At 35.6% G+C, this 55,168-nt stretch overlaps 7 protein-coding genes across 9 annotated transcripts; 2 read left to right on the top strand and 5 right to left on the bottom strand.

Annotated features, from left to right (window-relative positions):
• Window positions 1–11,872: 11,872 nt before the first annotated feature.
• Window positions 11,873–15,259, bottom strand: LOC106437432 (probable serine/threonine-protein kinase PBL6). Of its 3 annotated transcripts, none has more exons than XM_048752752.1 (5): window positions 13,777–15,259; window positions 13,209–13,468; window positions 12,945–13,134; window positions 12,413–12,804; window positions 11,873–12,338 (listed from the first exon to the last, which is right to left on the bottom strand). In XM_048752752.1, the coding sequence occupies exons 1-5, from the start codon at window positions 13,925–13,927 to the stop codon at window positions 12,009–12,011; spliced, it is 1,323 nt and encodes a 440-aa protein (XP_048608709.1). In that variant the 5' UTR covers window positions 13,928–15,259; the 3' UTR covers window positions 11,873–12,008. The 3 variants fall into 3 exon arrangements, with proteins under 3 accessions (XP_048608709.1, XP_013733779.1, XP_013733780.1); XM_013878325.3 differs by having other exon boundaries at window positions 12,945–13,137; window positions 13,209–13,438; window positions 13,777–15,258; XM_013878326.3 differs by having other exon boundaries at window positions 13,209–13,438; window positions 13,777–15,257.
• Window positions 15,260–28,913: 13,654 nt separating this feature from the next.
• On the top strand, window positions 28,914–31,520 carry LOC106437467 (ethylene-responsive transcription factor RAP2-7). Its single transcript, XM_013878360.3, has 9 exons — window positions 28,914–29,587; window positions 29,722–29,747; window positions 29,836–29,866; window positions 29,973–30,060; window positions 30,148–30,293; window positions 30,569–30,660; window positions 30,736–30,863; window positions 30,945–31,022; window positions 31,116–31,520. The coding sequence occupies exons 1-9, from the start codon at window positions 29,130–29,132 to the stop codon at window positions 31,320–31,322; spliced, it is 1,254 nt and encodes a 417-aa protein (XP_013733814.1). The 5' UTR covers window positions 28,914–29,129; the 3' UTR covers window positions 31,323–31,520.
• A 3,130-nt stretch (window positions 31,521–34,650) lies between these two features.
• On the bottom strand, window positions 34,651–36,141 carry LOC106437398. Its single transcript, XM_013878298.3, has 2 exons — window positions 35,912–36,141; window positions 34,651–35,815 (listed from the first exon to the last, which is right to left on the bottom strand). Exons 1-2 carry the CDS (start codon window positions 35,975–35,977, stop codon window positions 34,751–34,753), a joined length of 1,131 nt encoding a protein of 376 aa, XP_013733752.2. The 5' UTR covers window positions 35,978–36,141; the 3' UTR covers window positions 34,651–34,750.
• A 2,755-nt stretch (window positions 36,142–38,896) lies between these two features.
• Window positions 38,897–42,404, top strand: LOC106437392. The gene is made up of 9 exons (XM_048749420.1): window positions 38,897–39,351; window positions 39,474–39,786; window positions 40,187–40,456; window positions 40,549–40,681; window positions 40,750–40,880; window positions 40,975–41,148; window positions 41,300–41,532; window positions 41,622–41,670; window positions 41,781–42,404. Exons 1-9 carry the CDS (start codon window positions 38,897–38,899, stop codon window positions 42,402–42,404), a joined length of 2,382 nt encoding a protein of 793 aa, XP_048605377.1.
• A 7,705-nt stretch (window positions 42,405–50,109) lies between these two features.
• LOC111204448 lies at window positions 50,110–53,114 on the bottom strand. Its single transcript, XM_022699193.2, has 5 exons — window positions 52,965–53,114; window positions 52,689–52,849; window positions 51,747–52,585; window positions 50,842–51,633; window positions 50,110–50,737 (listed from the first exon to the last, which is right to left on the bottom strand). The coding sequence occupies exon 3, from the start codon at window positions 52,551–52,553 to the stop codon at window positions 51,846–51,848; it is 708 nt and encodes a 235-aa protein (XP_022554914.1). The 5' UTR covers window positions 52,554–52,585; window positions 52,689–52,849; window positions 52,965–53,114; the 3' UTR covers window positions 50,110–50,737; window positions 50,842–51,633; window positions 51,747–51,845.
• BNAC03G26520D lies at window positions 50,651–51,633 on the bottom strand. The gene is made up of 2 exons (XM_013878316.1): window positions 50,842–51,633; window positions 50,651–50,737 (listed from the first exon to the last, which is right to left on the bottom strand). The coding sequence occupies exons 1-2, from the start codon at window positions 51,631–51,633 to the stop codon at window positions 50,651–50,653; spliced, it is 879 nt and encodes a 292-aa protein (XP_013733770.1).
• Window positions 52,838–54,845, bottom strand: LOC125584378. The gene is made up of 2 exons (XM_048752753.1): window positions 54,131–54,845; window positions 52,838–53,765 (listed from the first exon to the last, which is right to left on the bottom strand). The coding sequence occupies exons 1-2, from the start codon at window positions 54,318–54,320 to the stop codon at window positions 52,954–52,956; spliced, it is 1,002 nt and encodes a 333-aa protein (XP_048608710.1). The 5' UTR covers window positions 54,321–54,845; the 3' UTR covers window positions 52,838–52,953.
• Between the last annotated feature and the right edge of the window lie 323 nt (window positions 54,846–55,168).

A 55,168-nucleotide genomic window follows, 5' to 3' on the forward strand; every position in this document is an offset into this window, starting at 1 on the left:
GTGGTTCGGGTAAACCAACAATCGTGTTAGAGGCTGTTGTTTCATACGATCTCTGGATATGGCATGCATTTTTTGGACCTCCAGGTACATTAAATGATATCAATGTTCTTGATCGCTCACCTGTTTTTGATGACATAATAAAAGGTCAAGCTCCAAATGTCACTTTTTCCGTCAACGGAAGAGAGTATCATATGGCTTACTATCTTACCGATGGTATTTACCCGAAATGGGCAACTTTTATCCAATCTATTCCACTACCACAAGGACCGAAAGCAGTTTTATTTGCTCAACGTCAAGAAGCTGTCCGAAAAGATGTCGAGCGTGCTTTTGGAGTCTTGCAAGCTCGCTTTGCCATTGTTAAAAATCCAGTCCTGTTTTGGGATAAAGTCAAAATTGGGAAGATTATGAGAGCATGTATCATACTCCATAATATGATAGTAGAAGACGGACGAGATGGATATACTCGATATGATCTTTCAGAGTTCCAACAAGGAGAAGACACCGGAACTCCACATGTGGATCTCACGTATTCTACGGATATCCCTTCCAATGTCGCCAATATGATGGGTGTTCGGACTAGAATTCGTGATAGGCAAATGCATCAACAACTCAAAGATGATTTGGTTGAACATGTATGGCTTAAATTTGGACGTGATGAAGACAACAACTGATCTCGAATGTATCTTTCAATTTGTTATCGTTTTTTTACTTATCTTTGTTTTGAAGTTTAATATTAAAATCTATGTTAAAAATATTTTTTTTTAATGTTGTAATTTAATAAATAAAATCTTTTCTTAAAAAAAAAGGGAAAAAAATCTGTTTTTTTTTAAGAACCCCTAAACAAGAGACTTGCAATAGAGGCGCTAATTGTATGAGTTTCTTAGTTAGGTCTCTAACCTCGTTTTAACTAATTAAAATTACTAAAAAAATACTTAGAGACCCTAATAGAGGCTTTAGGATAAAGATGCTCTAAGAAGCTTAACGACCACATTTTTGCTTTCTCTCTCCTCAGTCCTTATCACATATTGCCGTTAGTCCCAAAGATTTTAAGAGGAAAACCTAAAAAGATTAAATTCTATATACAAAAGATTCGTTTTGTTCCAAATTATAAAAGACTGAAAGAGAATTTAGACGGCATAACCAACAAAACTAGTAAAATTAAAGAAACGATCAAAAAGATTGGTCATGATATTTGTATGATTTATACAATACAACAAGGAAGTAAGAAATGCGTTTTTATCTATTTAAAATATTGTTTAGTTAGTTACAAAAAAAATTATTGTTTAGTTCTTATTGCATTTTCTTTCTTTTTACTTGTTTTAATTTTGTATATAATTTGTTTTAGTTTTTCAAAAATTAATATATATTTATACAAAATTAATATATATTTTTTTATAATAGAAAATCAGAATTCTCTATTATAAACACAATATAGTATTTCTATCTATATTTTTGTGCTAAATGACCATGGAATTCAAATATTAATCAACTAGACTTTGATCCGCACATCCGTGCGGGTAACCTTTCATTTTATAGTTGTTATATTATATTTTGTCTATAATCATTTTTATATAATGTATTGTTGTGATTTTCAAAATAAATACATAGATAATATATAGTTGTAGATATAAAAATTTAACATATGTTACCAATTTTATTTTTTGTATAAAATATTACATAATTTTTAATTATTTTAAACGGTGAATGATATTTTAATTTTTAAAATAATGATGATATTTTATTTATTTAAATAAAGTAATTTTTTAAAATATCTTAATTTACCTATTTAATTAACTTTTCATTTAATTCATTTATTACTTCTATATTAATATAATATTGACAATAATTATAAAATTTATAAAGATAGTAATAAATTTTGTTTTATTTTGTTTTATAATTTTTTTTAAACTAAAATCAAATTTAATATTATTATATTGCTAATTACGAAATTAATCAATGCATTAATTAAAAAATATTTAAAATTTTTTGTAAGATTTTGTAAGATTTTTTCTCAACATATTTTGTTATAGCTAAAAATAAAATAAAATATTACAGTTAAAATTGATTTATTATTAATATTCTTATAATTATTTAGATGCTTTAGAAATGTTATATATTTAATAAATTAGTGTAAATATTTTATAGTAGATAAAAATGGTACTTCTATTTTAATAGTAGATAATTTTTTTTAAACTAAAATCAAATTTAATATTATTATATTGCTAATTACGAAATTAATCAATGCATTAATTAAAAAATATTTAAAAAATTTTGTAAGATTTTGTAAGATTTTTTCTCAACATATTTTGCTATAGCTAAAAATAAAATAAAATATTACAGTTAAAATTGATTTATTATTAATATTCTTATAATTATTTAGATGCTTTAGAAATGTTATATATTTAATAAATTAGTGTAAATAATCAAATATATGTAATTGATTATATGGACCTAGTATGACTATTTTATAGTAGATAAAAATGGTACTTCTATTTTAATAGAGAAGATATGCTATTTCAATGCAGTATCCTATATCCAAAATACTCTATACTTTTTCTTTATTTCATTAGTTTTGTCTATATTTAGAAAATGAGGTAATATATATTGTCTACCTAACACAGAAATTTGATGATAGTATGTTTATATAATTTATATTCTCTCTATCTTTCTTTTGTGATATCTTTCTTTTTTCTTTTCGGTTGTCTGAGATGTGAGACAAGCAAAAAAAAGAAGAAGTCAATTTATGTAGTTTACCACTGAAAAGTTACTTGTTAGATTTTATTTTTAGAAAGTTATGAACTTACTTTGAATCTTCATATGAATATCGGACATTCTAAAAAGAAAATAAATATTCATTCTTCAAAAATTTACAATCTGTAGGTTTATTCGTCAATTATCATTGTACGTAATAATACATCAACATATAATTAACAATACAAAATGCTGATTAGAATAAATCAACAGTTAAATGATTAACGGAAAAATTAGTATCAATTCAAACTTGGAGGTGATTTTAAAGTTAAATCGATAATTTAGATAAATGAATATTTAATTCATCATCAATTTGCAATAGATAATTTTCTTTTCCAACTATTATTATGCAGAAAATACTGCAATTTAGAGTTAAATACATAATATTGTGATTAAAACATATATTCACAACAAAAATTTAAAACACAAAATTCACAAAACAAAGAATTCTATGCATATATTCACATTTTCTAGTCTAAAGACCGAAAGAAAGCGACATATAACATAAGACTATATCAAATGCTTATATTATTCTACATCTTTTTTATTTTTACATTACACATCACTCTCTCTTTCATCCACATCATCATTCAACTTTAATTTTTCTTATAGCATACAATGTTTTTTTTTTAAAACAAAATCAACACCCTAAGAATTTTTTTCAGTTTCTTTCAGTGTTTTTGTTTGTAGATATATCAGTTACTAATTCATCTGAATAATATAATTAGTTTTTCTTACAAAAGAAAATATTTATAATTTTCATTTTTAGTTATAAAATTTTGTTTCAATATATTTTGTTTTATTTATAGAAATAAGAGTTTATTAGGAAATAATTTGAACATTATAGTGAAATTATTTGTTTGTCCAAATCGAATAAACTAAATCTCTATTTGTAGAGCACAAAAATGATGAATTTTGATATAAATTGTTTCTTGTAAAAGAAAGCATTCACTACAATATAATTCATTTGAAGCAATGGGGATTAATAAAAATCTAAATAATTCAACCGATTAGAAATTACCAGTTCTATCATTTTTATATTTATTTTAGGCTCATTTAGGTGAATATACAAAACATATACGGTAATTAGGTAGTCATGCAGATTTCAAAAGTATTTACAAATGTGGGTATTTGTTGAAGGTGTAGTGACCATTCTTTTTTTTTTCCAACTGAATTATAATAGATAACAGGCCCGCAGCCCAAAGAGAATTACAAAGACCAAAAAGGCCCAACCACAAAACCCAACTTAAACAAAACAACCCGCTTAGGCCCAAGCCCGTTAACCTCGAACCCAAACACCCGACTCGCGGTTCGCCCTACCTCGAGGAGCAAACCCGCAAAAGTCGCCGCCACCGTAAGCACTTACGCCGGAGAACGGACGCTTCTAACCGGCCACTATAGGAACAAGCCTCACCGAGACAAGCCGGATCCCAAGACCTACCAACACTCTCCATCACCGCCGTCTTGTACTCCAGAGAAATCTTTACCGGCGAGATCAATCGCCGGAGCGAGATCATCACCACCACCATTCGAGCACACACCAGAGTAACAACCACGGCTCACCGAAACACACCAACTTGAAACGGTCGCTTCTCTCTTCCACCAACGAGAGAAACACCCACGGAACTCAAACATCACCAAAGCCAAAAAACCAACACTAAGGCCCTATAAACTAATTTTAAAAATTAAGCAGAAGAAGAAAAAACCAGAGCCGACGAGGCAAGGTACAGGACACCTTCACCCCTCGGTGCAAGATCCGACGGCGCAGAGCTGTGAGAGCCTCTACCTCCCGGAAGCTTTGCCGGCGGCGCAGAGCTGAAAGGAGCCTCCACCCCCCGGAAACTTGAACGGCGACGGCGGAGCTAAACGAAGCCTCCGCCTCCCGGAATGAAACCTAACTTCAACCCAAAAAACTAACAAGCTGTCGCGACGAGCCGCGTCCTACCTCACCCCGAAGCCAGAGAAAGGGAGCTTACCGCCGTTTGAAACCCGCCGTAGACGGTTCTCTCCCGGCGATAAAACCCTAGTCCAGATCCGAAAATATATCGGATAAGACAGCAGATCGACGCACACAGAGGGTAACCTAGCGAGGATCGACAAATAAGGGAGCCACCGGCGCCGGCACGCGCGCAAACGCGCCGCCGGACGTCGGTGCTTTCCTCCCACGCGTTTTCTCTCTTTTCTCTCTTCTCTCTCTTCAGAATCTTCTGGATATATGTGTAGTGACCATTCTATCTAGTACGTTTGAGATTCATAGCTATTCCCTATGTAAAATCAGATTTGTAAAATATTTGAGGCAAAAGAAAGTGTTAGAAACCAATGGGTAGACTTTAGGCTAATTAGGTGAAGAAGCCTTACTGGTACACAAAGATGGAATCTTTGGACATCTAAATCATTGAAATTGCAGGCTTTTGAAGAAAGTTACGGTTCTTTATTTTTTTTTTTTTATGTTCAAGTGGTTGAAGAATAAAAAAATGTATGTGAAATTGTGAATTGATAAAGAACAAAGAAGAACACAACAAGTCGAAAGATCTTTTGTGGCAAAAACCATAAAGTTATTTGTTACTTAGTAGTTACTATCTATTTTATAGGGATACATTTGATATTTATGAAAAATGTACAGTAGATTTCCATATAGTTAATTAAACTAGTTTTTTAGGTTATGTAATGCAAATTCCCTTGATTTTAAAAAAAAAATCACAGACTTTTACTTTCGTGCAATACAAAGTTTTAGTCTGATTCGTCTATGTCTTTAATGTAGGTCCCACTTTCTTGTTTTCAAGCTTTAATCCACAACTTTTATTTTGTTTCAACACCTTCATTGCATGTGTTCAATAGAATAATTTTTTCAACTACCCAAATATACATGGTCTAACAAAAACAAGTATGAAAGCTGATACAAGTTCTCAAACGGTTAAATATTGTTTGAGATAATTTTTTTTTGGTCAAACATTGTTTGAGATAACTCTCCCTCGAATTAAACAATTAACCAAAATAAAAAATAGCTAAATTAAAATATTGTTTGAGATGATTCTTCGGTGAAACATTCAACTAGAAATCATTAACAAAACTACCCATTGGGGTTTGGTTCATTCAACTAACTTTGCTCGGATATCTCTGTTTTAACTTAGTTTGATTCGCTCAAAATCTTACGAAATAGAACCAAAAATTTCAGTTTTGTTTTGTTTCGTTTTGGTATTTAGTTAGTTTGGGTATTGAAAACTTTTCTGAGTTTAATTGATTTTTTTCAGTAATATTCCAGTTTAATTTGTTAAAATTTTAGATGATTCCCAATTAATATCGATTCAAAATTTTGGTTTTTTCTCATCATTTAAACAAAACAATTAAAACTATTTGAGATGTCTCTCTGTTTACGATGAAAACTCATCCTAGTTTTTTTCAACTTTACGACTTAAGAATACGAAGTTATGTTATACTCCCTCCGTTTCATATTAAGTGTCGTTGTAGAAAAAAAATTTCGTTACAAAATAAGTGTCGTTTTCGATTTTCAATGCAAAATTTATTAATTTTATGCAGTAATTTATTTTTCTATTGGTTGAAATATGGTTACGTGTATAGGTAATTGTGTTTTTATATAAGAAATATACAAAATTAATTGTTTCCTTAATCTGTGTGCACAAGGTCAAAATGATACTTAATATGAAACAGAAGGAGTATGTTGATTTCTAAAAACAGAAAGTTTTGAATAGACTTTTCCGTTTTTTTTCCAGTGACAGTAAGTATATGATAGCGAAATAAAAATACAAGAAATTGACGGATGATAATGTGTTATTGCTGAGCCAAATACAAGACTTACCTCGCTAAAGTAAAAAGAGAAGTCTAATAAACGTTGCAAGTTGTCACTGACGCTAGTTTTAAGAACTTGTGTATGAAAAATGAGATTTAGCCATATATTAATTAATGCTGACTTTTTAAGTAGACAGTTTTTGATTGTCCAAACTTGAGCAACATTGCTTATGGATAAAAATAATGACTTATTTGCCAAATAACTAAAAAATGATATTAGATTTGTAGAGAGAGGGGAAAGAGAGATAGGAAGAAAAAGTAGGAGAGAATGGGTGATTTTGGGTAGTTAGTGAATTTGTATTCTTTTTTTGGTTATTTGGCCTAAGTTCTCTAAAAGTAATGTATCAGATAGCTTACCTTCTGCAGCTTTTTTCCCCTGAGGCGCCTACGTTACGTTGAATTTGAGTACGTTTCTATTGATTTTAGGTGTTGAATCTTAGTTTGGTCGGTTTGGATAAGGAAAAAAAAAAAAAAAATTCTATTGCGGGTTATTTAAACACGTTTTATTGATTAGAAGAGAGTTAGATTACAATGCGTATGAAAAAGAGGGAAATAAGCTGGCACTCGTCTGAGTAAGCCGGAAAGTACAAGTCGGCGAGAAAGAATTAACACTAAATAAAATCCTAATTTATAGCCGCCAGTCTTTGTGTTCAAGTCTAGATCCGCTTCCTGGTCTCTCTTGTCCTCTTTTTATACATAAACCTCTTCCTCTCTTTGTCCTAATTCGGTTTATCCTAATGAGATGGGACAAGCTTAACAGGCCGATCAACTGTGCCGAGTCATCGGGCTATCAAGTCGTGTGTCGAGTTCGTGGTGTCGAGTTAAGTCAAGCTATCGGACCTAGATGGTGCCGAATAACGCTGAGTTGAGCCAACTTCGTGGACCAAATTTTTTATTCGATGGACCCTGTGGAGGGATGCAATCCATCTCTAACATTAGGGAGTGTGTCTAGTGAGTTTGAGTATAAGAATGTGTGCTTGGTGAATTTGAATATGTTTGTATTGAAAAATAGGGAATGTATTTTAGCCTTCCTACACCTGAAGATCCTTCATTATTGTCTTTCAAATGCAGTTTGATGCTCTTTAGAATGGTCACTTTAAGCACAAAGATGAAGCCTTTGGAATGGTCTATTTCTTGAAGCACACAAATGAAGCCTGTGTAATGTTTGTGGATTGGTGTATCATGATTAAAAATAAAACTGAAAGGAAGGTGAAGATTCTGAGAACTGACAACAGGCTTGAGTTATGTTACTCTACATTCAGTAATTTCTGTAAAGAAAAAGAAATCTTGAGGCACATAACATGTGAATATACATACCCCTCAACAAAATGATATTTCTGAGAGGATGAATCGTACCATAATGGAGAAAGTGAGAAGTATGTTAAGTGACACTGGTCTACCTCAATCGTTCTGGGATGAAGCAACTTAAACATCAGTAACTTTGATTAAAAAGACATCATTTTCTGGAATTAATTTTGCTATTCCAGACAAGAAGTGGCCAGGAAAGTCTCTGGGTTACATCCACTTGAGAATATTTGGGGTGTTTGTTTTTCTCATACAGATGAGCGAAAGCTTATACGAAGGGCCAAAAAGGCTGGGATACCCATCCGGGGTTAAAGGTTACAAGATATGGTTGCTAGAAGAGAAGAAATGTATGATCAGTTGGAATATGTTTTTTCAAGAAAGTGTTGTACACAAAGATGTGGTTCAGTGAGGAAAACAGGTTCAAAGAAGTCAATATGAATCTTCAGGACTAATAATTAACATTGATCCAGAAGGATCTAATGATCAAGGCTGGAGATCTCTCGGATGAGATAGGATCCCTGGGAGACTCCACTCCTGATTTGAATGTTCAAGATGAAGATAATGTGACTGCAGAAGAGGAACATGTTCGTCAAGATCAAACAGATGAACAAGTTCAGAACCAGAATGAGAAGCTGTTGAATCACCAGAGAGTTATCATCTAGTCAGCTACAGAGAGATAATAGAAGTAAGAGCTCCAAGACAGTTTGATGTGGAGGGTTGTTTCAGTGAAGATATTGACAATGAGGACGACTACTTTGATGCAGAAGCACGCATTATCACGGTTGATGGAGATTCCAAGGAACCTACAAACTACCAAGAAGCAAGACTGAATGATGACCGGAAGTTTTGGAAAGATGAAATGGGTGATGAAATGGAATCACTGTTAAAAAATCACACATGGACTGTTGTCAAAGGGCCAGAAGGACAATGTGTGATTGGTTGCTGTTGGATTTTCAACTATAAATATGGAATTCCAGGGGTTGAACCACCAAGATTCAAGGTGAGACTTGTTGCAAAGGGTTATGCTCAGAGAGAAGGAGGTGACTATACTGATATCTTTTCTCCTGTAATAAGACATGTATCTATAAGGATACTACTGTCTGTTGTAGTTGAAGAAGACCTGAAGCTAGAGCAGTTAGACGTCAAGACAGCGTTTCTGCATGGGGATTTAGATGAGACAATCTATATGGAAGCTCCTGAAGGTTTTGAGGATCAGTTCAAGCCAGATGAAGTATATCTTTTGAAAAAATCTATGTATCTCAAGCAGGCACCAAGGAACTGGAATGAGAAGTTTGATGGATATATGACTGAGATGGGATTTGAGAAAAGTCTCACAAACAGCTGTGTTTACATTAAACACACATGAAGATGGGTCAAGAATCTATCTACTCATCTATGTAGATGATATGTTGGAGGAAATACTATCAGTTGGAGATCATCACTTCAAAGGGTTGTAGCTTTATCAACCACTGAGGCTGAATATATGGCTTTGAATTAGGTCTGAGCATTTTAACCTGGACCCGAAATTCTGAACCGGAACCGACCAAAAATACCCGACCCGAAACCGAACCGAAAATTTACAAGTACCTTTTGGGTCTAAATTAATTTTACCCGAAAGAACCGGAACCGTAAAGAACCGATCCGAATAGACCCGGACCCAAAAAGAACCGACCCGAATAGACCCGAACAGATAAGAACCAATTTGTACCCGACTTAAAAACATGTATATCCAAAACTATGATTTTTGGTGTTCTATTTTATATATATTATTTTATGATTTAGTTTAAAATATATTTTGTTAACAACATTTGTTATTATTTTGTAACATTTTTAAGTAATATAAAGCTTTAAAATGTAAAATTTAGAGTTTGAAATGTTTTATTTTAATTATTAATAGTTTCATTAAAGTTATTTTGTAAAATTTTAGATATATATGACAAATATCGACTAGATTTGATGGAGTTAGATATGTCATGTCCTTTTCAGATCCTAAATACCCGAACTGGACCCGAAAAATTACGGATATTTTATTGATTTTTTAATTATAGACCCGAACTGATCCGGACCCGAGAAGAACCGACCCGAACCCGAACCTAAAATTTCTAAGTACCTATTGGGTCCAAATTTTTAGGACCCGAAGGACCCGGTCCCGAAAAAAACCGGCCCGAACCCTACCTGAGGATCCGAACGCCCATACCTACTTTGAATGATGCTGTCAAGGAAGCTTTGTGCCGCAAAGGTATACTAAAGGATTTGGGTATGAGCAGAAAGGTGTTGGAGTGTTTTGTGACTCTCAAAGCACAATAGATTTGTCAAAGAACAATGTTCATCATGAAAGAACGAAGCATGTGGACATCAAGTTCCACAAGATCAGACAGGTCATTGCAGATGGTCATATGCACGTGTTGATGATATCTACATTGAGTAACACAACATACATCTTGACCAAGATCTTGCCAATCAGTAAGTTTCAAACAATTTTGAACTTGCTGAGGGTCAAGACTGAGTAATTCAACTCAGGAACCAGGACTGAAATCCAGACAACTAGGTCACTTTTATCTATCTCTATCTCTCATGTATGTTTCACCTCTGTAATTTCTGATATTTCTTTACTAGGTGGAGAATTGTTGAGCTTTATTAAAGAAGATCATAAAAGAAAGAAGGTTTGGACGTGGAAGAAGTTGTTTGCTTGCAGTCCATAAACACAAAAGCATACTTCAGCTAATGGACAAGAAGATAAAGACTTAGTTCATTGATTGAAGCTGTACATGAAGCATGTTTATGATGGCATCTAAATCTGTGATATACCTACTGCACTGAAGTGCTTACTTCAGGAACATGTTTTCAGCACTTTGGTGATGCAGTGAAATACGAGAAGTTTTCTAGAGCACTGAAATGCTCAATTCAAAGAAGTTGCATCTTGCACTTTACTGTTCTAGGAAAATTGTTTTCTTTGGGCCTTAGTGTTTGAGGTCCATTGAGTGCTAGAGTTTCTAAGACACAAGTGATTACTATATTTATCTTGTGTCTTCTCTAAACCTTTTAAGAAGATTGCAGACATTGAAAAGGGGAGATAGAGTGTAACTGATATAAAGAGCTAAGAAGAAGAACACTGTACACAGCATAAACTTGTATTTTGTTCTTGGGAAAGGATAGAGAACGAAACCAAGAGAAGCGTTGTAAAGGGCTTTGGGGTTGTGTGAATACTCTCTTGTAACCTCTGATCTAATGGATTTTGAAAGACAGATTCCGGTCTAGACTAATATCATGTTTAACAGGTGTAATTGGGTTAACATTTATTATGTGTCTTGCTTTCTCATTTCAAATGTTCTATTTTTTACTTTGTTTCTAGAACTTGTGTTCTCTGTTTTGAACTACTCTAGAGTGTGTTCTTGGTGTGTGATAGGAACATCACATCAAAAGGAAACGTCCTGAGGTTGTAGTTGCTTCACAAAAAATTCAACACCCTACTAAGATCATTATCAAATAATTCAGCTACTTAATTTTTTTTCCAACACATGCACTGTAACTAACTATTTTAATAAGATTTGAATGAATTAAATTATCGAAATAATTATAATAAATTTTGATACTATGGTGAGACTCAAAATCCATAAATCAATACATTTTTCAGTGGATACTCTTATAGAAAAAAAAAAATTTGTGTACCAGTAACTGCATGATTTGAATTCAACACTCTTTCAATGTAAATTCAACACCCACGACGCCACTCAATACCCTAAGTTAACCGCACAGAATTTATTGGAGGGCAATTTGAGATATTCGCAAATCACAGATACACGACAAGTATATGAAGAGATATCATCTTTCAGATACATACTATACAATATACTGTAGATGTCGCCATTCACTCCACGTAATATCAAGTAAATATGTGAGCAAACTGTTAGTTTAGAGTCACAGACTCACAGTTAACCTGCAAATGTCTAATGCCGATGGCCTTCGGGTTTGCACCGGTTTGGTTAACTTCTACCCAGTCACACAATGATTTCCCTGAAACCAGAATCGAAATTACACGAAACCACAATATCGCTCGAAACAAAATTGTTGCTCCTATAAACGAAGCATTCTACAAATTTTTAAAAATAACTATTTCTTTTTTCCAAACAAAGAACCGTTGTTGATTAATTTGCTTGTGCTGAACAAATCTTGATCTCTTGTTTTTCTTCCTCCATACAAAACTTAGATTCGGTCACTCTTTTCTCTTCATTATCGACCCTTGTCTCAATCACATTAGTCTGCTTGTCCCTGTGAGTAGCATCATAATTGCAAGAAGCTAAGTGATCCAAAGCCATTACTACATCCGATATCACCGGTCTCATACCAGGCTGATCTTGAACACACATTGCAGCTATCGCAAGCGCTTGGTATAATCCTCTCACCGGATAATCTCCCTCCATCAATGGATCAACCATATTCTTGAAGTTCTTCCTATCTTTAAACAAGGGACGCGCCTGTAAAAACATGTCATAACGTGTGAATTACGATAACTTGAAAAAAGGAGAAAAGTTAGAAATTTTATCATTACCCATCCAACTAGGGTCTGGTCTTTACGCGCTTTTGTTTTGTAAATCGCTTTCATTCCAGTGATAAGCTCCAAGAGGACAACTCCGAAACTGAAGATATCTGATTTGAATGTGAGTTGACCCGTCATTGCGTATTCAGGAGCACAGTATCCGTATGTTCCCATAACCCTTGTGGAAACATGTGTTGCATCCCCGCTTGGTCCGACTTTAGCTAACCCAAAGTCAGAGAGTTTCGGGTGATAGTCTTCACCGAGCAAGATATTTGAACATTTAAGATCACGGTAGATCACAGGAGGCTTCATTGTATCGTGAAGATACTCCAAACCTCTCGCTGCACCAGCCGCTATTTTCATCCGGTTGTTCCAAGAAAGTGGGGTTTTACCATTAGGAAGATCTAAGGACCAAATAGAGAATACCAAAAAAAAAAAAGTCAGAAAAGTCATACGTATTCATTTAAAAGAGAAGCAATACCAAGATAATGATTAATATGTACAGAGAGAAAGATAAAAGAGAAACTGTATAATAAAAAAATACCATGGAGATGATCTTCAAGAGATCCTAGAGGCATGTACTCGTAGACCAATAGCCTCTGAACACCTTGTGCGCAAAACCCTATAAGCTTTACAAGATTGGGATGGTCAGCGAGACTTAGTGTCATCACTTCCACCACGAACTCTCTAATTCCTTGAGCACCATTTCGATCAAGTTGCTTGATTGCAACAACCTGCTGTACCAAACAACCATTTCACAGACTGAATCGATTGGATCAAGAAACGTATACATGTATGCATATATTACCTGATTGATTCTCTCGATGAGACCCTTGTATACTTTTCCAAAACCTCCTTCACCTAGTAAACAATCAGACCTGAAGTTTCCTGTAGAAACAGAGAGCTCTTCAAAGGTAAAAGTCATTGCTCTCTTCCCTGAAACTTCATCTTCCACATTTGAATCCTTTGCGTCCAAAGAAAACTGATCCTCCTCAGAAGGTACCTCCTTGTTCACATCATCTCCACATGGACTGCCCTCTAAACAACAATTCACAAACAAGATCACGTCTCCGTCTCCCATGATTAACACAACACCAAAACATCTCTAACAAACGATTCATCAAGATAAGTAAAAGCTAAACAGATTCTAAAACGGCTTTTAAACAACACATAAAAAATTCACAAAACGAGATATATTATCTTTCTCCTATGAATAAGAACACAAAACCTAATCATCTCTCTAACAAACGACTCAAGAGGACGAGTAAACGCGCACATTACGTAACGCTAAATCGACTCGAAAACGGCTTTTGATGCAATGTAGCCTAAATCGAGACCCTATCCTCTAAACAGCTTTGGAATCTATCAATCGATACCCAAGTTAGGTTGCGTTTGTGAATCGCGATCTGCGCTCTTACGAACGCAGTTTGCGTCGATTTCGAGTTTATTATGTTTGGCGAAATCATTGTTCTTCTTCTTCGTCTCGGAACGTTTGCTGGATTTCCCCGTGCGGCCGAAGCATCCCATGGCTAAATCTACGAAGGTGGAAGAGATTGTAATCTTTGCTTATGGGGGAAGGAAGGAAGGGAGGGGAAGGGTTACGGGAAGGAAGGAAGGAGAGAGAGAGAGAGAGAAAAGGGCAAAAGTGAGGGAGAGAGAAACTTTGGTTTTTGAACTTTTATAAATAAATGATGTGTTGGTCGTCTACGGGGAGGCACACGAAAGGTTACAATATACCGCAAGGATTATTTATTAATAGTAACTATTAATAAGGTCTGTCTAGTTAATATTATGACTTTGGTTTAGTTAGTAAGAGCAGGCTTATCAGTCAGATATTCAAAAGAAGGTTCTCACAAAAAGAAATTATTATTTTAATAAGCATTAATTAAACATTTGATTTTATATTTATATTAGATAATTAAAATAGCGAAATGCTGACACGTGGAATAAAAGTTTTATTGGAGTTCTGAAAGTTCATCAAGTGTGTGAACTCATTCTCATTTTTTATTTTACTTTCTGTTTCTTTTCTTTACTTTTAATTATTAGATATTAAAAACGCTTCTTTGGAGGTACTTTAAGTAGCGGTGAGCATATCGATTTAATTTTGGGTTCTGTTTGAGTTCGGTTTGGTTTGGTTAATTTAGATTTTGTAAAACTTAACCCAATTAAAACCAAAATAGCTTTGGTTTGGTTTTTTTTTGGATTTAGTTTAGTTTGGTTATGAAAAATGTTGGTAACGAAGATTTATAAGCATTCTAAAATTGTTTAACTAATAGAGTATTTGCATATATTTTAGTCTTTATTAATCCTAGAAGAACTTATGTTAGATAATCTTACGTTTAAACAGCTAAAATTGGAGAATCTACGATAAATGAGAGAAACTGCGACGATTTTAGATGCTTATAGTTTTTAAGTTTTGTTTTTAGTACAATTTTTAGGTATTACATATTATGCTTAGAATTAGAGTGTATATATAATACTATTATTTTCTTTATAACTTACAAAAATATAGAAGTTAAGAGAAAAAGGAAAATGGAGTTCTAACTAAATAATTTCACAATATATATTATTTATTAATAGATAAAAACATATTGGGTTTATAGGTTTGGTTCGGTTTAAAACCAAACAAAACCCAAACCATTCGGGTTGAGTAACCAATTAGGTTATGTAAAGAACATGGTTTGGTTTGATTCAGTTTAACTTCGGTTGGATTATCAGTTTGTTTCGGTTCGGTTTGGTTTTTTTTCCCACCCCTAATTTTAAGATCTGACTATGTGGGGTCAACATTTCTGTTTTGCTACGTACCCGTAGTTTTATGAGTTGACTTAGCACTTTCATTTCTTGTAGAATTTGGTTTTTGATATTTTTTTATTTACATAATCAACATAAGAAAAGAGAAAGGGACAATCTCCGTTTTAGGATCGATTCAAATAGCTTTTGTCAAGAAGTTGGCTAGTCTCTATGTGGTTCTGCTCCACAATTAAAGATGTAGAAATATGTCTTGTTCCATGGCCTATGCCATTGTTTCTAACTCATAGTGGACAGAAGACATCCCTTGTGTTGATGGTATGGTAATGTATATTAGTATGATCTTAGAAAGAAAGTTTTTTTTTTTTTTGCAAATACTTAGAAAGAAAGTTATACATGTTGTTATTGTTAGGAAGTAAAAGTTTCGAAGGAGACATTGTGATGGATGGTTTTTTCTTCGAGTCACAGTCTTTCGTTTATTTTATTCTCAATTGCGGCAAATGTCATTGTGACTTTCGTACTTGTTCCTCAGTAGTTCGGTATCACATCTGAGTCAAGCGCACATCCTGGTGCCGATTGTGGGTCTCTTGATCTCTTTTGGTAGTGTTGCTAGACTGGTGTTTTTCTGTGCAGGTCGTTAGAGGCTCTTTAAGTTCGCGTGTGGTGTCGATTTCAAGCCCGACCTTGGCGATGGTGGCGAGTTTGGTCTCTCAGGTCACGGCACAGTGGTTAGTTTTCTTAATCCACTTTCTCCATTAGTTGTCTTGCTTTTCAATGCAGGTGAAGACTATAAGTTTAGACAAGTTCATCGGGAACCAGTTACTCTAGAGGCGACATGGGAAGTCTCGGCATCCGAGGCAACGAGGTGAATCTCACCTTCCTGTAGTTTTCGTCGATGGCTGAAAACGGCAACCAGTACTCAATGATCTAGGATTCGGACTAGCGGAACGTACCGGGGTGATGGGTCAAACGGAGCTAGTTTAGAAAACTTTTAAATTGGATAATTTTGTTCGAGTCGGCTTGTAATCGGATCCTTATTCCCGTTATCTGGTGATTTTATAATATATATAACTAAAAAGTGGTTTTTGTCTCTTTGTCTTTTTAGTGAGACCATGAATCATCTTTGGTGGTGAAGCTCCATCTCTCTGTTTCCATTGCAATTTTACAGTTTTGACAAGTCTCACCGTCTATATCTGCTCTTCGATCTATCCAGCTATATCTACTCTTGTTCTCCGTCTGCTTTGACCGAGAGTAGGATCTTCTGTAAATAGACCTTCTTCGCTCACCCTTACTTGAGAGATCTAATTGATTCTTGGGAAATTGCCACAAATACCACATTCAAAGTACCACTTTTCATGTTTACACTAACCATTTTTACTCTCACGTTTAATGAAGGGTAAAAGATACTTATACCCCCCTAGAGTTAACTAATCTAGACTTAAGGTTTAGAGTTGAGGGATGAAGTATGGTTTTTGGAATGTGAAATTTAGGATTCTAATAAATATATAAATAAATATAAAAATTTTGAAAAATAGTTTCAAACATAATTTTCGATTTTCAAAAGAAATTTTGAAAAAAATATTTTGAAAAGAAATTCAGAAAAAAATTATAAAAAAAATTCGAATTTGAAAAAGTATAATTCGAAAACATAAAAAAATTATTATTTTTATTTATTTTTTGTCTTATTTATTTATTTATTTTTATTTAAATAATGATTTATTTTATATATATAGAACAATTGTATAAAGAGTCTTTTGCCACTTAATGAATAATGTGTTTTTGAAAATGTCCCTTTAGTGGTGGTAAAGATGAAAAATTAGTATCATGAAAGTGGTAAACATGAAATTTCTCTTGATCTTTTCTATCGGCTTTTCATGTCAGTTCCGGTGAATGCTTCTCCTTACCGACAAGGTATGTGTTTATGCCAGCATGCTTGTTGTATGTCAGTTGATACTCAAATAAGATTTCTTTCCTTTCATCCATGTCTTTTCGTATTTCTGATTTGAAACTCTTGTAGCTCTTAAAGATCATTTCATATGCCTCAATATGACTTCTCTCTGAGCTTGCATGTTCCCGATCTTCTATTAACGGCTCACATTTACCTTTTATCTTGAAGGAAATCGTTGGAGGATCTTTCTATCTAGCTCCACCTCTTAAGTAAACCCACATACTTTTATATCTCTGATTTGAATTTAAATCGAGTTTTTTACTCTCAATTCTGAACAATTGTTTAACCGTGTCTTCTTACTTACTCATTCTTCCTCCTGTCACTCTTCACATATACTCCACCTGAACCGAGTATTCAACCCGGTTCCTCTCTACTCCAAGTAACTATTTCCTTTTCTAAGTAAGTCTCCGTATTGGTATACTATTTACCTCACCCTTTTGTAACATTGTTGCGCACCCTTAGTTTCATATGTTTGTGAGGTTGTGAGGGTAAATTTGGAGTCACATAAGCTATTCATGCTCCTCAGTGGAGATTTAAGAGTTCACAAAAGAGCTCTGAAATTTCTGACCAGTTACAGTTTTAGTTAGGAAATTCGATGGGTTAACTATACTGTGTATCTTTCGTAGGCTGATATCAAAATAAGTTTTTAAAAATAAAATGTCTACAGTTTGTATACAATACATTTTAAAATTTTATTTAATTATATTATAGAAGAATTTGCTTAGAACAATCTATATTTACATGTTTTGCTTAAAAATATACTTTAACATTTATCATTTTAGTATTTTGGAGTATTTTGTAAGTAAATATATCTTTCTCTTGAAATAATATAACCATACTATTTTAGTAGATTGTATACAAAGTAGCATCTATCGTATTATTTTAATAACTTTTATTGATATAAATATTTTTTTGATGTTATGGTATTATGTTTTTTTTTATTTTTATTATTAAATTAATATTTTAAATACTATATTACCTTTGATTTTACAAAATAATTTTCTTTTTCGTGTTGCATTTCAAAAAAAAAACTTTAGCATCTATAATTTTATCTTTTGTAGAATTCCGAATACTATTATTTTTAATTTGAAATATTTATTTTCAAAATTTATATTGGTCAAGAGAAATTTGAAAAATTACACATATATTTTTGAGTTTGGAAGATTATATTACTTTTCATTTTTTTTTTGTTACTACACTAATTAATTGTTTTATAAAAATATTTTTATTTTTGGTAAGTTTTTTTTTCTATTTATCTCAAAAGATATTTTTATAATTAAAAAAACATTAAATTTATACTTAAATTATTTTTTCATTAATATCTTTAATGAATTATTAAGATTTCAAAGTTTTTAATAGAATATTTTTAAATTATATGAACTAAAGGTTATTATATACTATGATATTTTGTGTATAATCATTCTATATAATATATTGTTGTAAATTTAAAAATAAAGGAAATGATAATATATAGTTGTAGATATATAACATATGTAATTAATTTTAATTTATGTTTAAAATAATATATAATTTACAAATTTTAACCATTTTAACAGTGAATGATAATTTATTTAAATGAAAGCATTTAAAAAAGTAAATAGGTTAATTTACCAGTTTAATATATGTTCATCTTATTTAATTCATATAGCATAGACTATAATTATAAAATTTATAAAATAGCATAAATTTGTTTTTATAATAAAAATTTTAATTCACATTAATTTATAATCATATTAAATTACTAATTACGAAATTAGTTAATGAATTATTTAATAAAAATACTTTAAATTTTTTAATAGAATTTTGTTAGATTTTTTCTCAATAGATATTTTTATAATTAAAAATAAAATTCAAATATAGTTAAAATGTTTTTTTGTCATCAGAATAGACATATAGTCGTTTAAGATTTTATAAAAAATGTTATATATTTGATTGATTAATGTAAATAATGTCATATTAAATAATTAATTAAATGGTCTTATTATGATTTGTTAACTGTAGATAAAATAGTAATTATATTTTAATAGAATAAATAGATAGATAGGTAGATAGATAGATATTTTCTATATCAAATAATTTCCTAACTATATACAAAACTTATATAACTTACGATATATACAAGTCTTGAGATCTAATAAATAAGAAATTGTGTATCGAGATGTTTTTTAATTGTTGATTCTTGAAATATAGTTGATATTTACTGATTTCTTAATTTTAAAATATCATATATTATATTGATTTTGTATTGGTTAGTAGTTATTGCATTTGCCTAATTAGAACTATATGACAAGTGGTTGAACCAGCTAATTTTGATTTTGCACCCGATGAACAGTTTAACGAATCTGCCATTGTGGAGGGTGTACTACATTGCCGTCACATTTAGCATCATGTTGTGTCACACATGACTGTTCGGACGTAAATATCTGATAGAGATGATGGAAATATTATAACAAAACAAATATATACTCCTAAAAATGTCAATAAATTATGCATTCATAAACAAATTAAGAAACTATTTAATTATTCTTAACATTTAGACCAAAAAAAAACTATTTAATTACTAAAATCAATTTCGAGAAAACTGATTTAATTGATATATAAATCAACTTAATCAAACCATATTAAATTTGTACAAACCATCCTCGAGATTAGTAATATTTCCAATTCTTTTGGAGATTGGATAATTTATCAGATTTTTGAAGTATGTTGCATTACAAATAAAAACTATATAGATAAAATATATAAATATGTACATACATGTTACTATGCATGTTATTAATTGTTTACACTTTGACAAGATAAAATTCGATATGGTTTGAAGATGTTAAACCACTTAAAGAATTTATTGCAAAAACTTAACAGATAAAGAATAAAGTTGTTCGTTTTGACAAAAGATGCGGATAATTGACAAATAGAGCAATTTTGATTGTATTTTGTGAATAACTCTTGCACAAAAGAAGCTCAACAGATTCATTCGAAAGAGACATTTGAGAATTGGTGTCATGAGAAATCTGTCTCAAGTTCACTAGTTAAAACTATAGTGGTAAGAAAAAATGAAAATTTTTATATAAAAAAACACAAACTAATTTGGTCCAAAAAGGATATTTGGTCGGAGTCCCTCCACCAAGACTCGGCCCTGCCGACATCACGGCTCAGCGCACGCACATGAGCCATCCTCTATCTCCTTTTAAGCCTTTGAACAAAGGTGGGACATTTGTTGAGTTAAACACTTAAGAAAAATTGTCACTGATTTGTTCACATCAAGTTACAATTTCATCACTTCATTTCTCATTTAATTCAACTTTATTTTGACATTTGAATATATCAGATTGCAGTGCTGGTTAAAAGCTTTTCAATGAGCTATTAATCCTGCCACAGCGACAACCGGTTTCGCCAAAAAGGCCACCAGAAAAGTCGAAAAAGTTAGCCTCTTCAACATGTCAAAAAGTTCCAACAATTAACATGGTAACTAGTTTTATGAAATTAATTTAGTTAGTTGGGTGTTGTTTCTTTTTCATGTTCTAGGATATGGTTTGTTAAGCCCCGTTATGTACATTATTTGATCGTATACATTTTTAAGAAACACACAAATATTCTTTGTTTACGTCTTAGCTTGAATTCACTTTTCATTTATTTGTTGCGACAACATGTTAGTCCTGAGAAATAGTCCTCTAAATGATGAATAACACTACCACGAACTTTTTTTTTTTTGAAAAAACTCTACCACGAACTTGTGTTTGGCCATTATATATAAAATTTGCACATGATCCACAAATAGTTCGAGACGAGTTTGTATGTATGCATAAATGTTTAAACAAACCATATGTAGCCCAAGTTGAAGAATTGCTTCTTCCAGACGGATGGTTGTTTTTATCATGGGAGCTAACGGATCTACGAAGCCTAGAAAGGTTCTTTCAATATGCAACATCACATCATTTAAAGAAGTGAACATTCATTTATATAGTAAAACTGAAAATTTTAAAACTTAAATGAAAATATTTTATAGTAATTTTGTGAATCTTAATTATAATAAAGTCTTTGACCCAATTTTTTTTTATAATATTGTCGTGATTGTGGATGATATCTAACAGTTATTGTGGGAAACACGGTCTCTGGAAAATGCAAACATCATAAGCAGTTTACCATTCTCTTTAACATGAGCAGGCGGTCCATCCGTCCATTCATTTAGAAACATCTGTGAATAAGAAGTCCTAGCGAAGTCTCTAAAACTAATCAGATTCAGCTTGCAAGGTACATTCCCAACGTGTTACAGAGCAACCTGTAAATTAACCATACATGCTATAAAGATCTAATTGAATTGTTATTCTTAATCGGTTATTGCTTCAGGTTGTCTAGTTAGCAATGGAAGAAGCCATTTCAACCTCTTATGATTTACATTGTGCTACTAATCACATAGATTTTTTTTTTTTTAATTTGTATTTGGATGTTATATCAGCGATGGTGAGACTGGAAAGCAAAGCCAAAAATATCGTCCATCGAATCATGTGGCATATCCACACTTGGCATAGTATCATTGGGTGTATAAGATTTTTTACATTATCTGCAAATATTGAAGACTTTCTTTTTAATTTGTCATTTTCCTCACGCACCGGCCCTAGCAAGTAACAAAGAGGTCCATTATTGGGAGTAACCAGAATTGGAATAGTTTATGTTTTCCAGATCTTAAGTTTTTATAGGTTTATGTATCTTTTAAGGTTGAAGACTTGGTTAGCACTTACCATCATGGGTAAGGGGCACAAAAGTATTTGCTGTTTGACTAAGATAGCAACAAAAAATGCATTTCTTCTTCTTTTCTAATCATTTTCTTTTCTTTTTTTTCAATTGAATTTTTTTTTTGTCAATCAATTGAATTTTTCTTTTTTTTTTTTGGTCGACCAATTCAATTGAATTTTCTAATCAACTAACTTCACCCTTTTTCATGCCGACATATGTTTATTATGGCAAAGATGGGGGCACAATTACAGTATTCAGTTATTGGAAGAAATCAACTATATTTTTCTAGGATTGTGTTTTAAATATATTTACAACTACTGAAAGACTGGATTCTATCATTTATAAGAAACACAACTATCATTCAAACTTTATAATAATTTTTTTTTAAAACGGAAAGTACAATGTAGTAGTACCACTCAAACTGATACATGAAAAAACAAAGATACTAACGTTGTAATATACAAAAATAGTTTTTAAAATCAAAAAGGAAACTAATATATATGGAAAAGGCAAAACAGTGTTGGGATGTGAATGAGATACATAATGATAGGGAAACGTCAAAATCATGGGAGCCAACTAATTTGGGAGGATCTTTAGGGGAAATGTATGGACAAAAATGCGTGTCTGCATCTTGGCATTTCCCATATAACAAGAAATCTATATGTTAGATTTTATTGGTATGTATTCATTAGTTACTAGTCAAAAATTCCGACCACCTGCCTCGTTATTCTGAATTAATTTTCCTCTATTTCTCAAATTCAACTTTGCTTCTTATTTAAACTTTTCAAATTTTCATTTTGTTTTTACAAAAACGTAATGATGCATTTTTAAGATTCATTTTAAAATGTTGCACTTTATCCTTTGTTCTAAAGACAATCCTAAAATAAAACAATCTTCAAAGAAGTTCATAATTTCTATATCAGAAAGAAGTTCAGAATTTAAGTTGTAACATTCCCACTTGATTTTCTTCAAAAAAAACATTCCCACTTGAAACATGTGTTACGGTGAATAAAAAGAAGCTCAAAAGTTTAGTAGTTTCCGTAGTCATCTAATCACATGTCACAACCCATAAACATATCTCTTCAACAATCACATCCCCATAAATATTTTTTTCAGCCATCGCGTCCAACAAAAAAAGTTCACTATATTATTTTTTTTTCAAATTTATTATGTTTAATTAAAAGAACATTTATCTACCCACTTGCATATTTCCTTGTCGGCAAGGTGTCTACACTGCTTGCTTTTAAAAGATGTCGCTGATATTTTATCTCGCATGAATCGAACAACTATCATAATACTATTAATTAGTTATAAGAATGATGAAAGAGGATCCCAAACTTTTTTATAATTTTGTAAGATTAGTATTTTGCAAGTATTACCTAAATTATTATAAGAATATGCGGTAAATGTTACATAGACTCTTTTGTATACCAAGAGTTATGAGATAACAAAGGCTAACAAACTTTGTGTAAAAATAAAAAGGCTAACAAACCCTTGACACATCTAATATCTAAATAATTTTTCTTAGGACATCTCCAAGGGAGACGTGAAAACGCTATTATAGTGTAAAAATTTGACTTCTCTTCTCCAACGTGACGGCAAACTCAACGGCATTAGTGTTATGGTGTTTTATGCAACAGTGTTACACAATATTTAGTGTGACACTGTAGCGACGGTATAATTTTTTTTTTTTTGAATTTCCTTTATTGTTTAATTAGTTTAATTGATTATGTTTATTTTCACCAAATTACAAATAAAACTCACTGTTATGTAATTATTATATTAAATTTACTTATCATAAATATTTATGTATTTTTAAAATTTTAGTTAGTATAAATGATTAATTAGTGTAATACATAAAATAGATTTAAAATACATAAAATTTATTTAAAATACATTAAATTACTCAAATAAACACCAAACAGACATAAAAAGTGCATACAAGAAAATAAATTAGCAAACAAAGAAAAATAGAAAACATCAGATAAGCTAACACAATAGTCTAATAGCCCGGAAAATTATTATCAGCTCCATCAAGATAGTTATAATACAGGGTATAATCTTCTTGATCATTTGGTGACATTTGATTTTCACCTTGAACTTGTTCTCTTTGAGATGGTTCTCCTCCAGTTTGATCTCCTTGATATTGTGATGTTCGATATTGAGATCCATGATATTGGTATTGGTCACCTTCTCCTTGTTCATCAGATTGACTTGTTTGAGCTCGTTTTCTTAAATTTTTTTTTTTTACTTTCGATGTAAACACGAGACACATGATCAGGTATAGAATTCAAATTTGAGAATAATATTTTTTTCTCTTCTTTCATTTTTGCTAGCTCGACCTTCTGTCTTTGTATTTTTTTTATGCAATGTATTTTTGTTTGTATGTTTTTAGTTATTTTAATTTTATATGTATTTTCGTTTGTATGTTTTTAGTTATTTTAATTTCATATGTATTTCTAAAGTATTATTCAATAATTATAATTATTGTTTTAAAATTGTTAATCTAGTTCTTATTAAAAATAGTTACTTGTATGTTATAAGAATAATGAGTATTAAAATATTAAATAGTTAAGAGAATCTTTTATATAATAATATAATAATAGAGAATATTTTTTTTTGTGTGATATTTGGTGTTGTGGTTGGAGATGAAAATAAATTTGGTGCTAAAACTATATTAAAATGATGTAGTTTTAACACTAAAATAGTGTAGTGGTTAGAGAGGGCCCTAGAGATGAATATTGAAGTCAGTATATTTGTTTTAATACAAAATATGAAGTATGGAACTCTTACAACAATAGAAAAAAAAGTTACTATCGGCAAAATATGATTTTAAGAAAGCTTCAATGAAGTAAAGTATATACAGTATATAATCTTTTGACATAAAAGTAAGAGAGGTACGAGAAAGAAAGGAAGAAAGTAAGAAAGACGAGACAGTCACATGTTACTCATGGTCGTGAATCACATGTAGGGGGATAGAAATTGGATATCACAAGTTCTTAATCTTCTTTAGATTAGCGTTAAGAGAATAGTATATAAGACTTTGGGCAACCCCAGCCGTTAGATCACTGACCACCTTATTGACCATTGTGAAAAAGGACGATGCCGTCCAACAAGACAGATCTTCACAATCTCACGTGTTTATATTTATACTATTAACATGTGCGGTAGTACTCAGTTCACGATCTAGATGGGTCAGATTGTCAGATATTTTCTGGCATAACATCAATGGTTTCTTTAGAAGATATATCTAATCTGATTTTATTAGAAAGAGAGTAGATTTCCTGACTGTAATTTAAATCTATTTGCTATAGAAAGAGTTAATGACGTAACAAGCAAGTTTAATTAATAGTTTGCTATAGTTAAGCTTCGCTTTATTGACTGATAAAAATTTAGATTTTCAATATTGGTTGTCGTAAGAGTTTTTTTTTTTTCTTTTTTTACGTCAAACGGTGATTCTATTACTCAAACTTGACCACTTGAGGTGGTCTGGATAACCAGATCGGAATAGAACAACCAATAAAAAGTAACTCCCTACGAAAAGTTATTGCAGTCTTAGCTAAAAAATCAGAAGACTGGTTGCGCGCTCGTAAGAGTTTATGAAGCCATTAACTATATTAAAAACATCACAGTAGAATTCCCGTTAGTCCAGTGGTTTGACCAATGGTTCATTAATGTTTTTACATCAGGAGATCATGGTGAAATGCATACCATCGAACATAGATCTCAAACGACGGTTCGGAGTGGCGCAGTCATACATGCATTTTATGATATAATTGTTGGCTCAGACGTTCAGAAAAAAACTAAAAATGATTCAAAAACAAATAGGTAATAAATAAACAACATAAACTACACAACTAAAGAAGAACTACGACCACCAAGTAAAAACTTATTCACCATTATTTTTTTGGTCTTAATATATGTTGGAAGTTCTGGTTACATAGGCACGGATGTTTTGTTATAACAGAGACAAGAAAATAAATATTTATAGGGTTTGATTTTGAAATGTGTAAACATTATTAGACTTTGGCATACTTGGTCATTATGATTTGTATGCTTAATATTTTAATTTTGACTAGGTGTTTTCTTATGCAATGCACAAAATAATATTATATAAGACAAAAACTGAAGTTATTAATAGTTAAAATTTTGATCTACTGGTTAATAATAATTTGTTTTTTTTGTTTTAGTTTAAATTCAAATAAATTCAACAATTGAAAATTTGATTAATCGTTTCATTGTGATGATTGTGTATCGAAGAATGTTTTTGAATTTTTAATTCTCCATAAAATTTTGAATTTTATAAGATTATCTTAGTTTTGTATTTGTTTAGGTATACCTACATTTAGTTTAAAAAAATATTGATATTTATACAAAGTTGGCTAACTTTTTATAATTAGTTGATGTGGACATTTTCTTAAATCTTTTTGTAATTATATTATTTTAAAATTTGAATTGTAGATGATTTATATATATGGTATGTATCTACTTTTATTATCTCATTTTAGGAATCTTACCAAAACACAAAAGATTTATCATTCTACATGTTTTAATAAGATAATGTCATGTCATATTTTTTACCAAACGATGTCGTGTTTTTTTTTGTGAGAGTGAATGTGGTACTGACATATAAGTAAAATTAAAACAATCACTACTCGCGTAAGGAATAAACTTTTAAAAATCTCGTAGAAAAGAAGACATTCTTAAAATTACTTTGACGTTTGGTCGAAATTTGAATATTTAATGCAGAACAAAAAAAATATATACGTAAGAATAAATTTAAATATTTGTTACCAGAAATATTGGTTTGTGAATTTAAAGTGTTTTGGAATATACATTTATTTCTGTTTTAGTGTTTGAATATTTATTCTAGTAAAAATGCAGATATAGTATTTTCAGAACCTCACATGTTTACAAGAGATTAAAGGAAAATTGGCAAAAATATCACATTCGTAATATCATTTTTTATGTTTATCTTAACCACTTTTACTTCTGGATAAACCTTTAAGTTAAATCTTTCATTAATTCATCTTTGCGAACTTGGAACTCGGAGACAATTTGGATTTTAGTGGATCTTCAGGATGCAAAAATCATTGAAAGCATTCCATTGAGTAAAACTCATATAGTGAATAGGGATGAATGACATTTCACAAACAATGGAAAATACACGGTTAAATCAGGATTGTAAGTAGAAGGAGTTTACCCAGATAAAGAAAAACCACCAGTAGTGTTCGAATCTACAATTGATATATTGAAAGCGTTATGCTGGAAAGTACGGTGTCCACCAAAGATGAAGTATTTTTTTATGGCAATTGGTGTCAGGGTGAATAGCTGTTTAGAAAAATCTGCAAGCAAGAGGACTACAATGGGATATATGTTTTACCAGATGTGGAGCTTCAGAGGAATCGATAAACCATATTTTCTTTGAATATCCTCCAGCACGTTAGGTTTGGACACTCTCACATATCCCATCAAATCCAACCATTTTTTCCTTTAGTTCCCTCTTCACAAATATGGATGACATATTCTGAAGAGTTCACTTGAAAATGAATGATCATCAATTTGCATAAATCTTATGGTATATTTGGAAACAAAGGAATAACAATGTATTTAATAATCTCGAGATTGATCCTAGAGAAACACTCAAATTGGCAGAAACATAATCAACACTTTGGGTTGAATCACATGTGGTGAACACACAGAGGATAGCACAACCTCCAAGGACAGCACAACCTCTGGAGGCTTTCAACTTACCATCTATTCCAGGGCGTTGGTGTTTTACAGATGGTGCATGGAAAGATAATGAGCTGATTTCAGGACAAGGTTAATATAGTATGCTAGAAGGCTTTTAGGATTTGATGGGGGAAATAAATGTTAGGCTAGTCTATCCATGCTTCATTCAGAGGTGGAAACGCTATTTTGGACAGTGGAGTGTATGAAGAATTTACTTCAGGTTCAGGTCATGTTTGTAACGGATTGTTCTCAAATGGTGAAGATGGTTTCAGAACCAGAAGAATGATCCGCTTTTGCAAGCTATTTGGAGGATATCAAGATCCTGCAAGAAAGTTTCAAAAAAGTTTAACCACTTTTACCTATGAGAAAAAAATACATTTATAACCCTAGGATTGACTAATCTAGACTTAAGGTTTAAAGTTGAGGGGTGTGGTAGGTTTTTAGAATGTGGAGTTTAGGGTTCTAATAAATATATAAATAAATACTTAATTTTTTTAAAAATAGTTTCAAAATGAATTTTCGAATTTAAAAAGATAATTTGAAAAAAAAATTCGGAAAAAAATTCAAAATTTGTTTTTTAGAAAAACGTTCGAATTTGAAAAAACACAATTCGAAAACATAAAAAAGTTTTTATTTATTTAAATAATTATTTATTATATATATAGATTATAAGAGTCTTTTGCCTCTTAATGAAGAATATATTTTTGAAAATGTATCTTAAGTGATAGTAAACATGAATAATGGTACCAATAAAATGGTAAAATAAAAATTCTCCAAGATTAAATTATATATTGTTTAATATTTTTTGCAGGTAGTATTTTATTTTTCAACTAGTTTTAAGAACCTGAAATTATTTGAATAACATATGGGAGATATAAAGAATATATATGAATAATAAGTAATAGATGAAGAAAAATATGTTTTGGTAACTTATGCATATTTATTTTATTTACGTATGAAATAAACAAATTTAAACATACAGTTTTTTTGAAAATAGATTATTATTATTTTACCATCCAAGTTATAATTTTTTTAACAATATTTTCAAATTTTAATTATGATATTTATTTAGACTATTTGAATGGAATTCCTTTGAGAATTACAATCTTAATTAGGTAAAAAATGCCTAACCCGTCGAGCCGTTGCCGAGGTTAGTAAACCAAAAGCATTGACCAGAAAGCAGCAGTGCGTAATTGAAATAAAAAATCTAAAAGTGAATAAAAAACAACGGGAAACCTGGTAAGCCGGTAGACCACTGCCAAAAAAGGACCAACAAGAAAATAACGTTATACAACATTACCGATAATAATATCATATAGTAGTTTACTAGTATAAATGTTGGATCAGTCTCCTCTAAGAAAGGATATGAAATGTTCCCTCACACGTCTCCCTACTTTTAACAGTCTCTCGCCTGAAACTTCTCTTTCTCACTCTTCGCCGTCACTTTTAAACTGATCAACGTCTCAAAACCGTTAGTTCTTCGAAAATCTCCGATCATCTCCCTCTCTCTCTCTTCGTGTATTGTGTGATCGTGTTGACTAGATTTTATAGTATTTTGTTGCAAAGATGCTGCTGGATCTCAACCTCGACGCTGACTCTCCCGAGTCGACTCAGTACGGTGACTCAAACGCAGATCGGCAGACGTCAGACGGCTCCGGGAACCGAGTGGATGAGTCAGGGACGTCGACGTCATCGGTAATCAATGCAGATGCAGACGACGACTCTTGCTCGACTCGCGCCTTCACTCACAGTTTCGATATATTAAAAGTCGGAGGAGGAGACGAAAGCACCGCTTCTATCGCCGGCGTTACCAAGGAGTTTTTCCCGGTGGCTGGAGACTGCGGGCATCTACGAGGTTCGAGCTCCAGAAGCTGGATGGATCTCTCTTTTGACACGAAATCGGTGGCTCCTGCTCCGGCGCCGGCTCAGGTGAGAAAGAGCCGGAGAGGACCGAGGTCAAGAAGCTCGCAGTATAGAGGAGTCACCTTCTATAGAAGAACTGGTAGATGGGAATCACACATTTGGTAACTCACAATCACTCTTTTTTTTCAACTTTTATTCGTTCTTTGTGATTTTTTTTTTTTTTTTTTTTTTTTTGTAACTTATCTTTGTGAAATTTTTTGATCAAATCAAAAACTCTCTCTTTTTTTTTTTGCAGGGATTGTGGGAAACAAGTTTATTTAGGTAGCATTAATAATTTAAACGATTGTTGATAGAACGACAAGTTTTGTTGATTTCATCTTTAACTCTCTTCTTGATTTCTCACTTGTAGGTGGTTTTGACACTGCTCATGCCGCTGCTAGGTACTTTTTAGATTATTCTTCTCAGCTTTATACTTCTGGATTAGGAAGGATTTGTACATGAATCAGATAAAGAAAGTTTTTTTTTTTTTTTCTTAAATAAACACAGAGCTTATGATCGAGCAGCTATAAAATTCAGAGGAGTTGATGCTGATATCAACTTTACTGTTGGTGATTACGAGGAAGATATGAAACAGGTTTTTTTGATATGAATGTAGTTTTGGTTTTATATCTTTCTTCTATGGAATATGTTGTTTGAGTGTGTTATTATCCTCTAAAAACAGGTACAGAACCTGAGTAAGGAAGAGTTTGTGCACATACTCCGTCGCCAGAGCACGGGCTTCTCTCGGGGAAGCTCAAAGTATAGAGGGGTTACATTACACAAATGTGGCGGATGGGAAGCTGGGATGGCGCAGCTTCTTGCCAAAAAGTGAGCAACTTTTCTCCTTGTTGTCTTCAGTGTTGTTCTCTAAAATGAGACACTAGGAATGGTGAAGTAAAGAAAAATGTTTAGCAAATGGTACGATTGTTCAGTCTTGGAGATTTTAAAATGGTTGAATTGAAGTAGACGCTGCAATGTCCTATAATGATCATGATTTATTTGTTTACCAGAAAAAGAATTACACCTCCCTAAGATGAACTTCATTAGTTTTCAAGATCCAACATGAGTTTCTCTCTTTCTGAACACTTTCTTCTTGAAAACAGGGCATACAACAAGGCTGCGATAAGCTCTAATGGTAGGGAAGCAGTCACAAACTTCGAGCTTAGTACATACCAGAATGAGATAAACTCTGAGAGTATGTAATCTTGTGACTATTTTCATCATCAATCTATAGAAAACAGCTCTGATTGTTTTCTTCATCTCTATGAAGGTGGTCATGACAAACTTGATCTCAACTTGGGAATCTCTCTTTCTCCTGGGAATGCGGCAAAGCAAAATGGGAGATTCTCTCATTTCCCTTCTAATCCGTATGAAACTCCACCCGGAGTTAGCTGGACGGTAATTTCTCAATATCCAATCTCTGAAGATTCCTTCAAAATGATTTTGGACACTGTTTCTTACAAGTGTTTAAAACTGCAGATAGATACCGAGTTCATGGGAAAGCCGGTGAATACACCTCTTCCTTATGGTTCATCGGACCATCGTGCTAACTTTAAGGTAAAGAGAACAGTATCTGAAGTCAAACAACACAATTCCAGACAGTGAAACAATGTTTGATGTTGGTTTTAATGTTATGTTTTGATTTTTCAGGAGAATATAAGTGAAGCTGAAGGAGGGATGATGAGTAACTGGGGATGGCATAGACCTGGCAAAACTAGCACCATGAGACCGCAACAACCAGGCGCCCAACCACCACAGTTGTTCTCAGTTGCAGCAGCATCATCAGGATTCTCTAATTTCCGGCAACAACCTCCCAGTGAAAATGCCTCTCATGGTTATTTTTATCCACAATTTTAACTATACAGAAGGAGGCTTACAAAAGAAATGTGTGTTTGTATATGAATTCTTTATAAAATGGATATGCTTTCTTTATCTTTAATGTGGGAAAAGAATGTTATGCGTTGTACCTGGGTGGTAACTGGTAAGAAGACTCTTGGAAATTGGAAGACACATTTTGTAAATAAATAAGGCACCAGGATTGAATTTTTGTCGTTATGTGAAACTTTTTGAAAGGAACGTAAAGAGAGTGAGTGAGTTGATAATAGAATGCGACACATTTGGCTGCCTCTTTTTGGAACCCTCAATGGATTAGGAGACACCACTTTTTTTTCCTCTGTAAATTTCGTTAGCAAACCAAGATGAACACAAGAAAGTACAGACACTAAACAGGCGGAAACAGAAATATCCCCTGAGACTAAGCCCATATAAGAAACAAGCTAAACAAACCGATTAAACAACAGAACATAGCACCTGGCTACAGAAACATTATCTTTTAAACAGAACATAAGACTAGAAGACTGAACCAAGGGAGCAGAAGACTTCGACACAGAAGCATCTACTCAGCAGATGTCACAAAAGCATAACACCACCAAAGACAAGAGGCTCCTGCGTAATCCTCGACCTAGCTACAAGAGTAAACCGGCGAAGCTACAAGAGAGTCAACACAAACCCGACCATCTCTGAGAGAGAACAAATTAAGAGCTCACCCTTAGGAGACAAAGCAATAGCCTTTCTATTTGTTGTATACATATTCGTATATAACTAAAAGCCTACTATTAAATACTTAGCCAGTAACTCTTCCATGCTCGTGTATAGATTATAAAATCATGCCCTTCGGACTGAAGACCGCTGGCTCTACATATCAAAGGCTGGTGAACATGATATTAGCTGAGTAGCTCGGCCAGACCATGGAGGTATGTAGAAGATGTCAAATCCCTGGAAGCTGAAGATCATAAATCACATCTACAGCAGGATTTCTCCACCCTCAGGAAATACATCATGAAGCTCAATCCTGCGAAGTGTTCTTTTGGCGTTAGTTCCATGAAATTACTGGGATATATAGTGACTCATCGGGGTATCGAGGGCTATCCTGGAGCAAATAAGGGTTGTTATCCACAATTCTCTTACCAATGAGCGTAAAAGAAGTACAAAAGCTTACAGGAAGAATGGCACCCTGTACCAGCTTCATATTCAGCCTGTCGGATTAATATCACGCTTTTTTCGAGGCGCTCAAAAATCTAAACGATTTCAAATGAAGTGATAGATGCGAATCCGCCGTAACTGATCTCAAATCATATCTTACTACGCCTCCTCTTTGTGTATGGTACCATAGTATGCCATGTATTTTACCAGCTTTTAGTCATTATATATAAGTGTTTTAGAGCCTATTTATTATGTTTGAAGTCTTTTTAGAGTATTTACAGGTCCACGAATGTTTTCGAGATATGTGGTGATTTTGGAGCATTTTGAAGATAAGGTTTGAAGAAACTCGTAGTTGTCCATCGAACCACTCCAATTCGACATTCAGAGTCAAACGTCGATCGAAAATCACAACATGTCGTCGGTCGAGAGCAAAGCGCGTAAGGCCCGACTTGGTTCCCAGCCGATTTATAGCCCAAGTTCCATATCAATTACAGAAATACCCCTACCGACTTTAACCTATTATTTATGTGCTCTTCCATTGTTTTGGACAACAAACGCTTTCATACTTTCAGATTTTCACAGCAAACATATTTAGGATTTTTATTAGTTTGGAGAGAAAATCCAAGAATCCTTCAGAGATTTGTATTGGAATTCCAGTTTTTCTACCTTATTCTATTTATGCATTCTATTCAGATATTTGCTATGTTCTCCTTTGCTATGTCTGAGTAATCACCATTGTTAGATTTAGGGTTTAAAGTAAGGTTATGAAGGATTAACCAAAACTATAGATACGCTAAGGTGATAGATATCCTTCAAGGAATTTTTTGTAATGCTTGTGTTCTAGAGTAGTTAACTCCAACTCTGAACTTAGAATAATTAAGCGCACGCGACGGCATGGTTTGTTACCTGAATTAATTCCCTTGAGCTAGGATTGCTAGAAACAAGTGACATCTGATTTAGTTAATACTAGTGAACCTCGATCAGCTCGCTAAAGCTTGCCTAGGATTTATTCGCACGCAGAAGCGACAACTGAGATATTAGACTTAGTCAATAGGATTTATTCGCACGCAAAAGCTAGAATACTTTCTCATTTGAATTCGAGCTCTAGGACTGACAACCTAAACATATATATATCATTATAATCATGATTACCTGAAACCTAGATCTAGCTATTTTCTCGTAATTGTTTACAACCTCAACCAATCAATCAATCAACTGAACAACTGCCTTGTTCACCTCTGTTGTTTATTGATTTACTCTGTTTACCTAGCTTAATTATAAACTGATTAAGATCTATTGTTTGCCTTAGCTCTTTGTGGATTGATCCCTAAGTAATACGACTGAACCTCTTATTTGAGAGAAGAAAAGTCACTCATCATGATATCATACCGGTTAGACGAGAACAACACCTGATTATTAAAGAACAGTATAAGAGGCTAGAGTATTCATTTCTAAACTTGATTTCTTTATTTTAAGCATATCATTAATTAACGTGTGTTAAAAAAAAAGCATATCATTAACGTATTAGAATAAAAATAAAACATATATGCTCGCTCACTCAATGAATTGCAATAATTCAAACCTATGCATCTGGACCATAGACTTCTTAGTTAGAGATTTTTCACTGACGAAAATCAACCAAAAGATGAGAGAGGAAATGTTGAACCAGAGAGTGACACTAGTCCCGCTTAGATCCACTGGCTAGTGATGCTGAGTCTAGTGCAGTTCTTGGTGGTTATGTCTCTGAAAGTGTCTCGGACGAAGGTGCAACCAGCAATACTATCCAAGAACGGACCGTAAAGGTCTAAAGGTCCGACGTGAACACGACGTTGATGGCACCCATCATCTGATGGGGTTAACCAACCCTGCGTTCACTTGGCTCACAAAGCCTTTGTAAATCTATTTGTCATTACCAAACAAATAAACATGTTAACATTATTCAGTATAGTTTATTTTCATCTAATATTATTTTACTCTTGCATATATTGCAACTAGTTTTGTTTCTTTCACTGTGTAGAAATGATCAACGTGTTTGGAAATCACAGACGATGGATTGAGACCACTTGCTAAGACTCAAAAGATGGAGTTGCTTGTGGTTGAAGCTAGTACTCAGGTTTCAAGAAGAGGTGCTAGTGGTGGTGCAACGTCTGTATATTTCAGGCAAGACTTGTCATGGATGTATTGAGATTGCATTACTCACTCATAACTAAACTTTAGAATTTCGATTTCCATAGTAGTCAAAGCATCATGAATAATACATAAAAAAAATGAAGCAGAGCTGGTTGATATGCAAGCAAGCAAGCTTAGGGAGAATTCGATGGATTGCTACTACGATTAGCATTGAGGTAAGATTGAGGTGGAATGAAGTAAGGGGCAGTGAAATTGGAGAAGTTACTTGTCTTACACTTACCCCCGAGAGTGAATATTCCGCGTTCGCTTTTATCAATGAAATAGATTGAATTTTGGCATTTCTGGTGCGAGCTAGCCTTGAGACAGAAAGGTTCAGACTTGGAGAGGAAAATGCAGAGATCTCCAATGTCATTAGTGTAGCACCATTGCAGTGGGTTACATCTGTTAAGACCTTGCTTGAACACCCAGATTTGATGCTCTTCCATCCTCCCTCCCTTGTTGTTATTTCTCTTTCTGAACCGCTTAATCATAAACATTTCTTGCGTCGATCGTGACTCCACCAACTCTTCGACCGTGCAACACAAATCTAATTCTTCCCATTCTGACTGCAACAACTGAGGAGTGTAAAGGCCTTTTCTACACAGCTTTGGTTTCTCCAAGTTTTCTCCAAGATCCCAGTATCCAATGTGTGTGCCCCCATAAGCAGGCATGGCAAACTTTTTATCTCTCTTTGTATACATGACTCGGGAGTTGAAGAAGGCCGGGTCTTCGATTCTGATGTTGACCCACTTTTTATTCTTTTCAGCAGGCCTACACAGGCTGAGTTGAGGTCCAACGAATTTGACGGCTAAGATGCAGTCTTCGTCATCAGGAGAAGAGGATGACATGGCCACGTTTGTTACCAGTTCGGTTTGACAATGAGGCAGGGTTTCAAAATCAGGCAGTACGATTCCCGAAAAATCTGATTCCGACACTCCAGGGTTGAGATCATCTGAGAGATACGGGCCGTATTTGGAAGTAAGTACCCAGCCATGTGATGCTCCCATCGTTCCCGTTTCTGCCATCATGTCCATGGGCACCGTCTTTTCCAAAACCCTAGTCCAACAGCTAGGGCCAGAAAAATCTGTAATCATGAGTCTACCGATATCCCCTTCAAGCCAATTCTCTCCACAATGTTCAGCACCGTAGATGTGACATAGAGGGGTTTCGGACAAGAAACGAGCACCAACGAGGTGTCTCTGCGGATTAATCCGGCATCAGAAAAAAAAAACCAAAAATAAAGAACAAACAAAGTATTACATAACAAATTAAAAAGACAAGAGAGAGTGGCTTACAACTCCTAGCGCAGGTGGTTTCCTCAGACAGAGCCTAGAGAGACGGCTGAGAAGCAGAGAACTCATAGTGTGCTTTTTTTTTTCCTAGTAATGCAAAAATCTCTAGTTGAAACTTTGGTAATGACTCCATTTAATATAAGATGAATAGCCTTGTTCCTCAAGTCTTTCCATATCTACTTTTCCCTTTATGTGGTTCTCATTTTCCCGAGACATATTTTTTAATTTTTTTTTGCTTAACAACGAATGGACCCATATAACTAAGATGAGTAGCCTTGCTCCCCAAGTCTTTCGATAACTCCCTTCGGCTTTATGTGGTTCTCATTTTCCCAGTGTCAGATTTATTTTATTTATTTTGGTTACCAAAGAAATATATGAATATTTTAGTTGTTAATCCCGCGCAAGGCGAAAATCTTAATCTAGTACACATTGTATTATAAGAAACAAATCAAAATGTAAAAATCATGATTTTAGTTTATTATTTTTAAGAATGTTAAAATTTTCAAAATTTATTATTTCAATACAAAATGGAATTAAATATCAAAAAGGCAAACTACGAGATAAATAATTGAAATGGAATTGACTCATATAAATATACTAAACATTTGGAAATTTAACATAAATATATATTATATAAAAGTTTACGCGATGTTATAAAACCATATTGAGGTTATAAGTACTCAAGGTGTCTAAACATGATTTAAAACAACCAATTATATTATGACAAATTATTATTTTAATTTTAATTTTCAAAAACGTCAATATTTCTAAAACAATTTTCATTTAAAAATAAAATGGAAACCCATGTCAAACAAAGTAATTTAACAAAAGTAAAACACTATAAATAAATTCACTTAATATATATAATGTTTTTTGAAATTTAAAACTAAAATAATATACAAAATAAGAATTATTTTTTTAAAAAATACAAGGCTTCAAACAATTATAAGTAAATAAATTTAACTCATGATTTTCAAAGTTTAGGCTATATGCTATTGAAAATATTCACAGATAATATATACTATATATAAGTTGAGGCTATAAATTATTGAGAATATTCACATATTATTTTAAAACACCAAAATATGCTACATCATTATTTTATTTAATATATAAAAGTTGAAGCTATAAGTCATTAAGAGTATACACATAGGATTATAAACAACCAATCAAAATATGAAAAATCATAATTATCATTTACTATTTACAAAACTGATTATTTCAATACAAAATATAATTTAACATCAAATAAGGCAACACTACCTTAATATCAAATATATATATATATATATATATATATATATATTTATATATATTCAACGAAACTGATTATTTTTTATGTATAATATAATTCTTATGAAACTGAATCAAAAAAAAAAAAAAAAATATATATATATATATATATACAACGAAACTGATTTTTTTTTATGTATTCTCATGCTTAGACTATAAACATTGAATAATGTAATTAGTTAACACTACCTTAGTTTAAAAAAAATATTAATCTGAAGTTTTCTCATATAATCTATCCAACTATATTTGAAATTATAAGAAAATAGAAAATAATGTTAATGATTTAGCATTGAAATATTAAATTTTCATTTGCAAAAGTATGATCTATATTATTTTCCGAAACAATTTATGTTTCAAAAAAGTATATCAATATTCATTCTAATTGGTTATATATATAAAAAAAATACAATATCTATTATTTTTCTCGACGATATCAATTTGTGTCCGGATCGGAATCTGGATAGTAAAATCTTGGATCCATCAAATCTGAATCAAGATATCTTAATTTCTAAGTCCAAATATCTGGACTCAGATCCGTATTTTTAAAATATATTAAAATTTTAGTTTTATTAATATTTATTGATATAATAATATTTATACATAAATTAATTTATAATATTATATTTTATTTTTTACAATATTATACACACACATATATATATATATATATATATATATATCTATAAATCTTGTATAAATATTCAATTTATATATTATTTAAAAAAATTGGTATTTTAAACAAAATATTTTTTTTAATTATTTTTACAGATCCAGATCCGAATCTGGATACTTGTGGGTAATATAACATCTAGACGTATATCCGAAATCTGGATATCCGGAAGCCACGAGTCCGGATCCGGATAATAAATCCATGGATCCGACGGATCCGGATCCGGGTACCCTAAATTTCTCGGATATCTGGATTCGTTCTTGGCTAATGGATATAATAAGAAACAACTAATGTAATTTATCATTTGGATTTGTTTATCAACATAGATACACTATTTACAAGTTCACACATATACAAATATAAAATATATTGTTAAACAATAATAAATATTTGATATTGTAAATTGACATGGGTCAAAGGCTAGTTTATATTATATGTCATTTACATAGAAAGATAGATAAAAAAATTATAATAAAATATTTATATTAGGGTACTCTTAGTAGATATGAATAGAACAATCAATGCAGTTTAAAAAATAATATTAGCAAACATTATAACCACGTTTTTGTAAATACACTTACACATTTACATACGCAAAAAGACGATATCTAAATATTAGTTTTTACAGAGCATAATTTTTAAAAAGAGTAATTAGGCGATATACACACGGAAATCGCTGAAATTAGAGAACTACCCTTTCACCTTTTATGGTACTGTACATTTTTTTATATACCGAAAGACCCTTACAGCGCCTAATAACGTAGCACAAGCAGCTGGCATAATTGATGTCAGACACTAGTATAGGGCGAGACCTATCACACACCATCGATTGTAACTCTAAGATCTTCCCAAATGACACTGGGGGCAATTGAAGAGCCTTGAATTACTTCTTTTTTGAATTTAATAGGTCGATGGTAAAGTCTCCACCTTCTAGTCACCGTTATCATTTCTCAGTCTTGAAGTAGCCACAAAAATATTTTTCTCTCCAAAAACTTCCGGAAATCTCGCAGTTCCCAACAAACGATATGGAAGAGATACAGATTCCAGAACGCATGTTTGCCACTGGTGAAGAACCGGCTGGAGAGAGAGTGAACACCTACCACAAACCCAAGAGAATTGATTCCATAATTGAAGCCTTGGAACCTGATGAAGTCGAGTTTATGCGGAATACAACCTTTGGGAAGATCATATCGCAGGCAGAAAACCCTTCGTTTTCAGGTACCTTTGGTCAGTTCGTCATTGTGCGTATGCTCAAGGTGAAGAAAAAATACGAGATCTGGTTCTTGTTCGCTGGTAAACCTATCAGGATGTCTCTTCAAGAGTTTGCGCATGTAACTGGGCTTAATTGCAACAAGATTATCAAAAAGAACATCAAAAGGAAGAAGAATCCTATCACGGAGAAGCTATATTGGGGTGAACTCTTTGGGTCTCTCAAGTTCTGTCCAGTTGATGCGGCGATTGAAATGCTGAAAAGAAGAAGGTTAAAGACCGCGAGATGTGGCTGAAGTATGCATGTCTTGCATTCACGTCATGCGTTCTACTTCCGACATCTCACCTCCCCCGTATTATCCCTGAGCACGTTGAATTGATTCGTGACTTCAGTGAGTTTCTTGCTTACCCCTGGGGGAGAGTAACATTTGAGATGCTGGTAACTGGAATCAAGAAGAAAGACGAAATCTTACTCTCCCAATCCAGTATTGCATTGCCTGGATTCGTAGATGCCATTCAACTTGTATTCATGGCTGCTGTTCCTCAGATTAAAGAGGTTGTCCCGCAGGTGGAACCTGCTGTTGTGATTGAGTCTGACAGTGAATCTGACTCGGGATGTAACGACATTGAAGTTGAATTAGAAGAGGATACAGAGGCCCCCGCGCCACAGCCCAAGACGGTCCGATACTATGTCAACCCAACTCACGTCAGAGACCTAGAGAGGAGACAAAGGTTAGATTGCTTTTAAAAACTTAGACCATCCACCGATACATGACTGTTGTTAAGATTGATACGTGATAAATAGCTGAAGTACTAGACAAGAGAAAAGTTAGATGCTAAGTTTATTAATACAACTTAGCGACAAGTAATTGGTATTAATATTAGTGGCTGCTAACCTGCTCTAATCCCCTACATCATTCTATCTGCGAATGCACTACTAGGGGTTACAATAACTAAAGACACTTAACGATCACATGGTTTGTTATAAGTCAACATATTAAGTGGCTACTAAGGTTATACATATGTACTAGTAGGTAGTATCAGCGTCACCATTGACACATACCACTAAAATGATCAGCTGCTTATTTATTTTCTATGCATTTCAGACGGAGGTCATATCCATGATTGAGGACACTACACACTCACGTAATCAGTTGGAGTGGGATGACGAGATCGAAGATGAGACTGTCGATAACCTTGTCCGCCTAATTCAAAATGGCAAAGTAGTTTTCAATAAGGCAATGTTTGTTGGGGGCTTAACCGGCGTCGATCTTTCTCGTATGAGGGCTGAAAAGAAACAAAAAGAAAAAGAGGGTAAAGATAAAAAGGAACCAGAGAGTCAACCCGATGTTCTCGCTACGGATGCAGTTGACATGGTTCTTCCAGCCGCATTGCAAACCTTGTTGCAGGCTTAATTAACAAGAAGATTGCGGATGCTTTATCAATTAAAGATGCAAAAATCGAGCAGAGTCTTGCCAAAGTTATTATAGCTCAACGTGAGAAGATGGAGGGTGAAGTGATTCGGAGCATCATTGGTTTTCTTGGAAAACAAATGCCTAGCTCAGTGCGCGAGGAAGACACTAGTGGGAGAGGACAGAGCGGTGGAGAAAATGTTGACGCTGCCAATTCTGCTGGACCGGATAACCTGAGGATCATGGAAATCAATTAGGTGTGGCGGGGTCGCCATTAACAAGGAAAGAGCCATTGCCACACGCTGAGTACAACGATAGCCAATTACAAGCGGACGAGGTAATTAACAAGGTGATCAATGATGTTCAAGAGTTCGCAAACCCATATGATGTAAGTATATGGTGGTTTACTACAACTGCTACACTTTATATATAGTCATTAATATAATTAATAGGTCCTACCCTCTTACAGTTAACGGCAACAGAGAATAGTCACAACCCTCCCTTTGGGCGCAGCTACAGTTCACGAAAGCGTGGAACATGTTGTTTTTACGGAAGTGGAAGGATTTAAAGGCACCCCCATAGTATCTGACGAGCACACATCCTACATTGCTCAACTGCCTACAGTCGATGAAGAAGAGGCACTAGCTGACACTGAGGTATGCTCACACCCAAATTAGATCATAAACATTTACGTAGTTGCTAATTATATTTAGCTTCGAAGCTGAGTACATAAAGTTACCATTTTCCCAGATCGAATTCCTTTTATCTCTGATCGAATTACCGTCATTCTCACTGGGACTATCGCAGGAGAATGTTGGAGGCATTGACCAATCGGTGCCCGATATACCGGCGCTGGTAACAAATGATGAAATTGGCGAGACTCGGAGGAGCAAAAGAACCAGGATGCTACCACCCATTTTCAATCTCTATCAGTGTGATGCCAAGATAAAAGCATTCAGGGTTGAGGAAAACATGTCGATAAATGACCGAAACGTTGATGAAATATACTTATCTATGAGGGAAAGAGTTGCGGATAACCAGTAAGTTGTAAAACACTTAATGAACCTTTGATGTTTCATTTTAAGGCTGAATTAAATCAACAAAACACTAACTCTTTCTACAACTTCAGGTGTTTCACGCTTGCCAATGGGATGTCATTAACAATAGAAGAACTAGATGTAATTGTTAACAGGAACGTGTAGCTCCCAGCAAAGGTACTATCGACTAACTAATTGTAGTGAAAGTTACCAATACATTTAGTCTCTAATTCAATGTTTGATGTTTACAGGTCATGGATGTGCTAACATACTACATTGCACAAGACCGTTCTAGAAAGGGAACACACTCATCCAAACCCAAGGTTGCGGTCTATGATACCAGCTTCCCCGTATCTATCATCAGTCAACATGCCAGGCTTACCAAAACCGCCGTTAAAGACCGTTGCAGGATTAAGTACGATGACGCTACTCTCCAGTACTTCAAAGCAGGCCCGGATCCGGACGATACATATGACCGCATCTACTTTCCATTCTGCATCGACAAACAACACTGGATGGGAGTATATATTGACATTCCCTCATCTTCTGTCCAGATACTTGACTGCAACTCTATCTTGCTCACCGACAACCAGATCAAGAAGGACATCAACCCAATCACCGTAGTCATTCCTCATATCATCCACTCTGTCAGAGGCGCTCCTTACCACAATGCTACCAAGCCTTTTGGTTTCTTCAGGGCCAAGGGCATCCCACAGCACCCCAATCAACCGGACTCTGGAGTTGTTACGGTCCTGCTCATTCAGGGCCATGCTGCAAATGATATCGAGGGATACGCAGAAGTTACTCCATTTTCTCTTCCACCTGCAGCTACGCACCTGGCTGTGCTTGTACTCCGCGACATAGCCCCAGTTTGAAGCGTTGTGGGGAGTTCATCATCCCCTAACGTAGATCTATCTTTGTAGTTTTATGCTTTTATAAAACTCTTTAATCTGACCCCTTTGCATTTTGAATCAAGTTTGCTTGTTCCATTTACGTGTACGCAACCTTTCCGGACATCAAAAAAGAATATTTCTATTTTCATCATGATTATTCGCAACTAACTAGTGCATATACGAATGTAATATTTATATTATCTCCTTCTCGCATTTCTTAGAGGCCTTATAAGCATTGAGAAAATTACATAAAATCCTAAACTAACACCAATTTCGTCTAAGGATTTCCTGATACACCAATGTTCAGAGTTAACGCATACTCTTTTTGTTATCGAATAACCTATATCTTGGGGCAAGATTTTTAATTTCTTTTTCCTTATAATACGTGTTAATCATATTATTACACCCCAACACTAGTGAATGCATATTTTAATGCTGTATTGTAGGTTACATTCTTTACGCAACACTCAACGTTTTACGTAGAATCCTCTTTTTTTGGACGTTAACCATCTTAATATACATCGAAAGATGCATAGAGTAATGATTAATAACCATCTCTAGTTTATTAGTTTAAACCATCACAGTTTTAGAGTTGTTTCGTGCCAACAATATTTTATGATACATACGCACCAGGCTCTAAAAACACAGGTGGGTCTCATTTCTTCTAATAAACACTAAATCTTTACAGAATAACATTTACTATAGTCACTAACAATCTTAATATACGATAACAAAAGTTTATTTATATACTATAAACTAACATTTCTAAAGTTTATTTTCATGACTAAGGAGGGAAGAATAGATGTCAAGATAGAAAACATCTTCACTTTCAAAACACATTGCATCTCCATCTCCCCAAAATAATTATAAACCCTTATCTACTAACGATTAACGCACACGCTAACAATCTTAGTATACGCAACATCTCCAAAGTTTGAGACTCATTTCCTCCAAGGAAAAAAGGAAAAAATCTTCACTTTCAACACACATAACGTTCTCATTGCCTCTATGGTAGAAGTAAAACAAGTTATACAACAAATAAAAAAGATGAATTGAAAATCTCCGAAGCTGCTCCCAGGCACGGGACACGAGGAGCTGACTTATGGCTTCAGGCGCATCTCCCAAGGAAAGTGACGGGTCCTCCCCCTTTCCGGAATTAGAAGGTCTGTAGTCTTTTTCCCCCAACACGCCACCGTGAAAACCCTACTTCTTTTCCTAAAATGACACCCTCGACGATCTCATTTTTTCAAGTTTCAAATCTTGAGTGAATCTTGGCTTTCAAAGAGCTTGGTGTAGTTTTAGAAACCCTCTTCTACTCCGTTTTGTCTACGGGATACCACAAGGACTACCTTCTACGTCTCAAGAAGCTCTCTGAACCTAATCCACCAGGAATCGTGTCTCAAACCACTAAGAGCAGCTACTAGGAGTCGACCTCTACTCCTCCAGTAGAATCTCACCTTCGCGGTTTTGCTTACTCGGGTGGTTTTTCTTGTCTCGCAATCTAGAGACTTAGTTACAAATCTGGTTTCTTCGGTGACACTCTTATACGATTCGGAGATGGCAAGGCGTTTCACTGAAGCAGAAAAAGGCAAAGGGGCTCTACGCGAGTCAGATCAACCAACCATCAAAAGGATAAAAGCCCCGTGCCTAGGCACATCTGCTCTCATCAGGGATAACTCTCGTACCCTGATTGGTCGTCTGACAAACCCTCAAGTACAGCGGATCTGGGCTCTTATTCCTTCACTCCCACGACAATGGAACATCCAAGGGAGAGCTTTGGGTTTTGACCTAGGAAACAACTGTTTTCAGTTCAGGTTCGACAGAGAAGAAGACCTAAAAAGAGTCCTAGATAACAGGCCATACCATTTCGACTATTGGATGGTTATCTTGCAACGATGGGAGCCCATTATCTCAGCCTCTTTCCCATCCCAGATCCCTTTCTGGATCAAAATTCGAGCCCTTCCCCTGCACTACTGGCAAGATCGCATGATAAGCGACATTGGGGAAGAACTAGGAACCCTGGAGAACCACGAGCTTACAAAGACAACGGCAAGGGTTAGAGTCCTGGTTGATGGCTTGAAACCTTTGGTAAAAGAAACAATTATTGAATTTGACTCGGGAGAAGAAGCTCACATCACCTTGGAGTACGAACGTCTTGAGAATCATTGCTCCATATGCCAACGTCTTTCCCACAAAAGCGCTCACTGCCCCTCGAGAAGAGATGCTGAAATGCAAAATCAACAGAAAGGGTCGTCATATCAAGATATTGTCAAGAATCAAAGAATTAATACCGAGGGGACAAAGTCCTACAGAGAAAGATTTTCCTCAACAGAGAGTAAGGAGAAGGCGTATCTACCTTCGGTAACTCAACCTTTCCAAGCACGGGTAGATCGCCATGGAAAACCATTTGGAGAGAGAGTAAGCACGAAGCAAACACGAGCACCACCCCCGGATACCTCCCTCCATATGGAACACAAGTCTTCAGAAAGGGCTAGAGAACATGGAACTTCGGTAAATGGTCCGCTTCATATCTCCCCACAACACGTGAAGTCCAGGGAAGCAAGACCACAAAGAAAGGTTAACAACCGTCTCTCCCTACCACAGAAGGAAATGATGCAATGGAGAGAAAAGTACCCTAAAGAAACACATGAGGAGGAAGTAAACTCCCCTGCTATACAACAGATAACTCCACTGCGAGCCCCACTAGCTATCGAGGAAGTGCAAGATCAACTCCATACCCCCATAAACCAACCCCCTACAAGGGAAGCAATCATGGATGATCTGCAAGAGGTAACACGTCAGTACGTTAACTGCCCCGACCCTATCGAATCGGCTGCGAGAAGACAAAGAGTCTTACATGGGGATGCACACAGACAGATGGAGGAGACTGTCGACCGTATCTTAACAGCGGCGGTGGCAAGATACCAAGCAATGTTCCCAACTCCACCTCCTCAGGAAAGGGCAATAGATATTTCAACCCCCCAGCTCCTAGCTGACTCTGCACCCATGAGTACAGAAGGAACTAATACAACAGATCAGCCCAAGGAAGCTCAGGAGGAGAGATTTCCTACATAAGAGGAAACTACCTTAAGGAGAACTAATAGAAGGAGGTTCAAACCGGCCAGACTAAGGTCAACAGTGTCCAGCCCGCTAGCCCTGCAAGGAGCAAGTTCAAAGAAGAGAAACCTTGCTAGGGCGCAGAGATCTCCTAACCGTCGTTCACCGGTCAGCGTCACAGCTATCGAAAATCCACAACAAGAGGCAAGTCAGAGGAATGTTGCAGGTCCTTCTAATCTAGCCAATCATCCTAACATCAGACTTATCCCGGCCATCTCAAAGAAAAAGAAGGATTTTCACGTACCTCAACACCCGGCTCCTTAGTCGTGGCGAGCTGGAATTGTTGTGGGTTGGGGAATCCCATAACAATCCAGCGTTTAAAGGAGATTCGCAAGGTGAATGCTCCTGATATTATCTTCCTGTCAGAAACAAAAAACCCCGGTGGTGTGGTCATGAAAGAACTAAAAGGCATCATGGAGGAAAAGTATTGCATGGTCTCTCCGCATAGTCCAGGAGGAGGAGGGCTCCTTCTAACCTGGAAAAAAGACATCGACATCACCATCCGCTCAACCTCTCATAACTTCATTGATACTACAATAACAAACAAAGGAATCAGCTTCCATGCTACTTTCGTGTATGGAGAACCTGATCACTCAAAGAGGATAGCGGTTTGGAACACTCTAGCAGATCTCCACCCGAATGCAAATGAAGCTTGGTTCCTCACGGGAGATTTTAATGAGATTGTGGACAACAACGAAAAGAGTGGAGGACCAGAAAGATCAGAAGGTTCTTTCTGCGCGTTCCGATCCTTTCTCTCAAAGCTTGACCTGTTCGACACAAAACACTCTGGGAACTACTTATCTTGGAGGGGAGTAAGGGGGACTCACGTTGTTCAATGCAGATTAGACAGATCTATGTGTAACAGCGACTGGGTAGAGCTCTTTCCCTCCTGCAGAAGCCAATACCTCAACTTCGAAGGCTCCGATCACAGACCCCTCCTCTCTTTCCTGGATACAAAAAAGAAGAGAGGAAAGAGAATCTTCAGATATGATAGAAGGTTAAGAGACAACATGAAGGTTAAAAAGATTATCGAAGAAGTTTGGGAAACGTATACTCATCTCTGTGTTGAAGCCCGGCTTAATCTTTGTAGAAAGGCCATCTGCAAATGGAGTAAGGAACATCAGATAAATAGCAGGAAAGCTATAGAGAACCTTAAGGACGAGCTTGAAACAGCAATGATCAACCCAAGTCCAGATGAGGCCTACCTCCACGAGATCAATGCAAAACTTCTTCAAGCCTACAAGGCTGAAGAGGAATTTTGGCGACAGAGGAGTCGACAAGTATGGCTCACTCTGGGAGATTCTAACACTGGGTATTTCCACGCGATGTCTAAAGGAAGAAAAGCAAAGAATCGCTTATCAGTACTTGAAAATGATGAAGGAGAGCCAACGTTTGAAGAAGATCAAATAGCGGAACTTATCTGTCAGTACTATGAGCAGCTCTTCACAGCTAACCAAAGGATGGATAGTTCCCTAATCTCCAGTGTCCTCGAACCACAAATTTCATCAAAATGCAATGAGAATCTGATGAAAGATCCTACACCTTTGGAAATCAAGGAAGCTCTCTTTGCGATTCATCCTGACAAGGCCCCGGGCCCTGACGGTTTTTCCGCCAGTTTCTTCCAATCTCACTGGGAAGTGGTGGGTTCATCAGTGGTTCTTGAAGTTCAGAGGTTCTTCTCAACAGGAGTCTTGCCCCCTACATTGAACCACACTCACATTAGGCTCATTCCAAAAACCTCAGATGCAAAGAAAGTCGCTGATTACCGTCCAATAGCTCTCTGTAACGTCCTCTACAAGATCATTTCCAAGCTTCTGTCACTTCACCTGAATACGGTTCTGGATTCGATCATCTCCGAAAATCAATCAGCCTTCATACCTGGAAGAGCAATAACCGACAATGTCTTAATCACTCATGAAATGCTCCATTATCTCAAAACATCTCAGGCTCAGATCAACTGCTCAATGGCCGTAAAGATGGATATGTCAAAGGCATATGATAGAGTTGAGTGGGTTTTTGTATCAGAGGTCCTACAAAGGTTGGGTTTTCACGGCAAATGGATTAATCTAATCATGCAATGCATCCAGTCAGTCTCCTACTCTTTCCTAATTAATGACACAGTCTACGGATTAGTGAAACCTTACCGAGGAATAAGACAGGGAGATCCACTCTCCCCCTATATCTTTATTTTGTGTGGCGAGGTCCTCTCTGGTCTCTGCAGAAAAGCCGGGAGAGAAGGGTCTTTAAAAGGTATCTGAGTAGCAAGGGGTAGTCCTCGTATCAACCACCTGCTTTTTGCAGATGATACAATGATGTTCTGCCATTCGACTCCAGAAAACTGCCACGCACTGTCAAAACTCCTGCAGGATTATGAAGCTCTGTCAGGCCAGAAAGTCAATACAGCAAAGTCAGCTATTACTTTCTCTAGCAAGACACCACAAGAAGTAAAGACAGCTGCAAAAAGTATCCTAGGAATCACAAGAGAGGGAGGAATGGGCAAGTATCTAGGATTGCCAGAACATTTTGGCAGGAAGAAAAAAGATCTCTTTACCTCCATCGTCGACAGAATAAGACAGTGTGCATCTAACTGGTCATCCCGCTTCCTCTCCAAAGCAGGGAAGCTGACGATGCTACAATCTGTTCTCACAGCCATCCCCTCCTACACGATGTCTTGTTTCGAAATCCCCCTCAGCCTCTGTAAAAGGATACAATCAGCGTTAACACGTTTTTGGTGGGACTCGTCTAGTGAAAAAAGAAGCATGTGTTGGGTCTCATGGGACAACTTGGCAACACCTAAAGCTATGGGAGGACTAGGCCTACGTGATATCCAAATCTTTAATCAAGCTCTTCTTGCAAAATTGGCTTGGAGGATCTTATCTGTGCCAGACTGTCTCCTAGCTAGAGTGCTGAAAGGAAAATACTGCCACCAAGGGAGCTTTCTTACGGTTGAACTACCCTCGGCTTGCTCACATGGATGGAGAGGGATAGTTCATGGGCGAAATCTCCTACGTGACAATATTGGAAAGGCAATAGGAAATGGTCAGAACACAAGTGTGTGGAAAGAGTCTTGGATCTCTCTTGACTCAAACCTAAAACCGTTTGGACCTATCAATGAGCACAACCTAGACCTCAGGGTCTCGGACTTGCTCACAAGCGATCTACAATGGAATAAACAGAGGATAGGAGAGGTCTTACCTGAGTTGAGCGAGCAGATCCAAGCACTGAAACCAATCAAAACAGGCGCTGAAGACATCTATATCTGGCAACCGTTACCGTCAGGAATATACTCCACAAAATCGGGGTATAATCTAGCAGCAAATACTCCTCGACACGCCCATCCTATTGCGGTTATGGGAGAGTTTAACTGGATAAAGGAAGTTTGGTCAGCAAAGTGTTCACCAAAGCTAAGAGTCTTTATGTGGTCTATCATCAAAGGAGCAATCCCACTTGGGGAAAATCTTCAGAGACGTGGCTTACTTACCAATGTAAACTGCACAAGATGTGGAGAAGTTGAAACGCCAATGCATATCTTCTTCAACTGCGCGTTTGCACAAGAAGTGTGGCAAAGAGTCCCCCTCACAACACGGCCCTCCATTGAAGCAAATGATAATTTCCAGAGTATGCTGGTGAAGTTTCGACAGGTCTCTTGTCTCCCCCCATCAGGTATATCATCCCCCGTCCTCCCCTGGATCTGCTGGTCTTTGTGGACGGCGAGAAATAAACTGATCTTCGAGGATAAGACTCTCAACCCTAAGGAAGCCATGCTTAGAGGATTAGTCTCTGCACGTGAATGGATTCAAGCACAAGGCACGATAACACAAAAAAGCAGAGCTCTACCTCAAGGAACCCGACTCCGCGGCGAAGCTGGCACTGACAATAGCTCGACTTGTAACTCAGATGCATCTTGGAACGTTACCACGAGGAGAGCAGGATTGGCATGGATCATTGCAACGCCGACATCAACACAAACCCACGACGGATCGCTATGCACGGAAAATGTCAAATCTCCTCTTATGGCCGAAGCTCTTGCACTCCGATCGGGTCTCCTCGCCGTCGCATCTCTCGATATCACCAGCATCAGGGTCTACTCAGACTGTCAAACGCTCATCAGAGCAATCCAAAAAAAACTCCAGATTAAAGAAATCTTCGGTATCGTCTCAGATATCATGCAGATCTCCTCGGCGTTTGAATCTATCTCTTTCTCCTTTGTTCCACGATCAGAAAACCAAAAGGCTGACTGTTTAGCCAAACGGGCTCTGATCTCTTCTGTTTCTGCACTTGTTTGAACATCTGGGTATTGGGCTTTGTTTTCGGCCCTTTATCTTTCCTTTGCTTTTAATATAATCTCGTTGCACAAAAAAAAAAAAAAAAAAAAGATGAATTACAAGTTTACACTAACAAGTAGCTAACACTAACCTGATTGATAAGATCATATTTCAATACTGAACTAAATATCATCATCCATTATGTCAGGTTCAAGATATCGACTTCTTGTAAAGTCCTAACTTATGATAAGTTTTAGAAATAAAGTTGATGTTATTTTTTCAGTATTTGATGTCATCCTCCTATCTGAAACTCTAATTAGGCAGCATATATATAACATAGTTTTTTGATTTCACAAAGGGGCCATACATTATTCGAGATCCCAAACTACATATTACACAGTACTGCCGATTTGGGAGTCTCATGGGGAACACTAGATATTAGTCATGTTCTTTTGACAAATGCAGTATCTAGCGTCAGCGTCACCAAATATTCGCATCAACTACTTTGTGAAAGAAACGCGGACAGAGATGACGAGAAAAAAATGTCGCCGTAACAGCAAAAGGAGTCACCGCGGTCTCGTTTAATTGACGCTAGAATTTCAAGCGGTCAAATATCATCGGAAATCTGACGCCGCGTCTCGTTTAATTAACACCGGATTCAGTGGTTCTTTGCCATCATGCTTTTAAAGCAACAAAATTACATGGTTAATTGGAGACGTCGACGCTAGACGCAGCGTCTATCAAAAGAACAGGGTTATTAAACAAAGAAAATCGGTCGCCCCACATCAGACCTTTACCAAAAGACTTCATTCCATTGGCCCCCTAATAACCTAACCATACACCTTCTCATATTGGCCTTTTACAGGTGGCACGGTTGTGATCCGTTCCTCCGCACCTCCTACAAGTTCTTGGGCGACGCCCACGGAGACCACTCTGTGTAAACAAACTAGTGTATCAAGATATAGTAATAAGGACCAATAAACAAATTAACCGTTAAACTAGAATGTAAATATACAAAAAATTGTTAACGCCCTTACTTTGAATTCACCACGCGAGAAGATCCTTGTCTTCTTAGGCCTCCCTGGTGGACGTCTTGTATTTGGCGGTGCAAGTATCAGCGCACCAAGAGTGTCGGCCTCAGCAGCTGGAGTCATATAATCTCCGGTGGGGTTGATGCTCATGGAGTAAGCAGCTGCCCAAGTGTTGCGCGTGAACTTCTCACTGACGAGAGCATCTATCCTGCGCTTTGAGTGCATCGCAGCAGCGACAGCATGCTCACATGGGATCAAGAGCATATCAAACTCTAGGCAGCTACAAACCTTCTTATCAAGGTCAACCATGAAAGGGTGTCCGTCCATGCCACGAACTTCAAACTCACCCCCATTGATGTGATGGACAAGCAACCCTGTCGAAACACTGAAATTCTTGGATATCAGTTCTTCTACCTTTGGCGTCACAACACCGCCGCACCCAGCTGATGCCTCACGTCTTCCTGAGAACCACCTCATCAGCATAGACCTAATGTAATCAAGAAGCGCAACTATTGGATATCCCCTTGCTTCCGCCAAAGCGGCATTGAGTGACTCGGCTACGTTACTGGTCATTATATTGTAACGCAAGCCATGACAGTGGGACCGAGTCCAATGTTCGAAACCAGCCCTGACTAGATAATCAGCACAATTAATGTCGACCATCTTTATCTCATTGAAGTGTCTGTAGAAATCAGAGACACGGTAGACCATGTAAGCTAGGTGTTTCTTCTTGAACATAGTGACGATGTTGCGCTGCAGATGGAGAAGACAAGCACAATTCTTGGCTCGAGGGTACATCTGCACTTAGCAATACATCATGATTCGTTTAGTCTATCATATAACTTAAGCTCTAATATTTTAGTTATCAGCTAAGCACATTATTAAAGTCCAAGAAATTGACATGATCGTACCTTCAGAAGAGCAGCGTAGCTGGACTTGTGCCTGTCGGAGACGAAGACCAGATGATACCCATCCTCCACGACATCCAAAAGCTTTTGGAAGAACCAAGTCTAGGAGCTGTCGTTTTCTCCATCAACCACAGCAAAGGCAATAGGGAAAATTTGATAATTTCCGTCTTGCGCACTAGCAGTGAGTAAGCAGCCATCATACTTCCCTTTAAGGTGGGTGCCGTCTACCACAATCACCTTTCTCATGTACATATAACCCTTAACAGAAGCAGCAAGCGAGATGAAGACATATTTGAAACGTTGGACGTCTCCAGCATCACGTGTTGTTTCTATAGCCACCACAGAACCAGGGTTAGCGAGAGCCAACTGCTCCAGATAAGAAGGAAGCATCTTGTAGGCGTCCTTAGTGTTACCCAAACCTTTCTCAATTGCAACTTCCCTAGATTTCCAAGCCTTCCAGTATGTTACGGGAACATGGTGATCAGTGCGCATGAACTCCCTAAGGGTTCCTGGCTTAGGACCAGCGCCAACACCAGCATACTTGTTCCGGACCATCTCACCAATCAGATTAGATGTCGCATGCCTCTTGAAGTCACCTCGCTCGTCTACAGTACAGTTATGCTCCTCATCAACACGCTTAATCTGGAACGTTGGACACCCGGCCAGCTTACTTGCGTACACTCTCCACTTGCAGTTGGTGCCCTTACACGCTAGCACCATTTTCCCAGGTTCTGATCGACGACAGACAAAGTGGAACTTTTTTGCCAAAGCATACAGCGACATGTGTGTCCTGAAAGCAGTTCGATCCATGAAGACTTGCCCGACAAACAAATGTTGATTTCCTTCGTCATCGGTATCGGTTCCAAACGATGGAAGAACATAGATTACTGACAAGTTGTTGGGGTCCAAATAATTACACAAATAAAATGGTGTATGTACACTCACCTTCATCAGCGGAGTCATCATAGGGTAATGGATCTGCAAAGTTTGGGTTCCTATTAGGAGAGAGCGAACCACCGGAAGCACTCACTTGTGTCCTATCAACAACACCCACCTCCGACACTTTTCCTTTACCCTTGGTAATGTAATCAAGTATAGACGGAGGGCTTTTTTGCGTTCCAATTGACAAGGTAGCAGAAATTTTAATAACATACGGGTTAACCTATATAACACAACTGCTAACATATAGACGTAGTAGCTATTGTTTTCCTTATAACATACCTATTATCAGGGCCAAACTCGGATTCGCAACAGGCTGATGAATGCCCTCCTTCAATCTTATCACTCCAGAACCAGCGATCTGGGGGAATGCATTCAGTGGGGCAGCTGAGGAGTCTGTTGATGATTCTGTTCCCTCGCTTGTCTCCAGCGCATCAGCAAATGGAGATTTCCCTTGGGTTAGCCGTGGGTTTCTCAGTTCTGTGGTATCATCATCATCTGTGCACACGCCTAGGAGGAACTGCTGACCAGTTGTCACTTCCCCCTGCCCAAGAATATTTTCCCAATAAGCAGCACCATCCGTTAAACCACCAGGATTATCATTCGCACCCCTCAGTGGTAGACGACTAACATCAGAGATACCACGAAAGAGGTTCACATTAACAGCTAAGTTTCCACTTGAACTCCCGATAATTGTATAGTTATCCCTCCTCTGGAAAAGATAACAAGCAACTACATTGTTGCCTATTGTCACCATTAGCTTCAAATCTTGGATTTCAAGTCTCATGGACATGAATAGATCCACATCTCCATCCCCCCTGACATCCACCGGTGGCCAGGCCACATCTGCGGGAATCCTCATCCACTCCGGAAACTCAAAAGTCAGGCAGACTGCGGTGTCTGTTCCTACACTGTATCGTGTTCGCACAAGATCCATCAGAGATGCGTAAGTCTGGTTCTCGTGAACCATGACGTCGTATCTTCGCTCCGTCGGATCTTCCAGGAACAGCCAACCACGAATTCCAACTTGTTCCCACACACCAACAACCAGTTTAACTAACTGGCCCATTACGAACGACTTATCTGCATTTTTTGGTACAAACAAGTCACTAGTGTTGTTAATTTCATAGGATTCCGCAGACAACAAAATTAATATCAAGCACATTTTTATGTTAGACGTAAACACTATGATCTTAAAAAAAAAAAAAACAACATGACATATTGGTGACATTGAAGCAACAAGTTTCATCTGTACAAAAAATCACTTTAATGGTAGAAGACAAAAAAAAACAAAACAACATCTGAACTATAACGAATATTCAAAATGTCTGAAATCAGCTTTAATGGGTAAAGACAATAAAATGAATAAACCTAAATCTGGAAGATAACGTCTACTCAAAAAGTCTGAAATCATCTTTAATGGTAGAAGACAAAAGATAAGAACATACCTAAATTGGAAGGATAACGACTACTGTAAAAGGAGATTACTTTATGCCACACTCTCGCTTTAACAGTCTCCGTTCTCTCTCTATAAAACAAGTTGCCATTTATCGATGTGGAGGACTCCATTAAATAGAGAATCCGAAACCATACACTGTTTTTGTTAACCTCTAAATCCCGCCATTCTCTGCTACACATAGATATTTTCCAGATTTCCTCCAAATTTCATAGTGTACCTTGCAAATTGCTGTAGCACAACGAGTGGAAGGAAAAGAAAATAGCTGGAGACCCTATATCTATCCGCAACCCTAAGATTGTACTGGAAAGATCATACCAAATCTAACTCTCTCCACGACGCAATCGTACTTCCCCGTGGGTAGGGATGTTAATATGGGCTCAACCTAACTGCAAACCCATTTGTAACCTTAACCCTCATTTTTTTAACATGGTTTAAATAGGGTTGGCCCTAATAGGATCAGGGTTTAAATTCTAACCCTTTTATTTTGATTCATACAACTATTATACAATATTTAATAATGTTTTTCATCAAAAAAAATTTAAAGTCGAGTTTTCTCACCAAAAACTGAACAACGAAATTTTCCGTCGAAACCGCAAAATCGAGTAACTAAAACAACAAAATCGAGTTTTCCTTCCAAAAACGCAAAATCGAGTTTTTCGTCAAAACTTCGAAATCGAGTTTTCCCGCCAAAAAAACAAAATCGAGTTTTTCGCCAAAACCTCAAAATCGAATTTTCCCGTGAAAACGTAAAATTAAGTTTTTCTGGAAAACCCGTACAACTCAATTTCACGGTTTTGGCGGGAAAACTCAATTTGCCGGTTTTGTAGGGAAAACTCGATATTCGGTTTTAGTTTTGGCGGAAAAACTCGATTTTGCGGTTTCGGCGGAAAAACTCGATTTTACAGTTTTGGCGGGAAAACCCGATTTGCCGGTTTCGGCGGAAAACTCGTTTTTGCTGTTTCGGCGGGAAAATGCGATTTTGTAGTTTTCGGCGGGAAAACTCGATTTGCCGGTTTCGGCGGAAAAA

This window comes from Brassica napus, chromosome C3 (genome assembly GCF_020379485.1).
Source record: "Brassica napus cultivar Da-Ae chromosome C3, Da-Ae, whole genome shotgun sequence".
Taxonomy (NCBI): Eukaryota; Viridiplantae; Streptophyta; class Magnoliopsida; order Brassicales; family Brassicaceae; genus Brassica; species Brassica napus.

What these genes read in the sequence shown, in the direction of transcription:
- BNAC03G26520D (XM_013878316.1), bottom strand. Translation starts at nt 51,633, where the DNA reads ATGTACCCTCGAGCCAAGAATTGTGCTTGTCTTCTCCATCTGCAGCGC. An exon ending in TCTCGCGTGGTGAATTCAAA is followed by an intron (nt 50,738 to 50,841) that starts GTAAGGGCGTTA and finishes TTGTTTACACAG; the next exon opens with AGTGGTCTCCGTGGGCGTCG.
- LOC106437398 (XM_013878298.3), bottom strand. Translation starts at nt 35,977, where the DNA reads ATGAGTTCTCTGCTTCTCAGCCGTCTCTCTAGGCTCTGTCTGAGGAAA. An exon ending in AACCACCTGCGCTAGGAGTT is followed by an intron (nt 35,816 to 35,911) that starts GTAAGCCACTCT and finishes ATTAATCCGCAG; the next exon opens with AGACACCTCGTTGGTGCTCG.
- LOC111204448 (XM_022699193.2), bottom strand. Translation starts at nt 52,553, where the DNA reads ATGGATCGAACTGCTTTCAGGACACACATGTCGCTGTATGCTTTGGCA.
- LOC106437392 (XM_048749420.1), top strand. Translation starts at nt 38,897, where the DNA reads ATGGAAGAGATACAGATTCCAGAACGCATGTTTGCCACTGGTGAAGAA. An exon ending in TAGTGGGAGAGGACAGAGCG is followed by an intron (nt 40,682 to 40,749) that starts GTGGAGAAAATG and finishes GAAATCAATTAG; the next exon opens with GTGTGGCGGGGTCGCCATTA. An exon ending in AGTTCGCAAACCCATATGAT is followed by an intron (nt 40,881 to 40,974) that starts GTAAGTATATGG and finishes TAACGGCAACAG; the next exon opens with AGAATAGTCACAACCCTCCC.
- LOC106437467 (XM_013878360.3), top strand. Translation starts at nt 29,130, where the DNA reads ATGCTGCTGGATCTCAACCTCGACGCTGACTCTCCCGAGTCGACTCAG. An exon ending in ACGAGGAAGATATGAAACAG is followed by an intron (nt 30,061 to 30,147) that starts GTTTTTTTGATA and finishes CTCTAAAAACAG; the next exon opens with GTACAGAACCTGAGTAAGGA. An exon ending in GAATGAGATAAACTCTGAGA is followed by an intron (nt 30,661 to 30,735) that starts GTATGTAATCTT and finishes ATCTCTATGAAG; the next exon opens with GTGGTCATGACAAACTTGAT.
- LOC106437432 (XM_048752752.1), bottom strand. Translation starts at nt 13,927, where the DNA reads ATGGGATGCTTCGGCCGCACGGGGAAATCCAGCAAACGTTCCGAGACG. An exon ending in TCATCGAGAGAATCAATCAG is followed by an intron (nt 13,135 to 13,208) that starts GTAATATATGCA and finishes TTGGTACAGCAG; the next exon opens with GTTGTTGCAATCAAGCAACT. An exon ending in ACCAGACCCTAGTTGGATGG is followed by an intron (nt 12,339 to 12,412) that starts GTAATGATAAAA and finishes ATGTTTTTACAG; the next exon opens with GCGCGTCCCTTGTTTAAAGA.
- LOC125584378 (XM_048752753.1), bottom strand. Translation starts at nt 54,320, where the DNA reads ATGTGTAGCAGAGAATGGCGGGATTTAGAGGTTAACAAAAACAGTGTA. An exon ending in TCGTTATCCTTCCAATTTAG is followed by an intron (nt 53,766 to 54,130) that starts GTATGTTCTTAT and finishes CAAAAAATGCAG; the next exon opens with ATAAGTCGTTCGTAATGGGC.